At 37.9% G+C, this 72089-nt stretch overlaps 1 protein-coding gene and 1 long non-coding RNA gene across 2 annotated transcripts; one reads left to right on the top strand and one right to left on the bottom strand.

Moving 5' to 3' along the window:
* Positions 1 to 31399: 31399 nt before the first annotated feature.
* Positions 31400 to 49416, bottom strand: LOC121737988. The gene is made up of 3 exons (XR_006037211.1): positions 49331 to 49416; positions 31571 to 31582; positions 31400 to 31411 (listed from the first exon to the last, which is right to left on the bottom strand). It is a non-coding gene; the product is annotated as an uncharacterized LOC121737988 (long non-coding RNA).
* Positions 49417 to 64871: 15455 nt separating this feature from the next.
* Positions 64872 to 72031, top strand: LOC121738247 (circadian clock-controlled protein daywake-like). Its single transcript, XM_042130198.1, has 5 exons — positions 64872 to 64902; positions 67625 to 67841; positions 69497 to 69630; positions 71007 to 71147; positions 71898 to 72031. Exons 1-5 carry the CDS (start codon positions 64872 to 64874, stop codon positions 72029 to 72031), a joined length of 657 nt encoding a protein of 218 aa, XP_041986132.1.
* Positions 72032 to 72089: the final 58 nt, after the last annotated feature.

The following is a 72089-nucleotide window of genomic DNA, read 5'->3' on the forward strand; positions in this document are numbered from 1 at the left end:
TTTGTATAAAAAACGATAAAATATGCCAAGTTTTAACAGGGGGTCAATGACCGCTACCGCCAGGTTACAGCATTACGAGAAAATACCTAAAGCCAATGATACTTCCAAATATGTGAATCTTAATTGGTATTAACTATTGTGAAATATTTTCGACAAAGCTATGACTAAGTCAATTTAACTAGGTATTTGAGTTTAGCGTTAAATTTAACTAATATGGAGAGTCTAATTAGCTTTATCTTTAATCTTAAAATAGCTAACTTTTGCTACTCCATGTATTACATGAGGGGCGTTCAGAAATAACGTTAGTCTATCATATGGAGAGGGATTTTACCAAATCCAAGGGGAGAAAGAAGTCCCAAAAAATAGCAGGGGTCACCAATTAGTTTCGCTCGGGGTCCGTTTTGAGACATGAAATGACCATCGTGGTCCACACATTTCATATAAAAAAATAAAAATAAAATAAATATTAAAATAAATAAAAATAATGTACTAAGTTTATCTTTACTATTAAGTAATAATAATTTACGCGTGCACACTAATTTTTGCATATTATATTTTTACAATCACACATTCCTATTTTCAGTCAGGTCTTCTGGAAGACATTCCATTTTGGAATAAGATGTACCTTTGTACAAACATATTTTTAATTCTAAGCTGGTTTGTTAACTTCTATTTGTGTGTACATAAATTGTAAAATAAAAAATAAAAATAAAAAATATATGTTAAACAAAGGTAATTATGAAAATACAAAGGTACAAAGGTTTTTAGATATCAATGGGAAAAGTAACCATTTTTTTTAGCTATAATTATCTCAGTCTAAAGTTAGGAGTGAGATATTGGTGCAAGCTATAGATATTGACATTAAATCCTGGAGATGTTGAAGTCCTAAGACGAACGAAGATCATCTTCGAACATGCTTGGTCCGCACGCAATGGGTCGGCGGTCCGGATGCGGACCGCGGTCCACTATTTGGTGACCCCTGTCCTAGAGTAATCACGACCGAAACTCCATAGTTACTGGTCGTTCTTACCCCTATAGGGGTAAAACTTTCAGCTTTTACAAAATTACGAAAGAGGCTGTCGCTGGCTCTCACGCTAAAACACTATTTCGTCACTGTAATATAGTTTGGGGTAATTTCCTCCGCCATTTTGATTATTCATACCCCCACACTACCTTTTATCTGCTTTTATGAAGCGGTTCATTTTAAACGGGCAACTTAATTTTGTAGGTTTAACTTTCATTTTGTAGTTAGTATGAACGTAATTATTATTAGGAGCTGCGTTAGTTAATAACTAATGCGTCGTTAAGTTTGCAGTGGATCTATACGTGGGAGGGCCATGCTTCGGCACGAATGGGCCGGCTCGACCGGAGAAATACCACGTTTTCACAGAAAACCGGCGTGAAACAGCGCTCGCGCTGTGTTTCGCCGAGTGAATGAGTTTACCGGAGGCCCAATCCCCTACCCTATTCCCTTCCTCCCCTATTCCCTTCCCTTCTCTACCCTATTCCCTTCCCTTCCCTACCCTCCCCTATTACCCTATTCCCTCTTAAAAGATTAAAAGATTTATTAAAAGATAAAATATTGCTGATGCTGCGAGTGTCCATGGGCGACGGAAGTTGCTTTCCGTCAGGTGACCCGTTTGCTCGTTTGCTTTTTTTTTTATTTTTTCTTAAAAAAAAAACAATGAAAAGGACAATGACGGGTCGTTATAATATTTCGGCTTATATATATTATAAATGCGACATTGTGTCGGTCTGTTACCTCTTCACGCCCAAACAGCTGAACCGATTTTGCTTAGATTTGGTATGGAGAATACTTTGAGGCCCAGAAAGCAGTGCCGTAAACAGCCTTTTTCGGGCCCTGTGCGAGATTCATAACTGCACCCTTGTCTTTTAACCGACTTCAAAACAGGAGGATGTTATATTATGTTCGGCTGTGGATATTAATTTTTTAATACATTGGGAAACATCTCTGGGGCGCCGCCGGGAGCAAACCGACAAAATAAGTCGTCCGGCCATTCTTGCGCCCCTACTGTCTACGCCCTGTGCCTGGGCCCCGGTGGCACCGCCCTATTTAAGCGTGAAAACGTAACAGACAGACACACTTTCGTTTTTATAATATTAGTATAGACCTCTTGGATATCGTTGCTAAGCTACAGCAACGCCGCGGGTCGGTTGACAGCGGAAACTCGCGGCCGCTTTTCTCATATGATTTTCATACAAGTCACTGTACTTTTTTGGTAATTGTTTATATTTTTAACAATAAAAAGCCCAATAAAAAGTAATGAGCCAAATTATTATTAATTGTGGACTTCATAATATTTCCGCAGACTTTTTCCGCGGAAAATCAGTACTTATCGAAAGCTATATTTACTTAAATGTACACGATCATGAATTATTCTTTCAAATTCATTGAATATGATTTTTTACTTTGTATTTATTTATTTGTAAGATCATCTTCTTAGCTATTAGTTATTACTAAAAACAGGTTGTTTACCTAATTAAAAATTATAGAGCACAAACTAATTCCAAAGCAATCATGTTCGAGAAGTCTTCGAAATCCATGATGATGGAGAACGAATCCTCCGTGTAAAAGCAATACCACAGACCAGAGTAGGTAATCGACTGTACGACGTGAAAGTGGAGCTATGTATTGAATAATCTAAACAAATATATTTTCAGCAACTTTTCAACCATACTAATAATAATAATAGCTCCCACACCGGTTTCGGTGACGGTGGCCGGTTTCATTGAAACCGGGCCAGGTACGCAGGAGTAATTTTATAGTGCCCAAGTGTGTGCGCAGTACACAAGAACACTCTCTATTCCTTTTACTCTCATAACCCAGTGGGACGGACGACCGACCAGCTGGCGAGAGAACAGGCGAAGGACCGACTTTTTACATGCCCATCCGACGCATGGATCATCTTACTTGTCAACCAGGTGATCAGCCTGCATTGTCCTAACCAAACTTGGAAATAACATGTTTCCAACGCGGGAATCGAACCCGCGACCTCCGAGTCAAGAGCCGCGCTCTATACCACTAGACCACGGAGGCGTTAAACCATACATGCAAAATAAAAATGGAAAATGCAGATGTATTTCATTATCAAATAATTTTTTCTTTGATTTTTATGATTAATATGTAATATAATAAATTGACTAGATGACGCCCGTAACTCCGTTGTGCCATAACTCTTGCACAACGGAGTAATCGCGCGGGATTCGGGAACCGTACATTTTCCCGAGACAAAAAGTATCCTATGTCCTGTGGCGTAAATATAGGGCTGGCAAAATGCCACGGGCCCCCGACCTAAATGAGCAAAAATTAAAAAATTTTTAAGTACATAATATTCTTTATTATAAACGTGACGATTTTTACTGATAGAGCCCCATCAATTTGCGACGGGCCCCGGATCTTATAGTTACGCCACTGTCTATGTCCTTTTTCGGGACTCTTAAGAATATGTTATGGAGTTACCCATGCCAAATTTCAGCAAAATCTGTTCAGCAGTTTAGGCGTTAAGAGGTAACAGACAGACACACTTTCGCACTTATAATATTATTAGTAAATTAGTAATATCAGTAATTAGTATATTAGTATGATAATATTATAAATGCGAAAGTGAATATTGAAGGAATTAGTAATAAATATTCAACCGACAATAATTTTATTTATATAGTTTTTTCAATTACAATATATTATTATACATAAAACAATGATATTAAAAATAGCTTGCACGTGATATTTTAGAAATATTCATGCGAGATTTAGATTTAAGCATGATTAATAATCGGCATGTTGATTTCGATACGTTTCCCAATTCCGTCTCAGAAACGAATAAAACGTTAATTCACGAATCCGAGATTGGGAATGTTTGCACCCTACAACGCAACAGTACCTCGTACCGCCCATATTTTCCTTATTCAGTGCACTTTTTAACGTTTTCAACGTGTTTTCATTTTTAACTAGTAAACCGTATTTCACAGCTGATCGCACTCTGACACCCACGTGTTGCCTGAATCTGCCACTCGCCGCGCCACTAGAGATATCCAAGAGGCCTATAGGTATAGCCTGTCAAGAAAGTCATGACAGGCGGGAAAATTTTCTAAACGTAATCACGCTAAAAAGGTGTATTTTTTTCTTTGTATTTTCACAGAGAACGCTTATTACATTTTAAATATTGTCACCTTGCACATTTTTATCTCGAATTAATAAAGTTCTCTTATTTTTTATTTCATTTAAAAATTTTCCCGCCTGTCATGACTTTCTTGACAGACTATATATGCCTTAATGTACCTAAACCTTCCTTTGTGTTTGAGCTAGTAATTACTATTGTCGAAAAAAGGCACATTTTCGTAGACAAATCCGCATAAAAGAGCCAGTAACACGAAAGTAGCTTATGAAAATGCTCGAAAAATGTAAATTTGGGCGCGTACGAACTGTCAATTAAAAGTGACATGGCGGCGAAGATTAAAAAACAAGATGGCGAGCTTGTTATTTTTTAAACGGCTTGTTTCTTCGTTAATTATTGGCAAAGGCTTATTGGGAATATTGAGTAGCTTTGTAAATTCTTTTCGGTATTTTATTAAGTTTGGTCGTTTCGATCTTTTCGATTTATCGCAAAAGAAATTAACTAGTTCATTGTGTGTCCCCCCCTTCTAACTAAGGAGTTTGTACCTGTGTAGTTAGTTAGTCAATAAGTAACAAGTAACTTTCGATAGGTCCTGCTAAGCTGAGCAAACTTTTTCAGCTGCTGGCTACCTTGTGTTGAATATCAGGAGCCGTTTGGCAGACGACAAAATTAAAACCTTAACATTTTTAACATACTTTTATATATAAGTTGGTTAAAAAGTGTTTTTTAGTTTTTTTTAACATTTTTTTATGTATCCATTTTCAAAAAACGTTTATTTACTTATTTATTATTAAATATTTTTGTACGATGCAAGCATCGCACATTCCTAGGTCAGCATAATAATTAGTTTATCAATTTTGTAAATATCTCAATATTTAAACGATTTCGTAAAGTTTTAATTTTTGCTTTACTCATCATTATCTTTGTGTATATAAAATGTTTCTGCTATAATACGCGAGCACTTATTCTTATATCATTAATCTTATATCATTGTACCTTTGTTAGTGTATCAATAAACAGTTATACTACGAGTACGGCTGTTTCTATAATCAATCATCATCATCAGCGTGTAAGGTGTACAGACCCGTACAATTTTCATATCTAAAGTCTAAAGTATTAATAAACCCTTGTAAAAAAGTGTCCGACAATACTTGTTTTATTTATGTCTCTAAGAATAAAAAGAGTTCTATCAAGGAAAGTCATTATAACGATTTATTTTAAAAAGTTTAAGTCCACCCTGCGGGATCCCGCAAATACCGGGATCCAGCGGGATTGTGATGGTTCAGTCCCGCAAATACCGGGATTGAAATTATCCTGCGGGATTGCATTCCCTAGTCCTATCGAAAGTTATGAATACTTTTGACATGACTCATCGCTAAGTCGCTAATGGCCCACGATGGCCTACTGCAGGCCATTGCGCGCCACGCCTGTATATCTTCCGCCATCATACACCATTACCCCGTCTACGCAATGGCGATGGCTTGTAGTGGGCCAGCATGGTGTATTGTGAAGTGGCACCATTAAATTTTCAACATCTAACTTCGCTATCAGAACTGCCAAATGCATTTTCGATAGCGAAGCAAGGGATTTTAAAATGGAATCAGAGTAATCAAATTTGATTTTTCGTAGTCGTATTCGAGTAAGGTTGGCCTGTGTTCAGACTAGAACGATCGGCCATTTATTCATAAAACCAACAAATTGAATCATTGCCAATTATACCTGCTTGTAAAATGTAAATTTCTTGTTCTAAATCTTCTAGGTATATTAAGTTATTTTATAGTAGTCAATGAGTAGCTTTCTGAAAAGAGTCAAGTTATAATAAATAAAAAAAAAGTGTGGCACTCAGAGACTGCCGCGGTAAAGCTATATAATTGCATAGCATTTTTATCAACTCATTTTTTTATGAAATAAGGGGGCAAACGAGCAAACGAGTCACCTGATGGAAAGCAATTTCCGTCGCCCATGGACACTTGTAGCATCAGAAGAGCTGCAAGCGCTGTTGCACGCCAGTTTTCTGTGAGCCCGTGGTATTTTTCCGGTCGAGCCGGCCCATTCGTGCCGAAGCATGGCTCTCCCACGTCAGTCTCATGTAATTATAATTCGCATACGTCTAGTCGCACGCACATAAACACCGTGCCGATGTCTGGTAACGCAGCATCGCTGTGCCGGTCGGAGCGGAATTTCTTGATTCGGCCTCCGTGCGTAGTAAGCGATAAAAGCTAAGTATACGATACCTTAAAAATAATTTTGGACAATGTATATTATTTTTCCAGTAAGTATTTTTATCTCTCCTTACATTTGTAGGGTTCCGTACCCAAAGGTTAAAAACGGGAAATAAATATTTAAGGGGGGCTCCCATACAACAAACGTTATTTTTTGGTCTTTTTCTCTCGTAATTCATAATGGCAACATATTATAGACACTTAAAATTTTCACAACATCCTCAATTATATGTGTTCTTTAATATTAAATAATAAAATTAAAATAAAATAAATAATTAATGGGGGCTCCCATACCAAAAATACAATTTTTTTCCTATTTGCGCTCTACAACGGTACGGAACCCTTCCTGCGCGAGTCCGACTCGCACTTGACCGATTATTAAGTTCAGTCAATAACATTTACTACACAGTGTAGTGTGTACCTTCTATTCCTTAACATACTCTTATGTAAAAGAGTACATTATGTATTCAAAAGGCGTCTCCTAAGATAAGATCTATCTCAAGAGTCAAGACTCAACCTAACCTAACTGAGCTATTCAAATAAAACGTCGTAATCGGCTGTAGTGATTTTGATAGTGTTTTTATTTTTATTTTAAATACCTAAGCATTTTTAAAATGTGTATAATATTTGGCTACAATCTTATATATAAAATTCTCGTGTCACAATGTTAGGCCGCGTACTCCTCCGAAACGGCTTCACTGATTTAACCAAATTTTAATATTATGCATACGAGTATTCAGTGGGTCTGAGAATCGGCTACTGGGTACTTATTGATAAGTGCATTTGTTGAATAAATTATAGCAAATTATTACAACTCGAGACTGACTGCGACCATTGTTTGTGCGACGGGATAGCGATGGACGTTGCCATGGTGACATACTTATTTAGTCACTTCAATAAAATTCCTGATCAATCTGTTTCAAGTTTGTAAACTTGAAATAGATTGATAGTTAAGTAACTAATTATTATTATTATAATTAATGAAATACTCTTATTAATTAATTATTTGCAAAGAAATGCTAAGACTACGACTATTCTTTGAACTTACGTACTTACGTACCCAAAGGGTAAAAACGACCCTATTACTAAGACTTCGTTGTCTTTCCGTCTATCCGTCTGTCTGTATGTCTGTCTGTCTGTCTCCAGGCTGTAACTCAGGAATGGTAATAGCTAGAGAGTTGAAATTTTCACAGATTATGTATATCTGTTGCCGCTATAACAACAAATACTAAAAACAAAATAAAATTAATATACATATAAGGGGGGCTCGCATACAATAAACGTGATTTTTTTGGCCTTTTTTGCTCTATATCAATAATGTCAACAGGTAGGTACTTGAATTTTTCTCAAAGTTCTTAGTTATATGTCTACATTAATATTTAATAATAATATTAAAATAAAATAAAAAATTAAGGGGGGCTCCCATACATAAAACACAAATTTTTGCCTAATTTTGCTCTATAATGGTACGGATATAGGTTAAGTTGGATTTGATAATTTTTTTGTTGTTTTAGTACTAATATCATGTTACAAACCAAATTTCAGCTTTCTAAGACTTCAGGAAGTACCCTAACAGTTTTGATGATCGGTGAGTCAGTGACCAAATTGTGGGTTTTTGGACACCTATAAAATCTAAATTATAATAGCTACGATATTCAAACTTTGCGCATTTAATAACTATACCCATGTCATTATATCTTAAAAATTTCAACTGTCTGGCTTCATTCAAACCAAAGTTAGGAGGGTTCAAAAATACGACGAAACGTTTCGAGAAAAGGTAGGTAGTGCCCTTGCGCGCTTCGCTTGGCTCATCTTGGCGGGGACACTCCCGTGCCCCCAGATAGTGCCCTTGCACGCTTCGCTTGGCTCATCTTGGCGGGGGCACGGGAGTGCCCCCGCCGTGCCCCCAGATTCAAAAACTGGGCAGTTCTGTGAATATCACATACATACGCGTCGAATTGATAACCTCCTTCTTTTGAAGTCGGTTAAGAATGCGTGTTTTTTTTAGTTTTTTAACTACACATTTTTTTTTCAACTCTGACACATTTCGCGCACGCCGTTTATTACAGTTTTCTAGCTTTAAACCATTTCAACTATCTCCGCTTAAAGAATTCAACAAAACTCTCAAGGTGAAGTGGAAAATGTGAGGCATTTTCCGGAAAAGCGGAACATTTAAAGTGGTTTAAAGTGGCCGGACTACAGGTATACGTTTCTTGTTCGTTTGAAGAAAACGGTTATTTTACATTTAGTTTAACTGAAAAAGGTGAAAATATGGCGCATGCGGAGATGAATAAGTATTTTTTAAATAAAATCTGTGATAAAACACACTAATAAGAAGAAACAAACATGCGCACCCAGAAACTTTCGCATTTATAATAATACTAGCTGACCCGGCAAATGTTGTTTTGCCATATAAATGATTTCTAGTATGAATGTAAAAATTAGATAAAAACCTATTCTCAGGCCTAACGAATGTACATACAACATTTCAGGAAAATCTGTTGAGCCGTTTTGAAGGAATTCGCGCACAAACACTGTGACACGAGAATTGTTTATAACTTGTACTAGATAATATATTAGATGACGTTTGCGGACGCGCTCGTTTATCACGCGGGAACTGTACTTTTTTCCGGGATAAGGAGTATCCTATGTCCTTTCCCGGGACTCAAAGTATCTTCAATTCTTCATACCAAATTTCAGCAAAATCAGTCCAGCGGTTTGGATGATACGTCATAGAATGCCAGTTGCCACGGACATACCATAAAGTTAATATACCTGGCGGAATAGAGCAACAAAGGCCTGAGCAAGCGAGATGTCACTATCAGTAACACTGCGTGGTAAAAAGAGACGTGTGATACATGACAGTAGCACTCTTTTTTTGACGTCCAGTCGGCACGTGCCGCACGTTGACAATTTAATCTCATAGAATTCATGTTCAATCATGCTTGTGTAAGTGTATACGTACACATATTTTTCACACAGATGAAAACCAATTTCGGTTTCGTTTGACAGCTCGAGATTGTTGCTCTATTCCGCTAGGTATATTAACTTTATGGGACAGACAGACAGATACGTCAAAATTATATCACCCCCTTTTTAGCCGGGCTAAATATCTTTACCCTCCTCTCAGCATTGTCGGCTAAAAGGCGATATCTAATATGATTTCGTGTCCCATATTGTAACTCATTACTTCGCCCTTCCCTTATACTGCCGTAATTATATTACGTCTGCCATTGGAATATCAAGCTTATGTACAAAGGTTAAGGTTTAAAACGGCACGTTTCAGGTGTACGTATATGATCTTAATTTTTATATACCTATAAATTTTAATACGAATGTACAATGGGATAATTTTGAGAAGGAAATTTGGAGATGTCGTGTTAAGGTGGTTATACATATTCGAATCGATATTACAATGTTTCGAGGCATTGTTAAGGCTGTATCATACTGGCGAATGTGAGGGGAGTGTTTGCCGGTGCGGCCCTAATACAGTTTACTAGGAAAGAGTTTACGTTGAACTAAATTTTGTAAACGTAATCACGGTCGAATAGTGGTTTCTTTGCCTGGTATTTGCACAGACAACGTTTGTGCACTTAGATATTAGAGATAGACATTATTAGAGATAGAGTTATCGTGCAATATCTGCCATCAAGTACCTGTTGCACTGCTACACATCCGACGCCTATAATCAAATCGCGGCAAATATTATTTGCCAATCATTGGTCCACGTGTAAAGACGGCATACCTCGATCTATCCTTTTAAAGTTATTGCTATAAATCTATACTTATTTATTATTATTAAGTATTATACTTATATTATAAAGCGGAAGAGATTGTTTGTTTGTTTGTTTGAACGCGCGAATCTCAGAAACACTGGTCCGATTTGAAAAATTCTTTCAGTTTTAGATGGCCCATTTATTGAGGAACGCTATATTTCATCACGCTAAGACTAATAGGAGCGAAGAAATAGAGGAAAATGTGGAAAAAACGGGCGGAAATAATTTGAAAGGGCTTATTTGAACGCGCTAATCTCAGGAAGTACTGGTTCAATTTGAAAAATTATTTCAGTGTTAGATAGCCCATTTATTGAGGAAGGATAATACAGGCTATTATTTACTACGCTGAAACTAATAGGAGCGAAGAAATAGAGGAAAATGTGGAAAAAACGGGGGAAATTATTTGAAAGGGCTTACCTCACGAACTTGGAGCAATTTTTCTGTTATTTGGCAGAAATAAGAAGTAGACCACGAGAAATATCATAGGCTATTTTTTGTGGACTAATTTGTCTGTGAAACATCTAATTTACGCGGGCGAAGCCGCGCGGAATGTCTAGTATTTAATACACTAAAAGGAAAACGATTGTAAAACATTAACAAAGCACAAACATTTTTATAATAACTCTAAGCGGATTACGTTGTAATAAAAAATTAGTCTTTCTTTCGTTTTTTGCTGTATTAGGGTAAAGCCATACTGAAACGAAACTAAGCGGAATTTTTTTAAAATTATCTTAAGCCTAAATACTGTCCCACTGCTGGGCAAAGGCCTCCCCCAAAGACTTCCATCTGTGTCTCTCCTGCGCCACCGCTGGCCAGCCTGGCTGGTATGCCTCTTCAGGTGCCCACTCTGTTGAGATCCTTGCCCAGCGGTCGGAATGCCAACGTGACCCGCCCAATCCCTCTTCAGCTTGGCAGCCTTGACACCTACATCCTTGATACCTGTTTTCGAGCGCAGTGTAGTATTTTTAAGCGCAACTTACAGAAGCAAAAAAGTAACTCAAAATAACTTCTTTCGAAACGCCAAACCGCTACCTTATCACGTAAAAATAGCGATCAACAGTCCACTACAATGAGTTTCTAAAATACTAGAGTAGCAATGTCTTACAAAAGATTCTCAGAAATGCGTAACCACTTTTTTGTTCAAAAGACAATGTCAAGTCATATATTCGTTATGTCATTATGTATGTGAGATATGCCTGCAGGCATCTTCGAAGTGGCAACGCGTTGCTACCGTAAACTTCCAATCTAGTTACGTTAGTAACATAGAATATCATTGATCCACTAGCAATAATCGCGCGAGCGATTGCTGGGTGTCATTAATGTCACAAACAATGGTGTCATGTATAGTGATCGATTAGCTTTGTCCACACTGTGCCTTTTTCTGTTCGTCAAGGGCATGCGTTATAGCGCAGTCAACAGCGAACGTGAGGCAAGCCCGCGACGCATACCCTCTGACCGTATCCAAAACTTCAAAAATGACAATATTGGCGTTGCGTTTCTTGGCGCATTCAATTATTCAATGCGCCAATATGAAAGATGATGACGAAAATTGAAGATAAAAGTGCACAGTGTGGACATAGCTAATATAATCGTATTGTTTTGGCTGATACGTCGTGATACAAAATTGCGATTTTGGAGCAATTATCGCGCAATAACTGCTATCGCATTGCTCTCGCAAGATACGTGATACGGGGGCCGATTGTATTGTTTATGTGAGTTACTAGATGACGTCTGCAACTCCGTTGCGACAAAATTCATGTATCGCGCGGTAACCGTACATTTTTCCGGGATAAAAAGTATCCCCTGTCCTTTGCGGGTATTCAGACTATCTTCATAACTTTCAGCAAAATCAGTTCAGCGGTTTAGGCGTGAAGAGGTAACAGACAAACACACTTTCGAATTTATAATAATATTATGGGTAAAAATTCTATTGCTACTTGCGTGCTGCGTCACGTCGCGTCTGTGTGTCACCTGACCCTTATACCACACAATACATTAAGCTTACAGGCAATGTCAGAATTAAAACGATTATGTATAATATTGTACCTTTCGTGGTCATATTTTAATGAAAACATCTACATTCTACGTTAAAACAGAACAGAAAACATTTATTATTAAGTGTGGTACTTTTAAATGTGAAACATTAAAATATAATAAGTTTAAACTTTAAAAGCTCGACTATGCCATCATAGTACAAAATTTTAATTGAAATAACCTTCGTCAGTGGTCACCCGCGGCATTGTTACTTCCTAATTCCTATCTCCTTTCCCGGAACTCAAAGTATATCCGTAGTAAATTTCATCAAAATCGGTTCAGCTGTTTATATGTGGAGAGGTAACAGACATACAGACAAACTGATAAACAGATAGACAAACAACAAACAAACAGATACATTAGATACATTAGATTGGGAGAGCCATGCTTCGGCACGAATGGGCCGGCTCGACCGGAGAAATACCACGTTCTCACAGAAAACCGGCGTGAAACAGCGCTAGCGCTGTGTTTCGCCGAATGAGTGAGTTTACCGGAGGCCCAGGCCCCTACCCTATTCCCTTCCCTACCGTCCCCTATTCCCTTACCATCCCTACCATCCCCTATTACCCTATTCCCTCTTAAAAGGCCGGCAACGCACCTGTAGCTCATCTGATGCTGCGAGTGTCCATGGGCGATGGAAGTTGCTTTCCATCAGGTGACCCGTTGTCTCGTTTGCCCCCTTATTTCATTAAAAAAAAAATATTAAAAAAAAGATAAGTACCTATTTGTTATAACCCCCAATCTACCATGAATTTTTCTCGTTATAACAAAGTAATTATAAAATTCCAAAGAAAAAAATATGGATTCCTTTTTTAATTATTTCTAATTAAAATATATTAATTCAACGGACAAAGAATAATTTCCCGGAGTTAAAGCCTCAGAGCAATTAATATCCAAGATCTCATTAAAATTATACAAACGGTATCGGGGGTGGTATAGGCGTTTCTTATTATCGTCATTCGTACAATCTGAACCTCGACTTTGACATTTTAATTAAAAAATTTAATGTTTTATAAAAAAAAATCAAACCCTCAAAATTCCGTGTCTCTATTTAATAATATTAATAAAAATCTAAATCATATTTTACCATAGGGGCTTAAGAGCGTTCCTGACTCCAAAAATCAAACATCGTCCTCCTCTCTTCACATTCACGCCCTTATTTTCCTGTTCTGAGCTCACGCCCGTCTTTCATATTATGCCAGGTGAAAAAGGACGGCGCGGAATCATCGCTAAGTTAGTTTTACTTGAATAAAAGACGAACTATAATGATTATGAAAAAAGTGTTTTGAGCAAATTTAGGTTTTATCAATACCTTTTTAGATATTAAAAAATATTAAAGAAAAGACAGCAAACTTCGAAGATCCAAGCAAAAATGTGTCTAAAACAAGGTTTTTTATAAAAAAAGAAACTATCGAGCATTTTTTCAGTAATCGTGTTTTCGTCTTGAGCATTTAATTTTCAGGAACTGAAGTTACTTGTGTCAAAAAATCAGTTTTCTAGACCTTACAGATTTTGAGATCTAGGTTTAAGAATGTAGTCAAGTTAGGGTGCGCTCTTAAAATGGAGGTCAAAATCAAAAAGATCCCACACAATTTATTGACCTTACCTGAATAAAACAAAACAACATAATATTTCAATTCACCAACATACATTGTGACACTATGTTACTTTACATTCAACAGAACAATAAAAGCTTATGAAATAAAACAATAACACTAAAGCAATAACGGCAGAATTTATGTTACATACACGATCGCGTTGTGCTCAGACGCTCATTGTTTTAATATGAACGACAAAACGGGGGGTCTTATTTGACCCCATTGGTTAGGGGTCTTATTGGACCCCAAGTGTTGACCCACATAAGTCCCTTATTTGGTTCTATTGTTTTATGTATTGAAATAATAATCTGTTCTTGTAAATTCAAGATTTCCATATTTAATATTCAATTATAAATACAATATTATAACTGGGAAAGTGTGTCTGTCGGTCACCTCTTCACGCTAAAACCGCTGAACCGATTTCGCTGAAATTTGTTACGGAGATACTTGAGTCCCGGGAAAGGACATAGGATACTTTTTACCCCGAAAAATGTACGGTTCCGCGCGATAAACGATTTTTTTAAAACACTTTATGCAAATACTTATTTACATAGGCGGGCTTAATGCCTTGTGGCATTATCGACCAGCCAACCTTAGGGTGATGATGATGGTGTAATAGGCGCATTCTAAAACAAAACTAATATGAAATAAATCTAATATGAAATAAATAGTTATACAAATATAAACATATACTATACTATTAATATTTTGCCGCAACGGAGATGCGGGTGTCATCTATTGCTGATCTCACGAACTACTGAACCGATTTTGATGTAATTTGGCATAGACGTAGAGTAGACTACTGGGAATATAGACTACTTTTTGCAGGAAAATGTACAGAACCATCACGCATGTTACTTCACCTTAAGCATTTACCATTTTAGAAATCTAAAGCTTTTAGTTAATCAAGTTTTTAGTTAAAAGTGGTGGATAGCCTATTCAGCACTTATCAGGAAGTGGTGATACAGGCCTTTAATATTATTATCCTAGATGAAATCCGCTACTCCATTGCTCCAAAATTAGTTTATCCCGCGGGAACCGTACATTTTTTCGGAATAAAAAGCATCCTATGTCCTTTCCCGGGACTAATAATATCTCTATATCAAACTAGCTGTCCCGGCAAACGTTGTTTTGCCTTATAAAGTATTTCGTCCATATTATTTTATTGAAGTTACTAAATAAGTATGTCACCATGGCAACGTCCATCGCTATCCCGTCGCACAAACAATGGTCGCCGTCAGTCTCGAGTTGTAATAATTCATATAATTTTATTCATAAACAAATGCACTTATCAATATGCAAAAAATTAGAAAACTAGGCATTTTTCCACAAAAATCTTCTGTTGATTCGTTCACGGATAGCCACATCTATCTATATATTAATACGTGAGCCAAAAACTTTGTATCCCTTTCGACGAAAAATGGGGAAACGTAGGTGAATGAAATTTTGCACAGTTATAGTTTATATGGTGAAGGAGTGCATCGAGTTAATATTATTTTGAAATTATGCTTTTATCATACATTTTTTTAACAAATAAAACATTACACACACTACAACACACACACATGAGAAATGACAGATTTTTGAGTGACAAGCCTATACATACGAATTATACTCTTTTATTTATGGTTGAAGTCTGTTGACAACAAGGTGACAAATTGAAAATGGATTATAGTTTTTTTTATTAAATCTAAGATACTATTAGACAAAGCTTACACGGCCAGTCTGAGATCAGCTGAGTCCCAGGGACAAGAGTTGAAAAAAATATTATAAAGTCAATATTTTTTACAAAATATAGGGAGTAGTCCTAATGTCGTTGATACTAAGGTCGAATTTCGACCATTGGACGATCTCTAGTTAGTATTATCAGCTATAAACCCGATCCTCGAAGAATGTTAGAATTGCGTGAACCATTTGTGGAACATTACATTTTAGTAGGGTCTCGCTACCTACTCCATAACGCCTCCGTGGTCCAGTGGTTTAGAGCGTGGCTCTTGACTCGGAGGTCATGGGTCCGATTCCCGCGTTAGAAACAACTTACTTTCAAGTTTGGCTAGGAACTAGGTCTGGGCGGGGAGCAGCTGCCCCCCCTGGATCATGTTGACGTCCCTACTAAGTATATTATGTAGTAGTTTTATCTATAAAAATCAAAAATTAAGAAAACGAATTTTTGCCATTTGTTTGCAATACAATATTTTTACAACTAAAAACAAACATATTAAAAACATATTAAAATGTAAAAATATAAGATAAATAACAATAAAATATACCATACCTATACTAAAAATTACATTTTTTTAATTCTTTAATAAACACCTATCTTATAAAAAATCTGATTTGATTTTGCCCCCCCTGGCCCTGGGTACGCCCATGGACATATTATTATAATTTAGTACCTTTATCGCCAACTGCCAAGTCTTTTCAATTCTGTGTGACCTTACCCTTAATAAAGGTAAAAATAACGGCATATTTTTATAACGTTGTTTTATTTTATAATCTTTTCAAACTCAACAGCCTCTTCAAATTCTAAGGGTTTCACACTATAGGTGTTAAAAATACTCGAGAAATCTTTTAACCCTTACTACATACTCAAGTTTTCATTGGTTCAGTACACAAAATAAGAAATCTATGGAAGCAGCCCCTACTTTAAGATTTTGTTTATTCGGGAATAATTACAATATTAAAAAATATACGTTTGGCACTCGGGGACTGCCGCGGTAAAGCTTTTACATAGCATTTTTTATCATCTTATAGTCACGTCGCACCGACCGAGCACCACACCCCGAGCCACATCGAGCCGAAGTCTGCCGAACTGAAACGACGTTGTACGAATGTTAGATGTTTTTCGTTACGGAATTTCTTGACTCAGCCACCGCGCTCAAAGCCCGCGATAAAAGCTATGCAATAGCTTAATAATATTATGTTTCCAACGCAGGAATCGAACCTACGACCTCCGAGTCAAGTCACGCTATAAACCACTGGACAATGGAGGCGTCAAAACCTTTATTAACACTAGCTGACCCGGCAAGTGTTGTTTTGCCTTTTTTTAATGAAATAAGGGGGCAAACGGGTCACCTGATGGAAAGCAACTTACGTCGCCGATGGACACTCGCAGCATCAGAAGAGCTGCAGGTGCGTTGCCGGCCTTTTAAGAGGGAATAGAGTAATAGGGGAGGGTAGGGATGGGAAGGGAAAGGGAGGGAATAGGGGAGGGTAAGGAAGGGAATAGGGTAGGGGATTGGGCCTCGGTAAACTCACTCACTCGGCGAAACACAGCGCAAGCGCTGTTTCACGCCGGTTTTCTGTGAGAACGTGGTATTTCTCCGGTCGAGCCGGCCCATTCATACCGAAAAATATTTCTAGTATCAATATAAAAAGTAGTTTAAAACCTATTCTCAACAATGTGAATGTACATACAAAATTTCATGATTATCGTTTGAGCCGTTTTGGAGGAGTTCGCGCACAAACACTCTGACACGAGAATTTTATATAATACTAGCTGTCCCAGTGAACTTCGTGTCACTTTAAAACCTTCCCTGGACTTCTACGAATATTTTAAGACTAAAATTAGCCCAATCCGTTCAGCCGTTTTCGAGTTTTAGCGCGACTAACACATTGAAAATCCATTTTTATATACGAGTATAAGATTAGAAATATACTCTCTACCATTACCCCTTGCTTTAATAAAGAACTTTATAACTCGGTTTTTAACCGAATTTACAAGCGGTGAGTAAAAAGCCAGGTGTTCGCTTAACTTTAACCGTGAGTTAACTGAAGTTTAACAAAGGAGTCGATAATCTAAGTTGGCGGGGTCCGCTTTGAATAATCGACCTTGGTAGAGCTAGGAAAGCTATAGATGTAGCTTAACCCTCTGCAACTGACGTGGCTCAATTTTTACAATTGTACTGACGTGGTAGTACACGAGACACCATTTAAACATTGAATATTTTTATAGAATTAAATTATACAGCAATTTTATTTATATTATTTGAAAAATAAACAAATTTGTTATGTTAAATACATTATAAATAAAATAAAACACTCTTATTTAACAAATTTTAAAGTGTTTATTGAGATCACACAAATCAGTGTATAAATTTTTACTTAGGCATTTTCATAGAAAAAAATACAAAATTAACTTTTTTAATATTTAACATTAGGTATTTTAGATATTAACAATTACACTAATCAGACGAGTAAACATTAGGAACATTCATTGGTTAATTTAAAAATTACTTAGTTTCAAAATCATAGCTTTGTTTGACAATAATATACAGTGTCTTGGAGCACTGAAGACAAATTTTCGAACAATCACAGCACCTTTATCTAGTCTATCTTTTTATTTTTGACGGACAAATACAGTGTGTAACAAAAATAAGTGATAATACTTTAGGGTGTGTACGTGTTCCTTGTAGAGAGTTCACTGTGAAAGTAGCAGCGCTGAAAGACCAAAAAATTTTTTCACTTTTGTATGGGCAAGGGCCCGAGCGTCAAGTGTTTCCCCATACAAAAATGAAAAAAAATTTTGGTCTTTCAGCGCTGCTACTTTCACAGTGAACTCTCTACAAGGAACACGTACACACCCTAAAGTATTATCACTTATTTTTGTTACACCCTGTATAACATAGCTTTTTGCCATCTGCAGAAAATGATAGTACTGCTGGTGGTGGAGGGGGGTATCCTTACCTAAAACCCTAGCGATGGTCATGCCGCATGCGTAGCTCCCTTGGCAATCTTTTATTATACAGTGTGTAACAAAAATAAGTGATAATACTTTAGGGTGTGTACGTGCTCCTTATAGCGCTGCTACTTTCACAGTGAACTCTCTACAAGGAACACGTACACACCCTAAAGTATTGTCACTTATTTTTGTTACACCCCGTATAACATAGCTTTTTGCCATCTGCAGAAAATGATAGTACTGCTGGTGGTGGAGGCGGGGTATCCTTACCTAAAACCCTAGCGATGGTCATGCCGCATGCGTAGCTCCCTTGGCAATCTTTTATTATATACTCTTGTTTTCAAGGCGTATTCGGTAGAATAGGGTAATAGGCGAGGGTAGGGATGGGAAGGGAAGGGAACAGGGGAGGGGATTGGGCCTCCGGTAAACTCACTCACTCGGACTCGCACTTTGCATAGCGCAAGCGCTGTTTCACACCGGTTTTCTGTGAAAACGTGGTACTCCGGTCAAGCCGGCCCATTCGTGCCGAAGCATGGCTCTCCCACGTCTAATATACTCGTAAGAGAACTTCGACTGTAACTAATGTTACAGTCGATGTTATCTTACGAGTTACGAGTAGGGTTGTTGCTTGAGTCTGCCTCTGCCAATCTAAAAAATGAGTAAATAAATAAATTAGGAACATTTTGTAAAAAATCTAGTTTAAAAAAATAAAATTCTTCTTCCTCAATTATAAATAATCAAAAAATACCGTATCGTAAACACAAAATTTCTGACGTGGTTGTTTAGGAGACACTATGGAAATATAACAATTTTACTGAGGTGGTAGCATAATAGACACTTACGTTGACGCGCGCAAATTTAAAACTTAAGAGCTCACCTGACTCTAAAAATCAAACATCGTCCTTCTCTCTTCACACTCACGCCCGTCTTTCATATGCCAGGTGAAAAAGAACGGCGCGGAATCATCGCCGAGTTAGTTTTACTTGAATAAAAGACGAACTATAATGATTATGAAAAAAGTGTTTTTTAGCAAATGTAGGTTTTATCAATACCTTTTTAGATATTAAAAAATATTAAAGAAAAGACAGCCAAACTTCGAAGATCCAAGCAAAAATGTGTCTAAAACAAGGTTTTTTGTAAAAAAGAAACTATCGAGCATTTTTTGAGTAATCGTGTTTTCGTCTTGAGCATTTAATCTTTATGAACTGAAGTTACTTGTGTCAAAAAATCAGTTTTCTAGACCTTACAGATTTTGAGATCTAGGTTAAAGTATGTAGTCAAGTTAGGGTCATATGGGCTCTTAAGGTGACTTTCGATCCTTCGAATTTTTTACCGACATTGGTCTAGCGACCTATGAAACCTATAGCATAATATTATGTTATAAAGGGGCAATATATATTAATTATTTAAAGTATCAGTACAACCACAGTACAATTGAGTATTTTGTAACAGATATACACAATCTGTGAAAATTTCAAAAGTCTAGATAAAGCGGTTCTTGAGATACAGCTTGGAGACAGACAGACGGACAGACGGACAGACATCGAAGTCTTAGTAATAGGGTCCCGTTTTTACCCTTTGGGTACGGAATCCTTAAAATTAAGCTTCACTTTATCATCGAAGGTAAGGTAGACCTTCAGAACTGGACACCTCCTAAAGTAACCGCGTCCGTCATAAACAGGTAAACTTTCGGCTGTCCTATACTTAAATAAAATAGAATTAAAAAAAAAACTTTCGGCTTTTATAATATAACGAACTGTTGAAGGCTCTTTGGCTATAGCCTATAAGGTCGGATGTATAAATCATGGCGCTGCCCGCTGGCTCTTTGGCTATAAGGTCGGATCTATGATAATATTACTATTTAATAATATTATTTTTAATTGCCGTATCTACAACTACCTAGCTCTACGCTTACCGTTGTACAATACACTGCGGGATACAAAAGGCGGCTGGATCTATAGATCCTATAGATCCTATTAGGTCATTTCAAACTAGATCATTAAAGGATTCCGAGTATTCGCTGTCCTTATCTATGTATACCTCTCTTTCGCTTTTATAATTGGTTTTTGGAAGTATGAAAAGGCGTTCAAAATAATAATTATGATCAACACTTTTTGCCTTCAAAATGACAAAATTATTTTTCTTAGATGAATTGAATCAATAAACGAGCAGAGGAATTACCTGATGGCAAGCAATAGCCGCACAATTTCGTGTCAGACAATTAAATGATCAACCTGCACTGTTTAAGTAAACTTAGAAATATTTATCCGACGTGGGAATTGAACCCATGACCTTCGAGTCTAGAGCCGCGCCAGAGATTAGACTACTAGACCACGGAGTTAATCAACTTAAGAACCTCCTATTTTGAGTAGAGTTTGAGTATTAATACTAATATTATTATAAATAGAAAGTCTGTCTGACTGTTACCTCGTCACGCCCAAACCGCCAAACCGATTTTTCTGAAATTTGGTATGGTGTATATACGTGGGAGAGCCATGCTTCGGCACGAATGGGCCGGCTCGACCGGATAAATACCACGTTCTCACAGAAAACCGACGTGAAACAGCGCCTGCGCTGTGTCTCGCCGAGTGAGTGAGTTTACCGGAGGCCCAATCCCCTAAAAAAGGGGGTTCTTAAGTCACATAATATTATACTATTGGATGATTCCGTTGCGTCGTTCATCGCGCTGGAACCGTACATTTTTCCGGGATAAAAGTATCCTATGTCCTTTCCCGGGATTCAAAGTATCACCATTTTTTTTTTTATGAAATAAGGAGGCAAACGAGCAAACGGGTCACCTGAGCAACTTCCGTCGCCCATGGACACTCGCATCAGAAGAGCTGCAAGTGCGTTGCCGGCCTTTTAAGAGGGAATAGGGTAATAGGGAAGGGTAGGGAAGGGAAGGGAAGGGAATAGTTGAGGGTAGGGAAGGGAATAGGGTAGGGGTTAAGCAGCGTTTGAGTATAGCACACAAATCATAGCGGTTAAGTTTAATATTTATTGGCTTAGCAATATTTATTTGCCTCCAGGGAAAGTCTGGTGCGAAGAAAAAAAGAAATTATTGTTTTGATCTGTTTTTGATTTATTTAGGGTTTAGCTGAAGGAAAGATTCGTATTCCCGTGGGATACCTCTATCCTTACTAAACGCCTCCGTGGTCTAGTGGTATAGAGCGCGGCTCTTGACTCGGAGGTCGTGGGTTCGATTCCCGCGTTGGAAACATGTTATTTCCAAGTTTGGTTAAGACAATGCAGGCTGATCACCTGATTGTCTGACAAGTAAGATGATCCATGCGTCGGATGGGCATGTAAAAGGTCGGTCCTGCGCCTGATCTCTCGCCGGTCGTGTCGGTCTTCCGTCCCACTGGGTTATGAGAATGAGGGAATAGAGAGTGCTCTTGTGTACTGCGCACACACTTGGGCACTATAAAATTACTCCTGCGTAGTTACGATGACGGTGGCCGGTTTCATTGAAACCAGGCCAGTTGGCCTGGATTCAATGAAACCGGCCACCGTCACCGAAACCGGTGTGGGAGCTATAATTAAGTACTAATATTATAAAAGTGAGTCTGTCTATTTGTCTGTCTGTCATCTATTTGTATGTTACCTGTTCCTATTTTGGTGATATATTTTTTTATAAAATAATGGGGCAAACAAGCAAACGGGTCACCTGATGGAAAGCAACTTCCGTCGCCCATGGACACTCGCAACATCAGAAGAGCTGCAGGTACGTTGCCGGTCTTTTGAGAGGGAATAGCGGAGGGTAAGGAAGGAAATAGGGAAAGGTAGGAAAGGGAATAGGGTAGGGGATTGGGCCTTCGGTAAACTCACTCACTCGGCGAAACACAGCGCAAGCGCTGTTTCACGCCGGTTTTCTGTGAGAACGTAGTATTTCTCCGGTCGAGCCGACTCATTCGTCCGAAGTATGGCTCTACCACGTAGGAATTTAGTATACGTACATATTTTTTATCTTGGGAAAATGTACGATTCCCGCTTGATAAATGAATTTTGGCGCTTGAGGGTTGCGAGCTTCATCGTTATTTTTAACTAAAAGGGATAGTAAATTGAACTAGGTAGGTACCTATATACTGTAACTAACTGTAATCCCCTCGAATGAAAGTTTCAGCGCAGTGTGAAAATTGGCTGGGATCCGATTACAAACGCTTTGTATCTCTGTTTGTTTGTTTGTCACACCTGCTCGGATTCTGAACACACACAATCAGAATCTATCAGAATTTCTGAAAACACCAAAACCCTTTGTAACAAACAGACGTATTTTTGTTCACGATTAGAATATAAATATTTGGGTACTAGATAACGCATGGAACTCCGTTGCACAAAAATAAGTTTATCGCATGGGAACCGTACATTGTTTACGCACTAATTCCTGGCTTCAACAAGAAACTATCAGAATTAGTGCTCACCTTGGGTAGGAACCAATTAAGAATCCTTACCAGGAGCCCAACTGGGCTCTGCAAGCTCAACAAACACCTAAACACATTCTGTGAGGAGGAGGATGAGACACCTATTCACCTTCTCCTCGACTGTCCTGCTCTACTACAGAACAGGACCAGGCACCTTAGTCGCCACGAATACTCATCCACAGTGGAAATTCGTGGTACCAAGTACCAGCCCCAACCATATCGTTCAATTTATGAGCAGTATTGGGTTGGGTATGATACTCCAGTGCGAAGGAGTCACAATAGATCCTCATGGGTCGCAGTGACGTCAGGGCTACAGCGACCTGTCTTCTTTAACACAAAAAAAACCGTACATTGTCTTCATCCCGAAAAAAATGTACAGGATACTCTTGTATCTTAGATCCTTTTCCGGGACTCAAAGTGTCTCCATACAAAATTTCAGCAAAATTGGTTTAGCGGTCACTCCAAACCTAAAGCAAAAAGGTAACAGACAGACAAACAAAGAAAGAGACAGACAAACTTTCGGATTTATAATATTAGTATCGACAGATTAGTATAGAGATTTTCAAGTATTAATGCCTGCACAGTCCAGCATAATCCCAGCCTGCTAGACCAAGTTTAGTACTAGCTCGAAAACCTATTAAACCTATAATCTCCAGTCTGTATCGAGCGTTTTGTAAGGATTACTTGAAATAATTACTGGAGCTTTGGGTTATTTTAAAACACTCTTATTAATAACTAGATGGACCCGTAACTCCGTTGCGCGAAATCTCGTTTATCGCGTGGGAACCGTACATTTTCCGGGGACAAAAAGTGTCCTAATATATTATGTCCTTTTCTGGGACTCAAAGTGTCTCTATGACCAATTTCAGCAAAATTGGTTCAGCGGTTTGGGCGTGAAGAGGTAACTGACAGACAGACACACTTTCGCATTTATAATATTAAGTATGGACAACTATATTTTACTTACTGTAGGAATCTGTATGTAAAATAGTGTGGTTGGATACCGCTGTCAATCCTGGCGACACAGGAGATACAGTGGTGGGAATGTGTGGTGGGCCAAAGCCCGTTTTTTACTGTAGGAATCTCGTCTACCATAATTGCCGTACATTTTGGACAATAATTGCTGCCAGATACCCTTAGTATTAAGACTTTAAGCTTGGCCGACAGTAGCCTTCGGCAGTCGGAGACAAGATTCCCACAGTCAATCCGAAAAAAAACTTGAGAGGTGTCAAGGAAGTTATAAAAAAAAAGAACAAAAAAATTAATGAAGAGTATCACCATCTCACCATGCTAAAAAATTTAAATTTCTCGCCATAGAGGAATGGTAGAATTTTAAATTTCATCGCCACATCAACGCTCTCTGCCCCTACTTCGCAAATACTAAAAAAGTGTCGTTACAACTTTTTCCGTCTAGCCCCCTCTCGCAACGCGCGATAAGGAACTTCGTTTCAAAAGAGATAAAAAATTGAGATTTATACGTCTTATTCGAAGGTCCGGTAGACCTTCAGAACTGTTACTCCTAAAGTAACCGCGACCGAAACTCCTTAGTTTTCTTTTTTTATCCTTAGTATTCTCAAACGAGCAAACGGGTCACCTGATGGAAAGCAACTTCCGTCGCCCATGGACACTCGCAGCATCAGAAGAGCTGCAAGTGCGTTGCCGACCTTTTAAGAGGGAATAGGGTAATAGGAGAAGGTAGGGAAGGGAAGGGAATAGTTGAGGGTATGGAAGGGAATAGGGTAGGGGTTAGGGGATTGGGCCTCCGGTAAACTCACTCACTCGGCGAAACACAGCGCAAGCGCTGTTTCACGCCGGTTTTCTGTGAGAACGTGGTATTTATCCGGTCGAGCCGGCCCATTCGTGCCGAAGCATGGCTCTCCCACGTATAGTTGCTGGATCGTTCTTACCTCTATAGGGGTGAAGGAGCCATTATAGGAAAACTTTCAGTTTTGAAATGACGTAAGTCTGAAAGTCGCTGGCTCTGGGGCTATACGATCTACGCTACTGTTTTGTTTTTTTCCATTTGTGTCCCGGCAATCCATACTAATATTATAAACGCGAAAGTGTGTCTGTCTTTTACCTCTTCACGCCCAAACTAATGAACCGCTTTGGCTCAAATTTGGTATAAAGATACTTTGAGTCCCGGGCAAGAACGTTGGATACTTTTTATCCCGTAAAAATGTACGGTTCCCGCGTGAACTAATTTTGGCGCAACATATTTGGTGTCATCAAATAAACAATCTTCTTATATATATATAAAATTCTCGTGTCACAATGTTAGTCACCGTACTCCTCCGAAACGGCTTTACTGGTTTTAACCAAATTTTATATGCATATTCAGTGGGTCTGAGAATCGGCTACTGGGTACTTTTTATATTGATAGGTGCATTTGTTGAATAAGTAATAGTAGATTATTACAACTCGAGACTGACGGCGAAAGGTCGTTTGTGCGACGGGATAGCGATGGACGTTGTCATGGTGACATACTTATTTAGTCACTTCAATAAAATAATTCGGGCGAAATACTTTATATGGCAAAGAAACGTTTGCCGGGACAGCTAGTATAATATCAAAAATCAACTCTTCCATTTAGAATCTATATTCTATGTGATAACAATACAGATAGCCACATCGTGCATCATGCGCAAAAACAATATCCACATATTGCTGACCAATATATCAGGCCGACGCACATTTATCATATACCAATGTGGCGCGCGCAGACGGGCTACAAAATAACGGAAGAAAACATAAAATTAAGATTCTAGCCACAAAAAAGTGCCCGTTGACTAGCGTGCTAAAGCCTAAGCACTAGTTTAGGGGTCGACGAGTACTTTTAGGTGGGGTCCGGATACTGTCGGTAATTTTTACGAGGTCCAGAAAAAAACACACTTGTCCTATGTAATATTATTTTAATTAATAAAGGTTTGGCCCACCACACATTCCCACCACTGTATATCCTGTGTCGCCAGGATCGACAGCGGTATCCAACCACGAAAACCCTTTGATAATATGATCTCAGGCAGCCCGAAGGACATGCTAAAACTGTCAGGAGTAGGAGAAACCATTTAAGAAAGGTTTACGTATACCTTATCTATGTATTAATTGGTTCTTGGTTTAAAATACATTACAATATTTCGCGGTCCCCCATACGGACCGTGGTCCGCCTGTTGCCTACCGCTGCACTAGTTCAACGGCTACTTTTTTGTGGCCGGTGACTAGTGTTCAATCAAATCATAATAATATATACAAGATTAAAATATATATTGGGATAAAATTGTTCGGCGTGCATCTGTTGTCTGATTGCCATAACACAAGTTTTTACTTAGCATGGGATTAGACGACGTGATGTACGCTACTTAGCTTTTATACGTTTGTATATTTAATAAAGAATTTGATTTTGAAACTATGATTTGAAACTATATACCTACATAGCTAGAGCAGATGAGCCACACGATAATGCGACAGAAAATTAAGCGCGATTTAAAAAATCTGACTTCAACATTTTTTTTAAACATGATTTTGAATATTTTGAATATAGGGGTCCGTACCCAAAGGGTAAAAACGGGTTCCTATTACTGAGACTTTGATGTCTGTCTGTCTGTCACCAGGCTGTATCTCAAGAACCGCTATAGCCAGACTTCTGAAGTTTTCACAGATTGTGTATTTCTGGTGCCGTTATAACAGCAAATACTAAAAACAAAATAAAATTCATACTTAGGGAGGGAGGGGGGGGGAGGGGGGGGAGGGTACCATACAACAAACGTGATTTTTTGGCCTTTTCGGCTCGGAATCCATAATGGCAATATGTAGACACTTGAAATTTTCACTAAATCTTCAATTTGATGTATACTTACTTTAATATTAATAATAAAAAAGAAATGAGGGGGGGGAGCACAAACAAAAAACATTTTTTTCCATACTTTCGCTTTATAACGGTACGGAACCCTTCGTGCGCGAGTTCGACTCGCACTTGGTCGATGTTTTTCAATATAATGTTTACACTTATGCCAAACTAATCAACATGTTGTTTGTCCTGTCGCTACTGTCGTCAGTCGTAGCCCGTTTGCACTGACCCCAAACAAACATACAATAACTCAACGTGTTATTTAGATGTGGTTATACAATAGTCATCGGTCACTTATTCATATCCTTTATTGTGCTTCGGCATTAGAAGTTACAAAAAATCAGCTAACGCGTAGGACTCGTGAAGGTATCCGTACCTACTACTAAATCATTTTTATGGAGCAGAAGTAAACAAAAAATTGCGGTTTTTGTATAAATATTTAAGGGAAGATCCTTGTAGGACTCTCTTAGTCACTCATTGTCAAGTGACATCTTCCAAGATGGCGGCTGCCCTTGTATGACTGTCAAGTGCCATTTTACAAGAGTGAGAACTCTCGTAATCACTGTCAATTGACACTTTATAAGATGGCGGATACCATTTTACGACTGTACTCTTAGTACTCATTCTCAAGTGACTCTTTGCAAGATGGAGGATGTGCTTATAAGACTGTACTCATAGTACTCACTGTCAAGTGACATTTTACAAAATGGCACTTAGCATCCTTGCAGTTCTGATGCACAACAGGGTTGATAGATCGCACTTACGGTAAATAATAATTTTACGACGTATAATTCGACGTAAAATAAAATAAATAAAATAAAAATAAAATAACTCCGCCCCTGAATGAGCAATACGTTATGTTAGGGTTGGAACACGTTAGATAAAATTACAGAAATAAATCAAGATAGAACGGCTAAGCGGGTGGAGTACGCCTGTTTCAATCTTGCACAAGTGAGCAAGATTCGTTGAACGTTCATTCAGTCAGCGCGCACGTCTCGACTTGATTACACCGGAGCGGTTGTGCAAAAATGCCTCATTGTGCAGTGTGTAATTGTAAAAACAGAAGTACGAAAGTGAATCGGTCAAAAGGAGGTATTTCTTTCCACGGGTAAGTTATTTGTTCTAACTAAATGCAAAGCAAAAATTGACACGATCGATTCCTTAGCAACGCACGCGCGTCGCCGATCTTGATTTATTTCTGTGGATAAAATACTAATATTATAAATAACCTATGAATAAATAAATAAGTAAATTATTTCTGAACCATTACATAACATTATACAGTATATTTTCAAATATAACATTTCGTTTACATGCTAGTAACTAACACGCTATACAAAAACTAAGGCAACCGTCACAAAACTAGAAAAACCTTTATTAAATTTTTATTTACAATTGCAAACATATTTTTGCTTTTTAAAACAGAAGTATTTCTGTGAAAAAGAGAAAATATTTTTGTTTATTTCAATTCAATTATTTTTTTTGGGATACAAAGTATCCTATGTCATTTCCCGAAACTCAAAGGTTAACTCCATACTCCAAACTCCATACCATATTTCAGCAAAATCAATCCAGCGGTTTGGGCGTAAAGACGTAACAGACAGACACACTTTCGCATTTATAATATTAGTATGGATAGTATATTATAAGTTATAACTTATAAGGATACTTTGAGTCCCGAAAAAGGATATGAGAATATTACAGCTGATAACATGTATTGTCAGGGAGCCCTAGAACAATTTTTTTTATAACTAACAAGCTAATATTTTGTGAGCTCCATTTTGATAAGACTAACAACTTTTTTATTTGAGAAAAATCTAAAGTGGTAGGTAGTGGTAAAAATTGTTCACTAGTATGGTTCCCGCAAAAAAACTGTCTACAATTACTGTTTTATGTACCATAGTAGTTTTATTATAGTCGGTCGTTTAATAAAATAGTTCACGCAAAAACAATAATGATGCAGCCCTCACGCCCTTATAAATCTCCTAGTCATAGGCTAGAAAGTTTTAGAAGTGACATAATACAAATTAGCTAACGTGGGAGAGCCATGCTTCGGCACGAATGGGCCGGCTCGACCGGAGAAATACCACGTCCTCACAGAAAACCGGCGTGAAACAGCGCTTCCGCTGTGTTTCGCCGAGTGAGTGAGTTTACCGGAGGCCCAATCTCCTACCCTTTTCCCTTCCCTACCCTCCCCTATTTCCTTCCGTATCCTCCCCTATTCCCTTCCGTACCCTCCCCTATTCCCTTCCCTACCCTCCCCTATTACCCCTTAAAAGGCCGGCAACGCACCTGCAGCTCTTCTGATGCTGCAAGTGTCCATGGGCGACGGAAGTTGCTTTCCGTCAGGTGACCCGATAGCTCGTTTGCCCCCTTATTTCATAAAAAAAAAAAAAAGCCGTGCTTTGTGAGGGCTCGCATCTTTTAGGATTTTTTAATATATTTTAATAGTAACCAAACCTTGACTGACCGATGATAATGCATCTATAAAATATAAATGTTATTATAAATTATGTTCAACCACGAATCAAAAGGCTTGATAGTTTTTCCGTAAAGTGTTACACAAAAGTGCTCAGGTTGTAAAATATACTAGGGATCACTTCGCTCGCCCTGATAAATTTAGAGAATAGAGATTAGATCTTAGATTACTGTGGTGGTGAGCGAGCTAATGATGATGAACTATAGCTAAGAATAGTCAGCTTTCAAACATAAAATCGACATCAAATCACTTTACGCGTTTAGATTCTGTAAATAATAATATAAAAAATGTGAAAGTATCTATTCATACGTGGGAGAGCCATGCTTCGGCGCGAATGGTCCGGCTCGACCGGATAAATACCACGTTCTCACAGAAAACCGGCGTGAAACAGCGCTTGCGCTGTGTTTCGCCGAGTGAGTGAGTTTACCGGAGGCCCAATCCCCTAACCCCTACCCTATTCCCTTCCCTACCCTCAACTATTCCCTTCCCTTCCCTACCCTCCCCTATTACCCTATTCCCTCTTAAAAGGCCGGCAATTGCAGCTCTTCTGATGCTGCGAGTGTCCATGGGCGACGGAAGTTGCTTTCCATCAGGTGACCCGTTTGCTCGTTTGCCCCCTTATTTCATTAAAAAAAAAAAATCTATTTTTGTCTCATATAATATAACAGATTTTGCTGAAATTTGGTACGGAGTTACTTTTAGTCCCGGAAGAAAGAATTCTGTCCCGGAAAATGTGCGGTTCTTGCGGGACAAATGAACTTCTGCACGGAGTTGAGGGCGTCATAATATTATAACTAGCTATTTGACCGAGCTTCGCTCGGTATTCGATATAACACGAATAAAATGACATTTTTTTTTTATGAAATAAGGGGGCAAACGAGCAAACGGGTCACCTGATGGAAAGCAACTTCCGTCGCCCATGGACACTCGCAGCATCAGAAGAGCTGCAAGTGCGTTGCCGGCCTTTTAAGAGGGAATAGGTTAATATAGTAAGGAAGGGAAGGGAATAGGGGAGGGAAGAGAGGGGAATAGGGTAGGGGATTGGGCCTCCGGTAAACTCATTCACTCGACGAAACACAGCGCAAGTGCTGTTTCACGCCGGTTTTCTGTGAGAACGTGGTATTTCTCCGGTCGAGCCGGCCCATTCGTGCCGAAGCATGGCTCTCCCACGTATAAAATTAATAAATTTTTTAAAAATGATTCCTAGCTAGATCGATTTATCGCCCCCGAAACCCCCTATATACTAAATTTCATGAAAATCGTTGGAGCCGATTCCGAGATTCCAATTATATAATATATACATACTAGATGTCCCGGCAAACGTTGTTTTGCCATTTTTTTTTGTATGGAAAATAGATGTTGGCCGATTCTCAGACCTACTTAACATGCTCACAAAATTTCATGAGAATCGGTCAAGCCGTTTCGGAGGAGTATGGCAACGAAAACTGTGACATGAGAATTTTATATTTTAGATATACAAGAATTGCTCGTTTAAAGGTATAAGATAAAGGTAGCTATCTTAGCTACTGATTAAAAGGGCTACAAATATTAGTTTCTTTTCTTCCAATTTTTAATAAAAAAATAAAAAAATCACTATTTCCCATTCACAAATCTGGATTGTTATTAATATTATAACACGAAATATCAACAGAGGTATTATTTAATCCTGACGTTAATCGTAATGAATTACCTTTCTGTCCGCCATTGCACAATTAATAAGTAGAATAAATACAGCTAATTATAATAAATCGTGGAGCCATTGTGATAAATGAGCAGCTAGACCACCTGCAGGCGTAGCATGGTCACTTATCACTATAGAAACGCGGTTTCTTTCTATGGAAAAAAAAGGCAAAGTGACAGTTAGACAATGGAAATCCGCCATTTTGTCGATAAAATCTGTCAGTATGTCGATTCTTTCCCATATCTACTGTTGTTATGCTAGCCCTGCTGGTGGTAAGTTCGTAACTTGAAATTGGAAGTGTGGGTTTGAATCAACTCTGTTACCTCTTTACGCCCGAACCACTCAACCTATTTTGCTGAAATTAGACATGGAGATACTTTAAGTCCCAGGAAAGGACATAAGATACTTTCTATACCGGAAAAATGTACGGTTCCCGCGCGATAGACGAATTATGTGTTGTGGGCGTCATTTATTCACTTGAAAGACTTGAAGACTTGGTTTGCAACATTGCGGACAATGTATATGATTACAAAATTCTGAGCTAATTTTATTCGCCATGTATGTACATTCGTAACTCTATAGTACAGTTTTTGTTTCATTTCTTTTCATTTCAATAAGTAGGTCAAGCATCCAACAAAAACTATCCCAGCACGGCTCATCACACATATCATACAGTATAACAATGTACAGAAGACTCACAAATAATACTAATACCAATAAGTTTTCATTTTACGTGTTTTGGAGCACGAAAACATAATATTATTATAGCAAAGATAACGAAGCAGTCTATAGGTACTCTATAGCTATTAACTTTTTTTTTGATGAAACTCCTTATCGTTGTAACAAACTGACCGAACTGAAGGACGATAAGGAGTTTCATAAAAAAAAAGTTAAAAATAACAACTTTTCAGGAGAGAGAAAACAATTGCATAATTTACCATACTAAATCCGGTTTATTAAAATTTTAGGAGTTTTTTTTGTCAATATGGGCACAAAAAAGTATATTTGTTTGTTCGTTTTTGTTAAGCGATACGTGTTCCTGATTGGCTGATACGATGCGTCTTCCGATTTTCTAGCGAATGGCATAAAAATTTCAAAATAGCCAAATAGTGAATTACGCGCTGGACAGTGGACTTAAATGACGTTATGGGTTGGGGATATGCCTCAGTTAGCTAAAGCAACCCGGCTGTATCTTTTGGTCGGCAAGAAGCCGAGACAACCCACTCAAAACACATGCGATTTGCTCTGGAAAAAAAGCGCAGAGTTCGATTTTCGGTTTTTTGGTGGGGTGAGGAGTAAGCGGAGCATGCGGGGACAGGCTATTGGTGAATCAGTGATCAGTTGCCTCTAAGTTGAGTGGTTTGATTTCAAGGTTAAGGCTTAGTTGTTATACTGTATGCATACTATACTGTGCACATAATTAGGTTGATTTCACTTGCCAATAGTTTTTATATTTCATCTGAAGCTTTTCCAAATATGAGGCTGATTTTTACATAATGTGTAATAAAAAAAAATACAAATACATAGCTAATAAGCCGACTACACAAATAATAGCTATTAGAAGTACGCAGAAATGTGGGTGCGATAACTTATCGGTAACATTTTTATTTGGATGAAAACTATTCTATACGAGGTTTTTTTTTTTTATGAAATAAGGGGGCAAACGAGCAAACGGGTCACCTGATGGAAAGCAACTTCCGTCGCCCATAGACACTCGCAGCATCAGAAGAGCTGCATGTGCGTTGCCGGCCTTTTAAGAGGGAATAGGGTAATAGGGGAGGGTAGGGAAGGGAAGGGAAGGGAAGGGAAGGGAATAGGGGAGGGTAGGAAAGGGAATAGGGTAGGGGATTGGGCCTCCGGTAAACTCACTCACTCGGCGAAACACAGCGCAAGCGCTGTTTCACGCCGGTTTTCTGTGAGAACGTGGTATTTATCCGGTCGAGCCGGCCCATTCGTGCCGAAGCATGGCTCTCCCACGTATAAACGAGGTGTACCAAAACTAAGTGATAATACTTTAGGGTGTGTACGTGTTTCTTGTAGAGAGTTCACTGTGAAAGTAGCAGCGCTGAAAGAGCAAAAAAAAATTAACTTTTGTATGGGCAAGCGCCACAATGCGGCGTCACCAGTTTCTCCATACAAAAGTGAAAATTTTTTTTTTTCAGCGCTGTTACTTTCACGGTGAACTCTCTCCAAGGAACACATACACACCTTAAAGTATTATCAGAGTTTAGTTTTGTTACACCTTGTATATTTCCGACATTAAAAATTTCGGTACCAAATTTCATCAAAATCGGTTCAGGGGTTCCGCGAATAGAAAATTTTGCGCACCGTCTTTTAACTGAGATGAATTGAATCCTTGTTTATTTGGATACACTACATACTAAAAAGCTGACCCATTGGTAAATAATAATGATTTATTTAATAATAAGTAATAATAGTAGAGGAGGGGAGGGTGCTATTTTTGTAGTCACTCGAGTGTCATTGAGACTTAGTAGGTTTTGTACATTAAAAAATACATACAAATAAAACTGATTAAAAAATAATAAGAGCGTTTTTTTACTTTAGTGGTGGGTTCAGAAACTGCAGCCATTTTAAAGTTTTGAAAAAGAAAATATATTCAGAAAATTGCTTATTTAAGTCAGTTATATATTTTAGACAGCATTTAAATCATTTAGTAATACATAGACAAAATAAAATATCTGCGAAGCTTAGTTAGGAAAATATGAAGCTTTACTTTTTTATATTTTAAAATGTTACAGGCTTACCAAACCTTTGAATCGTCAGTGCTTTATAATATGGAAGCTTCTTTGGGGTATACTACATCCAGTATCTTAATATGACAGATCCGATGACATTTCAATGTAAAAAAAAACCCACCACATGGGAAGTCTGATTTCTATACCATGATAACTAGACACATGTCGAAAGCCTATACAAGCTTAATCTGACACGCTGGCGCTACTCCCAAAATCCCCTCTTGCTCTCCCCAACTATAATCGGCTTCAGTCTGGCTCCGTCGTAAGTACCTGAAGGACTACAGAGGAAATATAATATATTTAATACTTTTTAGGGTTCCGTACCCAAAGGGTGAAAACGCGACCCTATTCATGAGACTTCGATGTCTGTCTGTCCGTCTGTCTGTCTCCAGGCTGTATCTCAAGAACCGCTATAGCTAGAGTTTTGAAATTTTCACAGATTGTGTATTTCTGGTGGCTGGTGGTATAACAACAAATACTAAAAATAAAATAAATTAAATATTTGAGGGGGGCTCCCATACAACGAACGTGATTTTTTTGGCCTTTTTTGCTCGATATCAATAATGGCAATAATGGCAACCTTATCACCAAAGGCCTTGTTTATGTCTATATGTGTACTTCAATATTTAAGAATAATATTAAAATAAAATAAAAAATTAAGGGGGGCTCCCATAAAAAAACACAATTTTTGGTCTATGTTTGCTCTATAACAATAAGGAACCCTTCGTGCGCGAGTCCGACTCGCACTTGGCCGATTTTGTTACTTTACATATTATATTTAACATTTTTATTATAACATATACATATTTAACACACATCAATGACGAAGGAAAATTGAAAACTTTTTGTTCCGTCGGTGGCATTCGAACCCGCGACCCCCGGCTTGTTCCCCCCGCTCAACCACTGAGTCACAGAGTTTCTACGAGTTAAAACTAAATTCTCAACTACATTGTAAGGCTATTTAAAGTTTTTAACCGCCGAGTTAACTAACGTGTTAGTTAATGGAGTAGGTTAAACTAAAGGTTTAAACTGTTCACTCTGGATTTGTATTTAACTTTAAAGTTTAGTTTTAATTCAAAGCTAGTTGGTTAAAGTAGCCTTGATTTTGACCTGAGTAAGGATGGTTCTGTTTTTGAACCTACACTATTTTTTGAAGTGAAAACTTCTTTAGCGGCGTTGAGCACTTTTGTGGGATGGGTAAAAACTGTGAAACTCGCGTCAGATTCTCGTGCTGATCAAAAAACCGTAAAACGGTTGGAGAGTAGTGTTGTAACATCGAAATCGATTAATCGAACAATCGATTGTTTTTTTTCGATTGTCGATATTTTTTTTATCGATTGTAAGGGTTTCGATTAATTAAAAAAATCGATTTTTTAAAAATCGATTTTCGTAAAAAATGGGTTAAAAATGTAATCGATTGTAAGGGTTTCGATTACTTACTTTTAATTAAAAATCGATTTTTTTAAAAATCGATTTTCATAAAAAATAGGTTAAAAAAATAATGCACAATGTTAATAATCAAGTTTTCACCGGCACTCCCGGAGTGCAACTCGTCTTTTTTTTAAATTTACTTATTTACCATTTATTTCAGGCATCTAGGCCCATAATACAAATACCTTACAGACTAACATACATATTCATATTACAAAAAATACCTTGAGGACTAACATACATATTATTATTATATACTTAAAACTACACTCTCGTGGGGAGAGCCAAGCTTCGGCACGAATGGGCCGGCTCGACCGGAGAAATACCACGTTCTCACAGAAAACCAGAGAGTACAAGACTGACTGACAAAAATTTTACAACAAATTACACTGTATTAGATTAAGTTTATTATTGTATTTTCTTTATAGTTTATTGATAAATAAATAAATAAATCGGCCAAGTGCGAGTTGGACTCGCGCACGAAGGTTTCCGTACCGTTCTAGAGGAAAAATAGGCCAAAAATTGTGTTGGCCTATTTTTGTATTGTATGGGATTATTAATAAAAATTAAAGTTCACATATAATTAAGGACTTTGAGAAAAAATCAAGTACCTACCTTTTGTCATTATTGATATAGAGCAAAAAAGGCCAAAAAAATCACGTTTGTTGTATGAGAGCCCCCTTAAATATTAATATTATTTTGTTTTTAGTATTTGTTGTTATAGCGGGAACAGATATACACAATCTGTGAAAATTTCAGAAGTCTAGCTATAGCGGTTCTTGAGTTACAGCCTGGAGACATACAGACAGACAAACAGACAGACAGACCGACGGACAGACATGACGAATCTATAAGGGTTCCGTTTTTTGCCATTTGGCTACGGAACCCTAGAAAGACGATGAAGTAGGTAAGTTATAAAGTTTGTTTAAAATTTAAATCATAGGGGCAAAATGAGTAAATGCCCTTATGTTGTAAAATGTTAGAGTTATTTTTATTTTTATTATTCATGTCTTCAGTTCCATTCGTTCCGAATTCACCCGGATTCCGGACAGCTTTAACTTGGAGTTCAATCCATTAAGCATTCATCAGAGAATCTGGAGACAATTCCACAAAAAGGGGAAGATTATTTATCGCCAACCGAGCGATACAGCGCAATAGAATAATGGTTTTAGGATTTATACGACTGAGAAAGTAAGGTATGGTTGGATTTCACCAATCACACTTATAACTTTGATTTATAAAACTTAGTTCTCATTGAACGTGTAACGATTTTGTATGTTATTATTATCTTACATCTAAGGTTACAAACGCGTTCACGCTGCGACGTAAATCTCGTTTTGTTTCAAATGGATTACACAAACATCTTTTAATCGCGATTAATAAATCTTAGTCGTGTATTAATCGTAGGTGACGTCATGCGATGATTTTACATGTTTTCATCATTTTGGAGCCTTATCACGTTAATTGAACAGTAAAATAGCAAGAAACAATACATAAACTAACCAAAACCATCTGTCAAAACTGTCATCTTGACATTTCTCTGGTCTATGTTTTTCGTTCTTGAACGGGTTTATGAAGTTAAACCTCGAACATTGGGCGTTCAGAAGATAAAACTCGAATTTGCTGTGAACGCGTTCAGTTTATGTTGGTGAAATGCAATTCGGTGTTATAAACGCGTTTATACGTTTTGAACCGGTTCAGTGAGCACTGAACGTGTTCCATTTCTTTACATAGTGAAATCGCTCCTTATTTTTGTGGATACTACAATATGTTGATTGTTGATCCAAGATTTGCTTATCGCGCGGGAATCTTAACTTTTATTATAATATATTTTAGTCTCAAAGTATCTTTAAACGTATAAAAATCGATTTGACAGTTTTTGCATGAATAACGGCCGTTCACAATATTTAATCTATCTCTGGTTTTGCCCTACTAGAGATAGGAATAGCTCACATTAGACATAAATGTCAATTGTGAGCTATTCCTATCTCTAGTAGGGCAAAACCAGAGATAGATCAAATATTGGGAATGGCCGTTAGTCACGCTGTAATCTGTATAGACATTTTCGCATCCATAAGGACCTAGGATATTTTTTATCTCCTAGCTCCTTATGGATGCAAAAGATCTAGATTTTAAATAAAATATCACGTCCATCTGGTCCCGTACCGCCCAAAGAACTTTTCGTCACGTCGCGTCGGCGGGATTTGAACCGACGACCCTCGGCTTGTGCACTATGATACGCTTAACTACTGAGCCATGGAGGTAGCCAAATTGTTATCGGATATATGGTGAATTTAGGACCCGGAGAATGATTTGAAATTTAAAAAAATGTGGATTCTACGTATAGCTAGATAATACATAATTAATAATTATATTAGCTAGGTGAAGTATGTAAGTTTTGTTCAAAAGTGAAAAAATTAATTGTTCTTATATTGTAAAATGGTAGTTACCTGCTTAATCCACTCATGTATGTATAATATAATAATATAATGTACCTCAGCGTTGCCAGAGGTCCCGATTTTTTCATCAAAATTAAATGTCACGCGCGGGACAGGCTCAGTTCTTTGGCTACTTTAGCTATGTATTGTCACGTAAACGTTATTTTAATGCAAATAAAAAGATAAAAATTCCAAAAACTTTTGATTGTATACCTTTTTTTACTTTGTCCCGTTTTTGACTTTAGAATCCCGCTTTTTTACTCAAAAAGTTCCAAAGTCCCAACTTGGCATAAAAAAAATCTGGCAACACTTATTTTAACTATAATTATCGGTATTCAGTAATCACTTACCATGAGGTAAAAAATCATTTTTTTCTGTTAAGTTTTACTGCAGTTACAACAGTCTTTCATATAGCGTGCCTGGTAAGCGATTGCCACCCACGGTCACAACACCAGAGGAGTCACCAGCGCGTGTAAGACAAGGAAATTAATAAAACATGTGTCAATTTATCATGAAATATCTGATTCATATCATTTTTGCAGTCAGCAACTCAGCACATATCGAATAAGATAAATGTATACATTTCCTGTCGTAAGTACAGGTCCTGTCTTGATTTGAAATGTCTCCAATATTATGAGCCCCCAACGTGGTTTGACATCCACGAGACTAGAGAAAATTCTTGTAATACAGTTTACTAGTATTTTACGATCATAAATTATATTTTTACGCACACTTGTTAGAACCGTAGATCCACTGGCTCGAGCTACTAAAAACTGTAGTAAAATTTCCGTGTTTGTGTTTCTAAAGAGTGTTTTTAATAGGGTTGTTGAGGAAGTGATTATGAGGAAGAGGAGGAGGAAGAGGAATTTTCACGCGCAAATTTAGAGGATGCGGATGAGGAAGAGGATATTTTTTGAGGAAGAGGATGCGGATGAGGAAGCGGAAGAGGAAGCGGATGAGGAAGAGGATGATAGTAAATTATAAATACTAGCGGACCCAACCCAAAAGTCTTTGTCCTGTCTGTACATAACTAGGTACATACATTACACAAAAATTAATTAAAAGGGCATTTTCCAGTGGACCAAACTATGAATATAAACCATTCTCAAAACACACACAATAATCATCAAAATCGGTCCAGCAATTGAGTATTTCAACAAAATTTTTTTTTTGATAAATGGAAAGATCATAATATTATTATATAAGTTTTATAACAAAACATTTTTGTTTTATTTTTTTTTCGCAATAATTCAAAAGTTATTTATATAAAATAAAAATTGGAAAACAAGAGCGTCGCCAGCCGATGGCGCAGGGGGGGCAAGTTGACTTTACCTACTACAATTCATACTTTTCTCATTCTCTACGAATGAGAAAAGTAGGTACCGTATGAATTGTAGGTAAAGTCGACAGCACATGAAGGTTTTCACTTGTACTCCGAGCCTTACATCTACAGCGATTGTAAAAACAGTATTTTAGTACTATATAAATATTCTGTGACAGTACAGAGTCCAATGTGTAAAGCTACGAGCACGAGCTCGAGACCGAGAGGGTCCCAGACAGGCGAGACGAGGCGAGCGCACCCATTTACACTCTCGCACTCGGGCCGCCTCGCTGTGTCTCGGCGAGAGTGTACAGCCGACATTAGCTTAATGTACACAACACACGAACACAAAAAAAAGATGAGTGAATGATACAATTCTCTGGCTCTGGCGTGTGCGTTGCCATGATTGGATACGCGACGCGCAGTGAAATTCCTCATAAATTCCTCTTAAATTTTGAGGAAGCGATAGTGGAAGAGGATTTTTTTATTTTTATTTATGAGGATGCGGTAACGGTTGAGGAACCCGAAATATTGCGGAACTTCCTCATTATGAGGAAGCGGAAGAGGAATCCTCAGCAACCCTAGTTTTTAAGGTTAAGGCCCAGCAGTCCCTAAAATAAGCAGGTCGATGTCTGTCAGTACGAATATCGACGTTAAGGACATTAAAATAACATTCATATCAGCGCGCCTTGTACAGTGGCTGTTACGCGCTCGCCGCGTGCCTTGATAATAGAAAATAGGAGTAAAAACCTTTTGTTTTTAGCATTACACAAATCAAATATATCAAATCGTTTACGTTAGGTTACACATATACTACATTTTTTGTTTTTTGTAGAAAGTGTGTAATTTAGCCATAAAATGATTTAATTATGAAAAACAGCGTTATAAAAAAAATATAAAAAAAATCTTTGAGATTTTTTTCCAACGAGCAGAATTTTTCAACTTGTGTACTGATATACCTTTGCGTATAGGAAATTTTCTCAATTTTAAAACGGTACTATTTTATACTTAAATAATGACATTTCCTTTACTAAAAACGTGTTTTAAAAAACCCGTTTTACACAACTACAGCGCCTTAAGGGGGTACAAATTAGGTTGGAAGATCTCAAGTGTGGTTAACGCCATTGTAAATATTTTTTATTTAGCTATCTATGAGGAGAAAAAATCAGATGATATAAATCGCACTTACTGTTGGCTTTGCCAAATATTATGAGATCCGGGATTAACGGATCTCATAATATTTCAAACACTGCTTAGTTTAAGACTCCTGCAGTCACCCCACAAAGACTGAACTATATTATTTTATTGTAATAATATATTATGTATAATATATTATATTATTATTGTGGTGAGAAATCTCTTACGAAAGGCGAAACTAAAATAAATTATAATTTTAGTTTCGCCTTTCGTTAGACCGATTGAAAAGGCCACGACGCTTATCCTTACTTTAAAATCATTTACATCTCCGAAACTCCTGCGTCGTTGTAAACAAAATCAATAACAAGCTACCGTCGAATCGATCAGAATTAATTGACAGAGATTGTATCATTTACATGGGGAAAGAATACTTCCTTACTAATTTTATGCGAAAATGTGTTTGTCTGTTACCGCTTCACACGGCGCTCCCCCTTTTACCGTATTTAGAGCCTTATAAACTCATAATTTGAAAGACAAAAGATTTTTTTTATGAAATAAGGGGACAAACGAGCAAATGGGTCACCTGATGGAAAGTAACTTCCGTCGCCCATTGACACTCGCAGCATCAGAAGAGCTGCAGGTGCGTTGTCGGCCTTTTAAGACGGAATAGGTTAATAGGGGAGGGTAGGCAATAGGGAAGGGAAGGGAATAGGGGAGGGTAGAGAAGGGAATAGGGTAGGGGATTGGGCCTCCGGTAAACTCACTCACCCGGCGAAACACAGCGCAAGCGCTGTTTCACACCGGTTTTCTGTGAGCCCATGGTATTTCTCCGGTCGAGCCGGCCCATTCGTGCCGAAGCATGGCTCTCCCACGTCAACCATAATATTTATTAATACGCATACATTTTTCCAATATACGAGTACGAGGACATACATCAACAAGCAACAATGGCCGCCATTGCAAAGTTTTCGTGGTAAAGTACACTTTGAATTCGTGGATGTATTAATTAAAACGTAAAAGTGCTCGATATGAGTGTATGAAAAGAGTCTTTTTAGGGTTCCGTACTTCAAAACGAAAAGACAGAACCCTTATAGGATCACCTTGTTCTTCGTCAGTCCGTCTGTCTGTCAATGCCTTTTTCTCAAGAAAGTGGAGGTATCAAGCTGAAAACTATACTGATAATATAATAAAGCGGTAGAGTTTGTTTGTTTGTTTGTTTGAACGCGCCTATCTCAGGAATTACTGGCAGGGCCGTCTCTAGCCCATGTGGCGCCCGTGTGCAAACATTTATTACCCTAGCGCTCCCTAGCAAGCGCGCGGTCAAAATGAAATGGGTACAAAGTACAGTTTGTCCGGCCGCTTAAGGGTGAGGAGTCCATAATTATTAGTATGGATCATTTATCCTGAAGCCACCGGACGAACTATAACAGCACATCAAGTTACCACATAGGTAGGTACTGTCTTTCTCCAATAGATAACAAACTACATTGTTTGTAGATTAAATTTGAAGATTTTTTTGGTTTTGAATACCTACCATGATGTGCTCTTGACTGGCCCTAACATCCTAAGCCCCAAAACGTACCCATGTTAAATATACTCGTATCTATACAAATGTACTTCATAGAAATGTCCAAATATTGAGTTTTTTCATTCTTATTAGGACATCACAAACAAACATACAATGTTCAACAACATTTGATAACATTTGACAGGGAAGTTCACTGAAAGCGAGTGCCCTATACACGGGTATAAAGTATTTTACGGAAGGAAAGAGTGACAATTAAGAAAAACAACTCAAAATTGTGTTTTTTTAATAATAATTTAATAACTATTTCCTTGCGAGCGGCGCCCCTATGACCGCGGCGCCCGTGTGCAACGCACACACTGCACCTAAGGGAAAGACGCCCCTGATTACTGGTCCTATTTGAAAAATTCTTTCATTGTTAGATATCCTATTTATCGAGGAAGGCTATAAACTATATTATCTTATCACGCTAAGTCTAATAGGATCGAAGAAATAGAGGAAAATGTGGAAAAAACGGGGGAAATTATTATCACGAACTACTGGAGCAATTTTTATATTATTTGACACAGATAAGAAGTAGACCTCGTGAAGGATCATAGGCTATTTTTGTAGAGTAATTTGTCTGTGAAAATATATCTAATTTACGCGGGTGAAGCCGCACAGAACGTCTATTATTTATAATACATTGACTAAAGAATAATACAGGGACAGAAGAATGTATTCTATTCTCCTGTCTCTTGGAGCCGTAAAAAACTTCTAAGACAACGAAATCAAAAGAAACAGCAGGATTGTACAGAACCTTCGTTGCGTGAGCCCTACTCGCACTTTGCCAATGTTATAAGTTTCAAGGAACCCTTATGATATTAAATTCGTAAAACTGAATTAGAGCGAGACCGACGCTGTTCTTCTCGTTCGCACGTCATTAATATTATTGCTAATTAAAATGACACATGTCACCAACTCCGTGTTAACATTATCTTTGGCTTTAATTAATTTGTGGGTATGTTCCGAAATATTACCCAGTAAACTGGCCACCGCTCATGACGTCACGACGCCATACTGTTGATACGTTCCGAAACATACGTCAGTGCTTTGACGTATATGACTTAGTGGAGATGTCTTAATAATACGTAACACTTGTCTCACCAGTATCACATTAGCACGAATATTCGTGCGAGCCTGAACCGAGCCAACTCGGTATAAAGAATTATTGTTGAATAATATGACTTTCTAAAAATGAAAAAAGAAGTGGAAAATAAAACTACACGTCAGTGAGCCACCGTCATATTGTGTGACATGACGACAAAATTTAGATAGTTAATGGAATCAGGCGTTACTTTGCGGAAATCCATAGCTTAAAATTTAATTTGGTATTATTTTTAGCAATATTCCGCGAAATAAACTACAACGTCCGTTAAGTGCCGCCACCGTAGGGTGGCGGCAATTAACGGACGTTGTTCGTAGAGTCCACATCCTGAGGATGCTCCGGTGTTGGGGCGAAACGCGCGTCGAGATTTTCAACCTGCATGGTGGTGAGGGGCCTTGCACGTATTTGCCAACATTATTGCTTGTGTAGTGGTGGTATTTGCAGGTTCTTGCATGCGAGTGTACGCATAGGCAGTGTGGGAGGAGGGAGGTGCTGTACGCATGCCTATGCGTACACTCACTCATTTACTTAAAGGTGGAAGTTTATTTCGCGGAATATTGCTAAAAATAATAACAAATTAAATTTTTGACAAAATTTAGCTTTGATTTTACTAATTTCCTCGCCATATTTTCATCGCCTGAAAAATCGGTTATTTAAAAACGAAACTTATAAATTTTTCGTCCCCGAAACCCTTGACATTGCAAAATTTCGTCGAACTTGACATCGAAATCATTAGAGCCGTTGAGTCGTCTCTAATGCCGTCTGAGCCGTCTGAGGTCGCCGGTGTAAATAAATGAACACGATTTGCCTGTTTAAGAGTATAGACGCCATAGCCCATATTTACGATATGGGCTATGGCGTCAGAATTCAGATACATCACGTCTTGAGCATGGCAAGTATACTGGGTTAAATTTCGGAACACACACATTATATTTGGCTTTAATCTATACATATAATAAAACTGTAGAAATGACAATTCTGTACATTAAAGATATCCAAAAAATAATAAGCGGGGGCTGTTACTACATCGCTATGAAGCCAAAACTGTGGTTAGTTTTTTGTCTGTCTGTCTGTCTGTCTGTCTGTATGTTTGTTCCAGCATCACACGAAAACTACTGATCCGATTTGAATGCGGTTTTCGCAGATATATTTGTCTTCTTCCAACTTAACATCTGGTGTACAAAATTTTTTCCCCCCACCTCTCCAAAGGGTCAAAAGAGGGGGTAAGATTTTGTACCAAACTTTTTTCTTTAACACGAAAACTACTGATCCGATTTGAATACGGTTTTCGCAGATATATTTATCTTCTTCCAACTTAACATCTGGTGTATAAATTTTTTCCCCCCTCACCCCTCTAAGGGGACCAAAGAGGGGGTAAAATTTTGTATCAAACTTTTTTCTTCAGTGGACTAACTTCATATTATTAAATGTATTTTCCAATTTAACATCTGGTGTATAAAATTTTTCCCCCACCCGACAATCAAAAAAACACCCCAACTCCTCCCCCCTCTGGTAATGTTGCTAAGCAAAATGGTGTTGCGTCGTTAGTGTTGAGTTTTACTTCTCCTTCTGTAGAATCAAAGTAAGTTATTTATTAAAAGTGAAATTAATGTAACCAAAACTAAACATGCAGATTTTGCGTGTCGTTTGATTAATATGCGGGAGGCTTTGCCCCTGCCGTTACTAGGGGGGTACTTTTTGGCATCGACTTAGTTGAAAGGATGGAGAGTAACATAGGCTACTTTTGGTCTTGGGAAAACATCATGTTTCTAAAGGAGATTTGCAAGAATATTCGTATTGTACACGATTTTCGAATTCCACGCGAGCGAAGCCGCGGGCAAAAGCTAGTTAATTTATATATTTGAATATTTGGACATTTCAGTTGATACGGAAATACAATATTGTTACAATTTTGTACTGAATCGGCAAATGTTGTTTTGCCATACGTTGTAGGAAGCGTATGCTCAAAGGAAGATCTTTTAGCGAGGAAGATATTTAGAACCTCCTAACTAGAAGTTAAACCTAGGCCCAGAAAAACGTATGTCTTTTCCCGGACTCAAGGTATCTTCATGCGATGTTTTATTAGAATCACTCCGGGGTGTAAGCGTAAAACAGAATATAGAGAGACACTTTTACAATATATTAGTATGGACTACGGATACATGAATTTTCAGCGTACATCACGTCTTGAGCATGGCAAGTATACTGGGTTAAATTTCGGAACACACACATTATATTTGGCTTTAATCTATACATATAATAAAACTGTAGAAATGACAATTCTGTACATTAAAGATATCCAAAAAATAATAAGCGGGGGCTGTTACTACATCGCTATGAAGCCAAAACTGTGGTTAGTTTTTTGTCTGTCTGTCTGTCTGTCTGTCTGTATGTTTGTTCCAGCATCACACGAAAACTACTGATCCGATTTGAATGCGGTTTTCGCAGATATATTTGTCTTCTTCCAACTTAACATCTGGTGTACAAAATTTTTTCCCCCCACCTCTCCAAAGGGTCAAAAGAGGGGGTAAGATTTTGTACCAAACTTTTTTCTTTAACACGAAAACTACTGATCCGATTTGAATACGGTTTTCGCAGATATATTTATCTTCTTCCAACTTAACATCTGGTGTATAAATTTTTTCCCCCCTCACCCCTCTAAGGGGACCAAAGAGGGGGTAAAATTTTGTATCAAACTTTTTTCTTCAGTGGACTAACTTCATATTATTAAATGTATTTTCCAATTTAACATCTGGTGTATAAAATTTTTCCCCCACCCGACAATCAAAAAAACACCCCAACTCCTCCCCCCTCTGGTAATGTTGCTAAGCAAAATGGTGTTGCGTCGTTAGTGTTGAGTTTTACTTCTCCTTCTGTAGAATCAAAGTAAGTTATTTATTAAAAGTGAAATTAATGTAACCAAAACTAAACATGCAGATTTTGCGTGTCGTTTGATTAATATGCGGGAGGCTTTGCCCCTGCCGTTACTAGGGGGGTACTTTTTGGCATCGACTTAGTTGAAAGGATGGAGAGTAACATAGGCTACTTTTGGTCTTGGGAAAACATCATGTTTCTAAAGGAGATTTGCAAGAATATTCGTATTGTACACGATTTTCGAATTCCACGCGAGCGAAGCCGCGGGCAAAAGCTAGTTAATTTATATATTTGAATATTTGGACATTTCAGTTGATACGGAAATACAATATTGTTACAATTTTGTACTGAATCGGCAAATGTTGTTTTGCCATACGTTGTAGGAAGCGTATGCTCAAAGGAAGATCTTTTAGCGAGGAAGATATTTAGAACCTCCTAACTAGAAGTTAAACCTAGGCCCAGAAAAACGTATGTCTTTTCCCGGACTCAAGGTATCTTCATGCGATGTTTTATTAGAATCACTCCGGGGTGTAAGCGTAAAACAGAATATAGAGAGACACTTTTACAATATATTAGTATGGACTACGGATACATGAATTTTCAGCGTACATCACGTCTTGAGCATGGCAAGTATACTGGGTTAAATTTCGGAACACACACATTATATTTGGCTTTAATCTATACATATAATAAAACTGTAGAAATGACAATTCTGTACATTAAAGATATCCAAAAAATAATAAGCGGGGGCTGTTACTACATCGCTATGAAGCCAAAACTGTGGTTAGTTTTTTGTCTGTCTGTCTGTCTGTCTGTCTGTATGTTTGTTCCAGCATCACACGAAAACTACTGATCCGATTTGAATGCGGTTTTCGCAGATATATTTGTCTTCTTCCAACTTAACATCTGGTGTACAAAATTTTTTCCCCCCACCTCTCCAAAGGGTCAAAAGAGGGGGTAAGATTTTGTACCAAACTTTTTTCTTTAACACGAAAACTACTGATCCGATTTGAATACGGTTTTCGCAGATATATTTATCTTCTTCCAACTTAACATCTGGTGTATAAATTTTTCCCCCCTCACCCCTCTAAGGGGACCAAAGAGGGGGTAAAATTTTGTATCAAACTTTTTTCTTCAGTGGACTAACTTCATATTATTAAATGTATTTTCCAATTTAACATCTGGTGTATAAAATTTTTCCCCCACCCGACAATCAAAAAAACACCCCAACTCCTCCCCCCTCTGGTAATGTTGCTAAGCAAAATGGTGTTGCGTCGTTAGTGTTGAGTTTTACTTCTCCTTCTGTAGAATCAAAGTAAGTTATTTATTAAAAGTGAAATTAATGTAACCAAAACTAAACATGCAGATTTTGCGTGTCGTTTGATTAATATGCGGGAGGCTTTGCCCCTGCCGTTACTAGGGGGGTACTTTTTGGCATCGACTTAGTTGAAAGGATGGAGAGTAACATAGGCTACTTTTGGTCTTGGGAAAACATCATGTTTCTAAAGGAGATTTGCAAGAATATTCGTATTGTACACGATTTTCGAATTCCACGCGAGCGAAGCCGCGGGCAAAAGCTAGTTAATTTATATATTTGAATATTTGGACATTTCAGTTGATACGGAAATACAATATTGTTACAATTTTGTACTGAATCGGCAAATGTTGTTTTGCCATACGTTGTAGGAAGCGTATGCTCAAAGGAAGATCTTTTAGCGAGGAAGATATTTAGAACCTCCTAACTAGAAGTTAAACCTAGGCCCAGAAAAACGTATGTCTTTTCCCGGACTCAAGGTATCTTCATGCGATGTTTTATTAGAATCACTCGGGGGTGTAAGCGTAAAACAGAATATAGAGAGACACTTTTACAATATATTAGTATGGACTATGGATACATGAATTTTCAGCGTTCCAAAACATTTCATTTTGCGAATTTTTGTGTGAAATGTTTTCAGTTAAAATTAATTAAAATACTTCAGTGTCCGGTATATGTCGACATATTTTTCATCCGAAGGTCTGTTTAATGTTACATTACAGTATGTGGTCAACGCCTCCGTGGTCCAGTGGTTAAGAGCGTGGCTCTTGGGTTCGTGGGTTCGTTTCCCGCGTTGGAAACATGTTTTTTTTAATGAAATAAGGGGGCAAACGAGTAAACGGGTCACCTGATGGAAAGCAACTTCCGTCGCCCATGGACACTCGCAGCATCAGAAGAGCTGCAGGTGCGTTGCCGGCCTTTTAAGAGGGAATAGGGTAATAGGGGAGGGTAGGGATGGGAAGGGAAGGGAATAGGGGAGGGTAGGGAAGGGAATAGAGTAGGGTATTGGGCCTCCGGTAAATTCACGCCCGTTTTCTGTGAGCCCGTGGTATTTCTCCGGTCGGGCCGGCCCATTCATGCCGAACCATGGCTCTCCCACGTCTAAAACTATCTCTCTCTCGTCTCTATTTCCAAGTTTGGTAAGGACACTGCGGGCTGATCACCTGATTGTCCGACAAAATGATCCATGCGTCGGATGGGCATGTAAAAAGTCCTGCAGCGCCTGATCCCTTGCCGGTCGTGTTTACATTTTTTTTTGCTTTTATAATTTGAACAAACCTTGTAAGTTGGCTAGTTCATCTATTATATCTAATATATCTAGCTATATACATAGAATCCGCATGTTTTATTTCTTATCACTTTCGCAGTCCTGAAGTTTTCAAATTGTCAGTTACCCAATTTATCCACTCATGTCTTAAAATATCTACAAACTAGAATTTGAAATCCATACTAATATTATAAATGCGAAAGTTTGTCTGTCTGTCTGTTACCTCTTCACGCCCAAACCGATTTTGATGGGTGGAAGGATGAAACTATGAATATTTTCATAAGTCCCGGAAAGCACATACTAGGATCCCGGAAAAATGTCCGGTTCCCATGAAACGAATTTTGGCGCAACGGAGTTGCGGGCGTCACTTTTTTAAATAAAATAAGGGGGTAACGAGCAAACGGGTCACTTGATGGAAAGCAACTACCGTCGCAAAGTACTTATATGACAGTGTTGATTTTAGTAAGTCTAAAATCAACATTGTCATTATAATAATAATAATAATAATAGCTCCCACACCGGTTTCGGTGACGGTGGCCGGTTTCGTTGAAACCAGGCCAGCTACGCAGGAGTAATTTTATAGTGCCCAAGTGTGTGCGCAGTACACAAGAGCACTCTCTATTCCTTTACTCTCATAACCCAGTGGGACGGCAGACCGACACGACTGGCGAGAGATCAGGCGCAGGACCGACTTTTTACATGCCCATCCGACGCATGGATCATCTTACTTGTCAGACAATCAGGTGATCAGCCCGCATTATCCTAACCAAACTTGGAAATAACATGTTTCCAACGCGGGAATCGAACCCACGACCTTCGAGTCAAGAGCCGAGCTCTGAACCACTGGACCACGGCGGCGTTAAATTGCACATTGTCATTATCACGAATGTGACACTGTTCTCAGCAAATATCTACAAAGTAGAATTTGAAATACCAGGCACATAAAGTGTTAGAAGGAAACTGGACTCGACAGCTGTAAATTCCATACTCCTGTAGTTTATGAGGTCGTAAAATGTCATACATAATGTCCGATACCTGACCTGCATAGCTATATCTTATACTAGATATTTCCCGCGACTTCAGCCGTGAAAAGTATCCTATGTCCTTTTCCGGGACTCAAAGTATCTCCATACTAAATTTCACCAAAATCGGTCGAGTGGTTTAAACGTGAAGAGGTAACAGACAGACAGACACACTAGTTGTTGTCTGCAACTTCGTCTGTGCCAACACGTAATAACGACAACTAATAATTTTCCCCGTTTTTCCACATTATCCACTGATTCTTCGTTCTTATTGGTCGCAGCGTGATGTTATATTATAGCCTAAACTTTCTTTAAACTAAGCTTTCTTAATTATAGTGGAGTCACTGAAGGTTTTCACCTCCGATTTCGTTGAACCTCCATCGATTTTCATGAAAATTGGTGAGTAGGTGGGGGATACCCTAAGAAACAAAAGTGACATAGTGCCGACTTGCGTTTTTGCCCTGGGGGTAGATGCCAACCTTTCTCGGGGGTGAAATATTTTTAAATAAAAAAAACCGCAAAAATCGATAAACAGACAAATTTTAAGCAAAATTTGTTTCATAAAGTTTTTGGAATAAATCAATACTTTCTGATTAATTTAAGATCGAAGATTGTGATTTTTCGATATAAAACTACATGTTTTAAAACGGTTTTTCATAAATAACTCAAAAACTATACGTTTTTACGAAAAATGTGTTCTAATCTAAATTAAAGTCAATAAAATAACAAATAAATTCCTAATTTTAATAACCTTTTAATTTTAATTTAAAGTGAAATATAGGTGATTATATGTATACTTTTTTCGGCGAGTACTTTAGTCTAAACATACACAAATAACGGAAAATTGATGCATTTTATGACATATACTTCCTGAACATTTTTTAAATTATTTAAAATTACCTTTCTATTGAGTACTGTAAAAAGTTAATAGCATTAAAATTGAGCAAGTTATGATAAAAATAAGATGACACTTTCAATTTTTTTTGGAAAAAACGAAAAATATTATAAATAGTGAACGTTTCACCATTTCTACAATATCTCAAATTTATGGTTATCCCTGAAGGCTTTTCTTCATTTTAGCATAAGTTATGACCTCAAAAAATTAACATGCTTTAGAATACTTACTTTTGAAAAAAAAGATGATTTCATAAAATTTTAATTTTTCAAATTTTCGTGAATTTAATTTTCTTTTGGATATAACTTTTAAAATATTGGATATTCGTAAAAAAACATAAAGAACAAAATTTGAGTTCGTTTCCTAAAAAAGCTTTTGGTTTCCTTTTTATTTTTGTGGGATGAAAAATAGCTAAGATAGAGACGTATAAAGCCTAACTTTTACTGCGATAACCACGTAACCAGCACTTATTAACCCTTTTTATTTTAAAAATTAAAGACTTTAAAAAGGGTTTCTTAGCATGCTAAGATCATGATCTCAAAGCTCTTAAAATTACCTTTAAAATGTTTTTTAAATGAACCTGATAACTAAAAAATTAAGGGAGCTATGGTAATAAAACAAATAAATTATTTTTTGAAAAAAAATTGAAGCAGAGATTTGGTATTCTTAAATTGTAGGAAAACGTGTCAATAGGTACTTAACTAAATACACGTCAATCTTTTTTTTTCGCTGCCGATCCGGTGTGAATTGGGCCTAACACTGCGTGGTAAAAAGAGACGTGTGATACATGACAGCAGCACTCTTTTTTTGACGTCCAGTCGGCACGTGCCGCACGTTGACAATTTAATCTCATAGATATCATGTTCAATCATGCTTGTGTTAGTATATACGTACACATATTTTTACACACAGATGAAACCAATTTCGGTTACGTTTGACAGCTCGAGATTGTTGCTCTATTCCGCTAGGTATATTAACTTTATGTCTAAAAGACAATACATACCCCATAGTATATTATAAAGCCTATAATATAACCAAAGTGAGTCCTAACCTTGGCTTAAGAAGTCTTTCAAGTGGCACATTTCACGGCATTAGAATTTCGACCACGCGCCAAAACATCATTCATATAACAGGATTCCGACAAAAAACGTAAAAAGCCAATATCACCTTTCACGGAATTGTCCTTTTTGTCATTTATCAAAGCGTCCCCTAATTACTGTCCGTTCAGTTTCACCTCCTTATGTCGTGCATGTAAAGCTCATTATCGAGCAGCAAAATAACTCTGAACGCTTAATGGGGTCACACTAAGAGGAAACGATACGCAATGCGACGCTGATAATGTGGCTATCCGATCTTTGCCACAAGCGACCACATAAATTCAAATAAAATGAAACTTTATAACAAAGGCTATAGGTTACATTTTGCTGTACGCCACTACAAAGCAGCGGCGGCATGGGTCGCTAGATCAATGTCGGTAGGAAATGCAACCTATAGGCCCTAGGGTAGGGCCTAGGCCATAAAGTGGCTTTTTTAATTTTTGTCGGTTGCGTTCGCTGATGCTCGCAAAGGTCGGAAAGCGAACTTTAGGATTTAGCGTAGTAAATCCTAAAATTGGCATTCATGCATACGTTACGACGTACGACGACCTCTGTGGCTCAATTGGTTGAGCGTGTGGCAGCTCAAGCCGGGGGTCGCGGGTTCGAATCCCGCCGACGGAACAAAAAGTTTTCAATGTTCCCGGGTCTGGATGTGTATTAAATATGTGTATGATATAATAAAAATCTTAAATATATGTATAGTATAAAAGTATTAAATATATTTCCGTTGTCCGGTACCTGTAACACAAGTCCTTCAGGTACCTACTTAGCACGGGGCCAGACTGACGTGGTGTGTAGCGTCCATAGATAGATATTATTATATTATACTAGTTTTAAAAGAAACAAATCTGGCTAATGTACCATAATTTCTGCCAGCCGAAATTCTGCGACTTACAACTCACAAATTACGTTCGTTTGGATTCACCGTTAAAATATCAAATGATTTTCCCGGTCCTAAAGCCTCCATTTATGAAAAAAAACGATCATTTTCAAATAGTTAGTTATACTAGAGATCGCCCAATGGTCAAAATTCGACCTTAGTTTCAACGACATTAGGACTACTACCTATAATTTGTAAAAAAATACTAACCTTATCATATTTATTTTTTTCGTCTATTGTTTATGGGACTCAGCTGATCTCAGACTGGCCGTGTAAGCATTGTCTAATAGTATCTAAAGGGCCCCGAAGACGATCAAACGGTTTGACTCAAACACGTAAATTTTGGTTTGACTCAAACCGATTTGATCGTTTACAAAGCTAGTTTGAACGGTTTGTCAAACATTTACGTGTTTGAAGCTTGTTTGATGAAATTTCATAATATTTTCGTTGTGTTTGACGCGCCGTTTGATCGTGTTCCGACGCGTTTGATCAAACCCGCTTAGTTTAGTGCTGAATTATGAAGAAGAAAAAGAAGGAGCCTTAGTTTCTAGCACTTTCTGTAGATGTTCGTGGGTAAAACGATATTATCTTAGTCGATAGGCCATACCATTAATTTGGACCAAAGTCGTTTCTTTTTTTTTTCTCTTCTGACGCAGGACATTAAGAGGATACACCAGGGGCGAGAGAAATTGAAAATAGGTATTTGAAAATGTATTGCTGTCTCACCAATCTCAAGTCTCCCACCGCAGAGCGCGATAGAGACAACACGACAAAAGTTCTAATAAAAGAACAGAAAATCTTCGATTCGTTGTCCGCTGATACCTTCTCCAAAACTTAACCGATTTAAGTAATTTTTTAATTAAGAATTAAAGCAAGGCTTGAGCTGTGTTCCTATGTTTTATTTTTTTTGTATATTCTAGCCAGTTTTGTTTTCTGGGTGTTTGAACACAGAGGAAAATCTGGCCATTTTTTTGGGTTTTTGGAAGTTCTTATCTTTTTTAATAATTAAATTATGAAAAAAAAAGAAAACATAGGGACATGCTAATAGTGGCAATAGATATTCAGGAAAAAAATCATAACTCTACCGGCATTGTCCAGGGAGGAAACAGGGGACAGCGTTTGTATGGAAAAACGGCGGTGTGGAATCCTCTTAACGTTATAAACATAAGATAAGAAAATCGCGATCCCCGTTCTAGAATCTAGACTCTAGAGTCTAGACTTCTAGAGTCTAGAGCATCTTCTGCATCACAAGACGTGTAGTCGACAGCGCGTATTGAATGAAACTGCGCAGTGTCGTTTGACAAACCATTCAAACCGACATCAAACGGTTGCATCAAACACGTAAGGTTTGAATCAAACCGTTTGATCGTCTCGGGGGCTCTTAAGATTCAATAAAAAAAACTATAATCCATTTTCAATTTGTCACCTTGTTGTCAACAGACTTCAACCATAAATAAAAGAGTATAATTCGTATGTATGGCTTGTCACTCAAAAATCTGTCTTTTTCCTTGTGTGTGTGTTGTAGTGTGTGTAATGTTTTATTTGTTAAAAAAATCTATACTAATATTATAAAGCGGAAGAGTTTGTTTGTTTGTTTGTTTGACCGCGCTAATCTCAGGAACTACTGGTCCGATTTGAAAAATTCTTTCAGTGTTAGATAGCCCATTTATCGAGGAAGGCTATAGGCTATATTTTATCACGCTAAAACTAATAGGAGCGAAGAAATAGAGGAAAGTGTGGAAAAAACGGGGGGAAATTATTTGAAAGGGCTTATTTGAACGCGCAAATCTCAGGAACTACTGGTCCGATTTGAAAAATTCTTTCAGTGTTATTACGCTAAGACTAATGGGAGCAAATAAATAGAGGAAAATGTGGAAAAAATTAAGGAAATTATTTGAAAGGGCTTATTTTAACGCTTTAATCTCAAGAACTACTGGTCCGATTTGAAAAATTCTTTCAGTTTTAGATAGCCCATTTATCGAAAAAGGCTATAGGCTATATTTTATCACGCTAAGACTGATAGGAGCGACGAAATAGAGGAAAATGTGGAAAGAAACGGGGGAAATTATTTGAATGGGCTTATCTCACGAACTATTGGAGCAATTTTTCTGTTATTTGGCACAGATAAAAAATAGACCACCTGAAGGATCATAGGCTATTTTTTGTGGACTAATTTGATTAATTAGATTTTTAAAAAATATGCAATTTACGCGGGCGAAGCTGCGCGGAATGTTATATTTCGCATGGTCACGTCACGACATCACGCGTAAACGGCTGGACCCATTTTGCTAAAATTTTGTATAAAGATACTGATGAGATGAGATTAGTATTAGCGTGATAAAAGATAGTCTATAGCCTTTCTTGATAAATGGGCTATCTAACACTGAAAGAATTTTTCAAATCGGACCAGTAGTTCCTGAGATTAGCGCGTTCAAACAAACAAACAAACAAACTAACAAACTCTTCCGCTTTATAATATTAGTATAGATAGCAATTTTTATGTTATTTGGCAAACATGAAGAATAGACCACGTGAAGGGACATAGGCTATTTTTTGCGGAAAAATGTACGGTTGCATGAAATTCCTAAATTACGCGGGTGAAGCCGCACGGAACATCTAAATATTATAAGGAAGGTCAATTCTGTGAATATTTTTGTACAATAATACTTGGGACGTGGTCTACTATGCTAACGCGGACGAAGTCGCGGGCAACAGCTAGTGTATGATAAAAGCATAATTTCAAAATAATATTAACTCGATGCACTCCTTCACCATATAAACTATAACTGTGCAAAATTTCATTCACCTACGTTTCCCCATTTTTCGTCAAAGGGGTACAAAGTTTTTGGCTCATGTATTAATATATAGATACTTCATTTACTACGTCTTCAATTATTGAAAGTTTGATAGTTGTGTGAAATGGTCTGAAATGTTCTTTCGCTCGGTCGGAAGAAGTCCCTTCAACGTAGGCGGAACAACGCTTGCCGGATCATCTAAATACTTCAATATTAATCTGCAATTTACCAATGAGTAATGAGCATTAAGTATAAATGTAACCACTTGCTATATTAAAGAAATGCTCAGCCGAGCGTGTAACCCGTCTAATAATAAACATACACAAACAGAATAAATTGAAACAGAAGTTAGTGTAGGTCGTACACAAGTTGAAACCGAGCGACACGTGACTACTGCAGACGACGTGTCGCTGTCGCAGTCCACTGGTTAAAATAGCCGTTCAATGAAACAGCTAGCCCTTTGACTGAACAACGCCATTCAATCACACGGCTATACGTCGTTTAGCCGACTTGTTGACTGCAACGTTCAACACTACAGCTAGACGACGCTTAGCTAACTGGTTAAATGGCAAATTAACTAAGGTGACCATTAGTTTAGTGTTATTATTACACAAGCGTAATGATAACAAGTAGAATAAATTGTATTCTAACTCATTTTGAACACAATTGTAACAAATACCTTGGTGATGCTTTTCATAATCCCGTAATTTCTCCTCGAATATTTGTTTAAATTTTTATTCACTCGTATGTGCCCCCATAATTTCTGTCACTTTAATAACACTTGTAACGTATATTTACTAAAAATATCGTAATATAATCATAAAATACCGGCTAGTTGGCGCCATAATATTGTAAACAAAACGCACCTAGCGCCGCGGTGGTGCGCGCTTAACATATTCAATCAAACGGCTGTTTTTGAATCAGCTGTAGTGTTGAACGTTTTGAGCGACTGAAATATTCAATTAAAAAGCTAGACGTGTGCTTTAATGGCGTTGTACAGTCAAAGGGCTAGCCGGCTATTTAAACCAGTTGGCTGCGACATCGCTACTGGTTTCTATGTATGTTTATGAATAATACGCTAGCTAATAGCTTCGTGTCGCTAGCTGCGGAGGATATTTTATAGAAATACATAGAAACTAGTAGTGTCGCGACGACACGTCGTCGGCAGTAAATCAGTTTTTTGCCTATCGCTCGGTTCCAACTTGTATCATAATATCGCTCGGCGAATTCATATGCGATCGGCACGTGCAAGACCTGGGGAGTGAGCCAAAATCTTTTCGTTTTCGCTTCGTTGTAGAATCGCCGATGAAAATGTCTGGAACTGACATAAGCGTTCGTTAATATGACATTGATGTTCGACTCGTCTTATGTCAATTCCATACATTTTGTTCGGCGATTCTATAACGAAGCGAAAACGAAAAAGTTTCGGCTTATTGGCCTGACCTACCAATCCATGCTAATATTATCAATCTATCTGTCTATCTGTCTGTCAATTAAAGACGTAAGTTGAAGGACGTGACAACTATTATACATTTTGTAAAATACGAATATTTACTAATTTTGTTTCCTTATAATTTGAACAAAAATTGTAACTTATCAATCTTCATCACCTGGCTAATGTGTCTGGCTACACATTAGCCAGGCAAAATGCGCAATTTCTTAAATTCAAATCATTTTTCCGGCCCTAATGCCTTCATTTATACACTTATTGTGTTTTTACTGTTACTTATTGTGTTCTTCCAATCACGTCTTCAATTACATCTCACATCCAAACCTCTGAACCAATTTTGCTGTTATTTTGTGTGGAGCTACTTTGGGTCCCCGGAAAGGACTTTTTATGATGGAAAAATGTACAGTCATCTAGTATTATTACAAAAGCGAAAGTGTCTGTTTCGTCCGTACCCAGTATTTTTAGCCATCCCAAAAAAAATTACAACCGCGCGAAAAAGTATTATTTTAAAAACTTTTCACCACACCCATGCATGTTTTACTCGCTTATCTTCTGTTTCTATGTATTCTATGTTTAATATGTAATGTAATATACTACATCTTCAATAATATAATATTAATCTCGAGGGTAATTAAGATATACTCATATATATTGTTACAGATAAGATTATGTTCTCCCAAAGGATTTCAATAATAATTAGAAACTCTCACTTCAGCCACATACCTTGTAATTACAACATTATTTAAACTAATTAAGGTCCTTTGTAATATTGTAATTGCGAATGTGTGTCTGTCCGTCTGTTACCTGTTCACGCTTAAGGCGAGGATAAACCCCAATTTGTTATTCCGCGACTTCCGGTTTACCTAGTTCCAATATAATAACGAAGTTTTAAAAAATATGACGTATAAAGCACAATATTTAAAATACCTTAAACCATAAACATTTTAATAAAACTTAATACTTTGGCTGTAATTAATTTACAAACTCACCTCCGATAAAAATCTATTTCATCGAAATATAAGTATTAACTAGGATAATTGTACATTTTATTTGAATAAATTGTTAGTAAATCTATATTAAAAATTCTTTAACCGAACAATTTTGTTTCTTAATGTTTATTTTCAAAGATATTTAAAAAAAACGTGAAAAATAGAGAAGATCCGCTCGAGTGACTACAGTTTTATGCTAAGCTAAAATGAATCTTATTGCGATGCGTATACGCTTGGTCTTTGGTTGTGTGCAAAGTTATCGTTTTGGATTGAGATTAATTAAGGTGCCTTAAGGTGACGCCTTGATAATTTGGCTGTAGCGATATCGATTTTTCTCAACAATGACTAAATCTAAGAAATTAAAGTTCATTGTCAGTATTTATCATGTCTTTATCTTTGAATTACCCAATACCCATAGCATAACACGATTGGTCAACTTTTATAACACAGAATAATTAATCAAAAAGACCTCTATAAAAACAGGGATTCTAATTTTACCAACAGAGGAGAGTGATTTAAGCTTCCAAAATTTGTAAGTACATAATATCTTTAGTTCAAGCAAACACTATAATTTGCTTATATGAAATAATAATATTTATGATTTTTAAATTACGCGACAAAAACCATTTTGTCGCTTACGCCCTTTCCATTTCATGATGTTTCATTTCTTGTTTTCTAAACAAGCGATCTAAAACATAATATCCAAAACGATTTTTTTACTTTAACGCGGCGTCACCTTAAGACCATACCATCCCCTGAGCAAACGACCTTGACCATACATTTGCCGCGTTGCCGAGATCGCACCAAAAATCTATAATTTTTTTACTTATCATAGTTCAAAATTGACCTAATAAAATTAAAATGGCAAATATGTAGTTAGTGAAATTGTCTATCCTATCTATAATTGTAATTTGTAAATACTAGGGAGATACTGAATGTATGCTTGAATTTAAAAAAAAATAGTATTACTTTGGCAGCTGATATCATGAGTACCAACGATATCAAATCGTTCTAATTCTATGATGAGTACAATCACGGACGTAAAATACTTTTTTTACGTCCGTGAGTACAATAAACAAAAATAAGAAATTAATAACGGAGAAAGGAACGTTCATATACTGAAGAGTATTGAGTGTTTAGGATTTTTATTATAATTTTGTAGCTTAAAATGCTAAATGTTAAGCTAAATTATGAGTTATATAAGGTTCGAAAATCGGTGAATTAGGTACGTACGGCACGTCGCACTCCTCCTAAGGGCTCAACCGATTTAAATAAAATTTTGTATGTACATTCGTAAGGCCTGAGGGCTAAGAGTAAGTTTTTATCTATTTTATTGATACTAGAAATAATTTATATGGCAAAACAACGTTTACCGGGTTAGCCAGTAGTATTGTAATAATAAAATACCTTTAGCAAATATCTCCATGGTTCACACAGCACGTCCTAAGTCTAGATTCCTAGGTCTGACCTAATTGGAGCTGAAGTGAGCCCACGTAGCTACACGCTGAAAAGTGCAGTAACCTAGGGCTGGCACATGACAGAAAATTACTAAAAATTTGATTATTATGTAGCGAGCTGATGATAAAAAAGCAATATTGATCATGTCAGCTTTTAAACAATATATTTGATCCCTCCCTTTTGATGTCACTGATAGTTGACACAGTCCACAGAATTCACGTGCCTTATAACTTATAACATCACGAGCTTTTGCCCGCGGCTTCGCTCGCGTTAGTAAGTATTATTATATACAAACTTTCATCCCCTATTTGAACCCCTTGGGGATAGAAATAATCAAAATCCTTTCTTAGCGGATGCCTACGTCATAACATCTACCTGCATGCCAAATTTCAGCCCGATCCGTCCAGTGGTTTGGGCTGTGCGTTGATAGATCATTATGTCGGTCAGTCACCTTTGAGTTTTATTGTTTTTATTTTCTTACTATAATATTATCAATTTTACTTAATTAAAGAATTAAAAAAATATAAAGTCTAGATGACGCCCGCAACTCCTTTGCGCCAAAATTCGTCACGCGGGAACCGTAAAATTTTCCGGGATGAAAAGTATCATATTATGTCATTTCGCGAGACTCAAAGTATCTCCATACCCAGCAAAATCGGTTATGCGGTTTGGGCGTAAACAGGTAACAGACAGACAGACAACCAGACGGACAGATGGATAGACATACACACTTTCACATTTATAATATTAGTGTGGATATTGTTTTTATTTACCAAACGTTGACAACCCTAGCGTGTAGTCCAAGAGCTCACGTGCGCCGGTTTATTCGCGCCCGGACTGATTGAAACTACATTTTACTACACTTTTGGATTGAGTTATAGAGTTTGTAGCCATTTAAATGTCTTTAAGGCTACTTAGGGTCAATTCAGTTGAGTAAACTATTACTTTGTATGGATTTGACAGATTCGCATGACCTCTCACGCAATTGAAATCTGTCAAATCAATTTATGCCGCGCCGCGCCTCGCCTCGCCACGTTGCGGTCTGAATTGACCCTTAGAATTAGTTGTATGCGGCTCAATAGTATCCGACGGCAATCATATATTTTCCAAAATAAAAAGTAACCTAAATCCTTTCCCGTAGTCTGTTCCTTGTCTTTGCCTTTCATTAAAATTGGCCCGATAGATTCTGAGCCCATTAGAAGCAAACAGACAAAATTGTCCTCTTTATTATTTCAATTATAAATATAACGCCTCCGTGGTCTAGTGGTTAGAGCGTCGCTCTCGACTCCGGAGGTCGTGGGTTCGAATCCCGCGTTGGAAACATGTTATTTCCAAGTTTGGTTAGGACAATGCAGGCTGATCACCGGATTGTCTGACAAGTAAGATGATCCATGCGTCGGATGGGCATGTAAAAAGTCGGTCCTGCGCCTGATCTCTCGCCAGTCGTGTCGGTCTTCCGTCCCACTGGGTTATGAGAGTGAAGGAATAGAGAGTGCTCTTGTGTACTGCGCACACACTTGGGCACTATAAAATTACTCCTGCGTACCTGGTCTGGTTTCAATGAAACCGGCCACCGTCACCGAAACCGGTGTGGGGAGTATTATAAATATAACTACTTAAAGGGGTATGAAGATTTTGGCCGACCTACTTTCGCTAAATGTGTTTTTTTGCGTTCACAAATATTTAAAAAAAATGGATAGCTAACATCAATACAAACAAAAAATAATCATAGACAAAACCACGTAAAGAGTCACATTTCGGAGATATGAGCTGCCAAAGTTTTACCGATTTAAGATATTGCAACTTTGGCAGCTCAAATCTTCGAAATGTGACACCTTACAGGGTTTTGTCCAAGAAATTAATTAATTAATTGTTTTGCCTCTGAAATAAATAAATAAGACTATTTTTTGTTTGTATTGATGTTAGCTATCCTATCTATCCTATTTAAACGTGGGAGAGCCAGCGAGTTAGATATTCTATCCTATTTAAACGTGGGAGAGCCATGCTTCGGCACGAATGGGCCGGCTCGACCGGATAAATACCACGTTCTCACAGAAAACCGGCGTGAAACAGCGCTTGCGCTGTGTTTCGCCGAGTGAGTGAGTTTACCGGAGGCCCAATCCCCTAACCCCTACCCTATTCCCTTCCCTACCCTCAACTATTCCCTTCCCTTCCCTTCCCTACCCTCCCCTATTACCCTATTCCCTCTTAAAAGGCCGGCAACGCACTTGCAGCTCTTCTGATGCTGCGAGTGTCCATGGGCGACGGAAGTTGCTTTCCATCAGGTGACCCGTTTGCTCGTTTGCCCCCTTATTTCATAAAAAAAAAAACATTATTGAGAAAAACATTCGTGAACGCGAAAAAACATATTTAGCGGACAGTATGTCGGCTCCATACAAAAATCTTCGTACCCCTTTAATTGAGATACATTTTCCAGCAAAAATATAAATTACTACGAACTAACAGACTGTTTTAATCATAATTTAATTTTAATTAAAATTTATGCCTACTTGAAATTGTGGAGATAACGACTCTTTAAGTAGCGAAGCGTTAAGTGTTTTTGATGACGTTTTAACTACATTATACAAATTAATTTAATGTAGTAAAACTATTATAGAAATTATAACGTAACCAGCTGGCCGATTCTGTGTCGTACATTTGTGAGTTAATAACTGAGTTAGTAACGAAACGGAGGAGTGAGTAACCAAAAGTGCCACTTTTTGTATTCACTTACATACAAAAGTGAGACTTTCCGTTGCTCACTCCTCCGTTTCGTTACAAACTCAGTGATTAAGAGGATACAACAGGGGCTAGAGAAATGAAAAAAAAGTACGTGTAATATCTATAGCTGTCTCCCTTACCTCAAGCCTATACCGCAGAACGCGATAGAGACAACTGCAGAAAATCCAGAAAATCAACGATTCGTTGTCCCCTGATTCCTTCTCCAAAACTTAACCGATTTAAATACTTTTTTCATTAAAGATTAAAAAAAGGCTTGAGCTGTGTTCCTATGTTTTGCTTTTTTTGTATAATCTAGCCAAATCTGTTTTCTGGACGTTTGAACACAGTGGAAAATCTGGCCATTTTTTTGGGTTTTTGAACGTTCATATCTTATTTAATAATTAAATTATGAAAAAAAAGAAAACATAGGGACATTGTATTAGTGGCCGTAGATATTCAGGAAAAAAATTATAACTCTACTAGCATTACCCAGGGAGGAAACAGGGGACAACGTTTGTATGGAAAAAAGGGCGGTGTGGAATCCTCTTAACTCACAAATGTACGATACAGAATCGGCCAGCAGATAACGCCGGCAACTCCGTTTCGCCAAAATTCGTTTATCGCGCGGGAACCGTACATTTATTCGGGATAAAAAGTAGCCTATGTCCTTTCCCGGGACTCAAGGAATCTCAATACCAAATTTCAGCAAAATCGGTTTAGCGGTTTGGGCGTGAAGAGGTAAAAGACAGACAGACAGAGAGACACACTTTCGAATTTATAATATTAGTATGGATAATAGTTCATAGTATTAAAAAAATAAACTGAATTCAAAATTGTATGTTAGTAAGTATTTAAAAAAACGGAATTCAAAATTGTATGTAATTGAGAATTAAAATTCCCTATCTTAAAAACTACTAAACCAGTTTTGATCAAACATGCAGTAAATATTTTCTATGTTGAGCCCCGATGAAGTACATTTTCCGCAACGAAACTACCTAATATCATATTATTATGTCCTTCTTCATGTGTTAAGTATCTATTTTCTCCATAATTATTACTGGAAACAGTGTACACAACAAATTCCAACATTAACTTCGATCTAGCTTAGTAGTCATAATTAACATTAATTATTCCCGTGGTGCTTTCTTTTTAGTTCTTTGACTTTCGGTCATTGCAACTTTGTGCTGTCTCCCGCTTTTTATGAGAAGGGAAAACTGTATACTTCCTACTCCTCCTATCTTCTTCTGATTAATTTCGTTGCACCAAGACAGTTTATCATGTCCCTTGGGCTCCCCCTGAGATCATATCAAAGGGTTTTCGTGGTTGATACCGCTGTCGATCCTGGCGACACAGGAGTTACAACGGTGGGGATATGTGGTGAACCAAAGCCCGTTAAAAATAAATAATGTCTCCATAAGTACAAAATTTATTAAAATCGGTTTACGGCCGTTCCCAATATTTAATCTATCTCTGGTTTTGCCCTACTAGAGATAGGAATAGCTCACAATTGACATAAAATTTATGTAGGTCCCTAATCTGAGCTATTCCTATCTCTAGTAGGGCCAAACCAGAGATAGAAATATTGGGAACCGCCGTTAGTCGTTTAAGTTTGAAGTTACACAGGTTACACACAGACAGGCAGAGAGACAGACAGACACAGTTTCATAATATTATGCATAAACTCGCATTTATAATATTAGTAAGTGTTCCGGCGTTTATGCGATAGATCCGAGGTACACGACCACAGATAATAATTATTGTTCACGAACCTTTCCCGTCCCTTTGACAGCTGTCACCTGTCAGCTGTCACTCTGTCCATGATTCTTGTACAATTTTCAAGGAACAGTAAGAATAACCTTACAGTCCTATATAAATACCTTAAATTACCATAAATACCTTAAAGTCATAACATAAACTCTACTAGACACAGGAAACAACTAAGAAAATACGGACTTTATGCGCGAAGGGCCGCGTATTTTCGTGAATTTTGGGGTTAGTGGACCGTGGACCCGCAATTTGGGCCGTTCCGCTTTGAAGGTTGGAACTTCCGCCGTTTGTTATAAGTTTGGGGATAGCTGGCTCGTTTTTGGAGGTTATTTTAGATTACTTCTAGCTGTCCCGGCAAATGTTGTTTTGCTATATAATGTATTTCGCCCATATTATTTTATTGAGGTGACTAAATAAGTATGTCACCATGGCAACGTCCATCGCTATCCCGTCGCACAAACAATGGTCGCCGTCAGTCTCGAGTTGTAATAATTTGCTATTATTCATTGAACAAATTCACTTAATATAAAAAGTAGCCAGTAGCCGATTCTCAGACCCACTGACTATGCATATAAAATTTGGTTGAAATCAGTAAAGCCGTTTCGAAGGAGTACGGTGAGTGGTGACTAACATTGTGAGACGAGAATTTTATATTTATGATATACTTATCTTATTGTCCGTTATAAGCAAAAGTGTGTTTGTTTGTTACCTCATCACATTCAAACTGCTGAAACAATAATGAAATTTGGAAAAAATCCGAAACGACTGCACCAATTCTGCTGGGTATGAAGATAAATAGTATCTATATGTCCTGGGAAAGGACATACAACATGACTGGTGAGACATGTTGAATACTCGAGGACGTGATATTTGGCTATTATATTAGTTGAAAAAAAAAAAAAAGTAAATGTAGCTTAAGAGCTCACCTGACTCTAAAAGTCAAACATCGTCCTTCTCTCTTCACACTCACTCCCGTCTTTCATATGCCAGGTGAAAAAGGACGGCGCGGAATCATCGCCGAGTTAGTTTTACTTGAATAAAAGACGAACTATAATGATTATGAAAAAAGTGTTTTGAGCAAATTTAGGTTTTGTCAATACCTTTTTAGATATTAAAAAATATTAAAGAAAAGACAGCAAAATTCGAAGATCCAAGCAAAAATGTGTCTAAAACAAGTTTTTTTGTAAAAAAGAAACTATCGAGCATTTTTTGAGTAATCGTGTTTTCGTCTTGAGCATTTAATCTTTATGAACTGAAGTTACTTGTGTCAAAAAATCAGTTTTCTAGACCTTACAGATTTTGTGATCTAGGTTAAAGTATGTAGTCAAGTTAGGGTCATATGGGCTCTTAAAGTTCGCGCGCGGGAGGGGTAGCGCGGTGCGGGGTGCATGCCGCCGCGCCGGCCGCATAGTAATTTACTAAGTGTCCATGATTCATTTGTTTAAAGGGAAATTTGGTCAAAAATTAAGTACTTACCTTATTTTATTACATAATTAGTATTTTAAAGAGAATCGAGTACTGAATAGTATCGGTCATGTCTCTCCAGTCATGCTGTATAGATACTTTTTATCCCGGAGAATTGTACGGTTCCCACGCGATAAACGATTTTTAGCGGAGTTGCGTGTATCTAGTCCCTATATAACGGTGTTTACACTAACACTCTGTAGTGTAAACACCGTTGTCCTTGAAACCATCAAATGAGCCCGTCAAAATGACCAACTTTTTCTTTGAGAACAATGCTGGTAACTCAAAAAAAATCTGCCGTCTTCGTACCCATACGGATGCCCGGATCGGCAATTTATATGGGTATGAAGACGGATTTTTTAGTTCCCCGCATTGTTCTCATAGAAAACGTTGTTCATTTTGACGGGCTCATTTGATGGTTTCAAGGATAACGGTTTACACTAACATCTTGTATAAATCATCTACATACAAATTGGGCTTGAAAAGATAACATACACACTAACACTTTTGCATTGATATTTATAGTACAGACATAAATAAAGCATTGTTCATTTATAACTCTCCTTTCACATAATTTATACGGATTTCGTAGGGCTACCTAACTCAAAACAACATACATTTGTTATATCGATAAAAATCAGATAACGTATGGCGGGTCCCGTTTGATCTTTATATTAAGTTGGTATCTGATGGTCCCCAAGCCAATTAAGACCTGATTTATATTGGGTTTATATTAAGATGTTAACCGAATTTTAATGTTATTCTTTTATTGGTTTTGGTGTGAAGAGGGTTAAGTTTATTGTAAGTTTAAAACGCGTTAACCGTAAAATTTTGGCGACCTCTATGGCTCAGTTGGTGGGCTATTGGTTCAAACCGGGGGTCGCGTGTTCAAATCCCGCTGACGGAACAAAAAGTTTTCAAAGTTCCTGGGTCATGGATGTGTATTAAATATATGTATCATATAATAAAAATCTTAAATATATGTATAGTAGGTATAAAAGTATTAAATATATTTCCGTTGTCTGGTACCTGTAACACAAGTCCATCAGGTGTGAAGCGTCCATACATATATAGATATATTATTGTTGACTATATTGATGACAGACAGACGGTCAGACACACTTTCGCATTTATAATATTAGTATGGATAAAGCCTTAAATGATGTTCTATTCAATAAATTATCCCGGAAAATGTACGTTGACCGCGGAAAACGAAAACGAAGTCTCGGAAAACCTCTGGTTCTTCAAAAATGCGGAAAATGTATAATCATGACGAATAAATAAAAGTTTACGATACAGTTGGAACCGCGGGAAAATATATTTATAAAAATTTAATAACGCATTTAAATGTAATTATAATAATTCATTGGTATAATAAAAGTGGGTTTAAAAGTGGTGGAAATATTTGCCAAGAGGTAGTCATCATGAAGACAGTTGCATTGGTGCTTCTTTTCTGTAGCTGGTCGAATGGAAGTAAGTAGATTTTGAGTGATTTCCAAAATAATTTTAAGGCGAGGTCTTATCTCAATCCAAAACGATAACCTTGCACATAACCAAAGGCCAAGCGTGTACGCATCGCAATAAGATTCATTTTAGCTTATCATAAAATTGTAGTGTCTAGGGGCGGATCTTCTCTATTTTTCATGTATTTTTAAATATCTTTCTAAATAAATATTAAGAAAAAACATTGTTCGGTTCAGACCTTTTTAAAGTAGATTCATTAACGATTTACTAAAATAAAATGTAAGTTATTCCTGTTAATACTTATATTTCGATGACAAAGAGTTTTGTCGGAGGTGAGTTTGTAAATTAATTACAGCGAAAGTATTATTTTTTATTAAAATGTTTATGGCTCAAATCCTTTTAAATATTGTGCTCTATATCTCATATTTTTTTACAATTCGTTATTATATTGGAACTAGGTAAATCGGGTGTCAAGAAATAACAAAATGGGGTTTCACCCCGCCTGTATAAATTTCTAGATGACGCCCGAAACTCCGTCGCGCCAAAATTCGTTTATTAGAACTCCGACCGGCAAATCATCTGTTACTTAAGAGGATACACCAGGGGCTAGAGAAGTGAAAAAAAAGTACGTGTAATATCTATAGCTGTCTCCCTTACCTCAAGCCTATACCGCAGAACGCGATAGAGACAACTGCAGAAAATCCAGAAAATCAACGATTCGTTGTCCCCTGATTCCTTCTCCAAAACTTAACCGATATAAGTACTTTTTTCATTAAAGATTAAAAAAAGGCTTAAACTGTGTTTCCATGTTTTGCTTTTTTTGTATAATTTAGCCCAATCTGTTTTCTGGACGTTTGAACACAGCGGAAAATCTGCCCATTTTTTTGAGTTTTTGAACGTTCATATCTTATTTAAAAATTAAATTATGAAAAAAAAGAAAACATAGGGACATTGTATTAGTGGCCGTAGATATTCAGGAAAAAAAATATAACTCTACTAGCATTATCCAGGGAGGAAACAGGGGACAACGTTTGTATGGAAAAAAGGGCGGTGTGGACTCCTCTTAAGACTAGGCGTATGCGTACTATAATTGCATAAGTTGATATAAAATTCTATACATTTTTTATACGCGGGAGAGCCATGCTTCGGCACGAATGGGCCGGCTTGACCGGATAAATACCACGTTCCCCGGATAAAACCGGCGTGAAACAGCGCTTGCGCTGTGTTTCGCCGAGTGAGTGAGTTTACCGGAGGCCCAATCCCCTAACCCCTACCCTATTCCCTTCCCTACCCTCAACTTTTCCCTTCCCTTCCCTTCCCTACCCTCCCCTATTACCCTATTCCCTCTTAAAAGGCCGGCAACGCACTTGCAGCTCTTCTGATGCTGCGAGTGTCCATGGGCGACGGAAGTTGCTTTCCATCAGGTGACCCGTTTGCTCGTTTGCCCCCTTATTTCATAAAAAAAAACATTAGCTTTACCGCGGCAGTCCCCGAGTGCCTGATGTATTTTTTGACCCCATTTTTGCATTTTTTCAGTCCCCATAACACCATGCAGCACCGAAGACACGGACTGCCTCATCGCCACGGCCAATGACGTATACCAGCAGTTCATGGTGGGCATACCCGACCTGGACATCGAACCCCATGAGCCGATGTTCCATCCACTGATCACAGGGGACCTGCCCATGTTGCAGCTCAAACTGATCAACACCTCCTTTTCAGGCATGGATAAGTGTAGGATTACGGATTTTAAGTGAGTATTTTTTCCTTTTGCCTTAAGTATTTGTTTATTTAATTATTATAAACTAGTTGCACATGCCCTTAAATCTGCTGCGCAAAAATTTTTGTATTCTTTCGCGTTAAAAAGTTGCCCTTTCCCGAGACTCATAGTATTTTTGTATCTTGAAACTAGCTGTCCCGGTGAACTTCGTGTCACTTAGAAACCTTCCCTGGACTTCTACGAATATTTTAAGACTAAAATTAGCAGAATCGGTTCAGCCGTTATCGAGTTATAGCGTTTGCGTTACTAACACAATTGGAAATCCATTTATCTTATACTAGCTGTCCCGGTGAACTTCGTGTCACTTAAAAACCTTCCCTGGACTTCTACGAATATTTTAAGACTAAAGTCAGCCCAATCCGTTCAGCCGTTTTCGAGTTTTAGCGCGACTAACACATTTGAAAATCCATTTTTATATAAAGGGTGTAACAAAAATAAGTGATAATACTTTAGGGTGTGTACATGTTCCTTGTAGAGAGTTCACTGTGAAAGTAGCAGTGCTGAAAGACCAAAATTTTTATTCACTTTTGTATGGGGAAACTCGTGACGGTCGGGCCCTTGCCCATACAAAAGTGAAAAAAAAAATCCGTCTTTCAGCGCTGCTACTTTCACATTGAACTCTCTACAAGGAACACGTACACACCCTAAAGTATTATCACTTATTTTTGTTACACACTGTATAAGATATACAGAGTGTAACAAAAATAAGTGATAATACTTTAGGGTGTGTACATGTTCCTTATAGAGAGTTCACTGTGAAAGTAGCAGCGCCGAAAGACCAAAAATTTTTTTCACTTTTGTATGGGGAAACTCGTGACGCTCGGGCCCTTGCCCATACAAAAGTGAAAAAAAAATTTCGTCTTTCAGCGCTGCTACTTTCACAGTGAACTCTCTACAAGGAACACGTACATACCCTAAAGTATTATCACTTATTTTTGTTACATCCTGTATAAAATTCTCGTGTCACAATGTTAGGCCGCGTACTCCTCCGAAACGGCCTTACTGATTTTTACCAAATTTTATATGCATATTCAGTAAGTCTGAGAATCGGCTACTGGCTAATTTTTACCCGACTGCCAGGAGGGTTATGTTTTTATATTGATAAGTCCATTTATTGAATAAATAATAGTAAATTATTACAACTCGAGACTGACGGCGACCATTGTTTGTGCGACGGGATAGCGATGGACGTTGCCATGTCACTTCAATAAAATAATATGGACGAAATCAATGAAGTTTTTATAATAAAATATCACTGGGCGAAATACTTTAGAATGCAAAACAACGTTTGCCGGGACAGCTAGATGTATAATAGATTTCAGCAAAATCGGTTTAGCGGTTTAAGCGTGATGAGGTAACACACAATCAGACACACTTTGGCATTTGTAATATTGGTATGGTTGTGATTTCAGAAAGTATGTCTGTCTCCTCAAGTATAAGCCACCGAACTCATATCGATGAAAGGTATCGATGTACTTGGAGTCCCGAGAGAGGACACAGTATACTTTTAATCCTGGAAAAATGTACGGTTACGGCGTGCTAAATTAATTTAGTCACAACGAAATTTGCTAGAAATATCTAAAGTTTTGCTTTTTTTTACCCCGTCTCATGGTTTTGACCACACTCAGGCTAGACACCTCCGCCCTGAATCTCAACATCAAAATGAGCTGCGGCGTGATCAAGATGAGGGGCTCGTACGAGCTGAGCGGGCAGCTGATAGTAATGCCGGTGGAGGGGAGCGGGGATTGCGGGGTGGTGGCTGGTGAGTTTCGGTGGCCGCAGGGCCGCATTAATTTTTGTTATGAGTATAGGCATAGTAAGAGGGGAAGTAAGTTATCTTCATACAAAGGCAACGCACGTGGCTTGTATGTGTGCGCCATAGTATCAATGCGTACCAGCCTAGTAAAACTGGCCGAGATTTTGTTGTGTGCCGTACGTTGCGACGCATTCATACTATGGCGCACACGTACAAGCCGCGCGCGGTGCCTTTGTATGAAGATAACTTACTTCCCCTCCTTTTACTATGGTATAGGCCACTTTAATTTTGCAGCCCCATGTACGAACTCTGCCGCCATCCTTGGTCGTTGCCGCCTATAGGCAATGGCCTATACTGCCTATATACAAATCCAGAGCTGGGGCGCCGATTTTATGTGACACGAGTGGTTTTTGTGCCTAAATGTGTGTGAAATTGTATGGTTGGTCAGACCGAAACCCACGGACATTAGACGTATACTAATAATATGCTGTGCGGAATTCAGAAACATCATAAGTGCGAGGCCGGCCACAGACGGACCGACTGCAAAATACGGTCGCCGAAGGACTATCTGCTATTTTCATACTAAATTCATATCCACAATACCGTGTACCGTAGTTAATGAAATCAGGCGTTACTTTGCGGAAATCCATAGCTTAAAATTTAGTTTGTTATTATTTTTAGCAATATTCCGCGAAATAAACTTCCACCTTTAAGTAAATGAGTGAGTGTACGCATAGGCATGCCGCATGCGTACAGCACCTCCCTCCTCTCACACTGCCTATGCGTACACTCGCATGCAAGAACCTGCAAACACCACCACCACACAAGCAATAATGTTGGCAAATCCGTGCAAGGCCCCTCACCACCATGCAGGTTGAAAACCCCGACGCGCGTTTCGCCCCAACACCGGAGCATCCTCAGGATGTGGACTCTACGAACAACGTCCATCAAGTTATGACTGACGTTGATGTGGACTCTAAGAAAAACTTCTTGATGGACGTTGTTCGTAGAGTCCACGTCCTGGGGATGCTCCGGTGTTGGGGCGAAATGCGCGCGCCCACGCCCTCATGATATTAGAATATATTAATAATAGACAGTATAGCACTCAGGTGTATCACCATAGCGCAGAAACACACGCAGAAGTTCGACAAACCTAACATAATATAATATTAGAACGAAGTTCCTTATCGCATGTTGTGAAAGGAGGACACAAAAGTGTCGGTATATTACAACTAGAGCAAATTGCTATAGTTCTAAGCCGTGCGGTAGCGCGTGTTTCTCTCTTTTTTTGTTTGTTTTTTTTTTTGTTTTTTTTATAACTTCATTCCATCCGGGTGTCCCTTGACACCTCTTAAGTTTTTTATATGAAATTATGCTTTCAGAGGGCTATGATCTAACCGTAGACAGCACATTCAAGCTGGAAGCTGGTCGCATGACCATCAAGACCTACCAGGTGGACGCCGAAGCCACGGGAAGAATCACCTTCGACTTCAAAAACCTGTTCAACGGGCAGAAGGAGCTGTGTAAGTTGATTTTTACTCGATTTCGGCGAAGTTAGGTTATGATTTTGGCCTGTATGATGCGTGTATGCGGTTCTCTATTCCCTGAGAAGGCATAACTACTAAACTAGTCATCATAAATAGGCAAATGGAATGTCTTTAGAAGCCTCTTGATCGTCCGCTGGTCAGTTTGTTGATAGCGTGGGAACCGTGAATTTTCTGGAATAAAATATTAAAAGTCCTTATATGGCTCAAAGTTCATACCAAATTTCATGGTCAAAACGCCTCTGTGGTCTAGTGGTTAAGAGCGTGGCTCTCGACTTGGAGGTCGTGGGTTCGTATCCCGCGTTGGAAACATATTATTTCCATGTTTGGTTAGGACAATGCAGGCTGATCAGTGATCACCTGATTGTCTGACAAGTAAGATGATCCATGCGTCGGATGGGCATGTAAAAAGTCGGTCCTGCGCCTGATCTCGTGGGTTATGAGAGTGAAGGAATAGAGAGTGCTCTTCTGTACTGCGCACACACTTGAGCACTACAAAATCACTCCTGCGTACCTGGCCTGGTTTCAATGAAACTGGCCACCGTCACTGAAATCGGTGTGGGGAGTATTATTATTATTATTAAATTTCATCTAAATCAGTTCAGCGGCTCAATCGTAAAGAGGCAACATCTATGATATATGTTTTAAATTGCTTCTATGAACTTTTTCTATTAAAGACACGTCTTTCACATTTATTTTTCTAGTTTACCAATTCTGTTTCTTCCACAGCGGATACCGTCCACCACTTCGCTAACACCAACTGGAAGGACGTTGCTGACTTCGTGGAGCAGCCGATCTGGTCAACCCATGTTAAGCTAATGGTGACCACCGCTAATAAGTACCTGAAGAGTATTCAACTGTAGTGAAACACACATTTTGTCGTTGCTATTTTCAATAAAGTTCGTAAATATAAACAATACT

The sequence above is a fragment of the Aricia agestis genome, chromosome 22 (genome assembly GCF_905147365.1).
Source record: "Aricia agestis chromosome 22, ilAriAges1.1, whole genome shotgun sequence".
NCBI classification, from domain to species: Eukaryota; Metazoa; Arthropoda; class Insecta; order Lepidoptera; family Lycaenidae; genus Aricia; species Aricia agestis.

What these genes read in the sequence shown, in the direction of transcription:
- LOC121738247 (XM_042130198.1), top strand. Translation starts at nt 64,872, where the DNA reads ATGACCAACTTTTTCTTTGAGAACAATGCTG. An exon ending in TTTCTTTGAGAACAATGCTG is followed by an intron (nt 64,903 to 67,624) that starts GTAACTCAAAAA and finishes GCATTTTTTCAG; the next exon opens with TCCCCATAACACCATGCAGC. An exon ending in CAACGGGCAGAAGGAGCTGT is followed by an intron (nt 71,148 to 71,897) that starts GTAAGTTGATTT and finishes TTTCTTCCACAG; the next exon opens with CGGATACCGTCCACCACTTC.